This window comes from Euphorbia lathyris, chromosome 4, assembly GCF_963576675.1.
Source record: "Euphorbia lathyris chromosome 4, ddEupLath1.1, whole genome shotgun sequence".
Classification (NCBI taxonomy): domain Eukaryota; kingdom Viridiplantae; phylum Streptophyta; class Magnoliopsida; order Malpighiales; family Euphorbiaceae; genus Euphorbia; species Euphorbia lathyris.
This window is the reverse complement of record NC_088913.1, coordinates 22,120,770-22,192,858: the sequence shown is the minus strand read 5'-3', so window position 1 is coordinate 22,192,858 and position 72,089 is coordinate 22,120,770. Positions and strand designations below refer to the sequence as shown.

At 37.1% G+C, this 72,089-nt stretch overlaps 4 protein-coding genes and 1 pseudogene across 7 annotated transcripts; 3 read left to right on the top strand and 2 right to left on the bottom strand.

Annotated features, from left to right (window-relative positions):
* Window positions 1-2,871, top strand: part of LOC136227089 (probable carboxylesterase 2) — a 13,862-nt pseudogene extending 10,991 nt beyond the window's left edge.
* A 23,949-nt stretch (window positions 2,872-26,820) lies between these two features.
* LOC136227330 (pathogenesis-related protein 1-like) lies at window positions 26,821-27,312 on the top strand. The gene has a single exon (XM_066015972.1). It carries the CDS (start codon window positions 26,821-26,823, stop codon window positions 27,310-27,312), a length of 492 nt encoding a protein of 163 aa, XP_065872044.1.
* Window positions 27,313-29,108: 1,796 nt separating this feature from the next.
* On the bottom strand, window positions 29,109-41,368 carry LOC136226302 (uncharacterized). Of its 4 annotated transcripts, XR_010687681.1 has the most exons (7): window positions 40,941-41,368; window positions 40,757-40,855; window positions 33,775-33,845; window positions 33,613-33,675; window positions 33,208-33,528; window positions 30,524-31,126; window positions 29,109-30,442 (listed from the first exon to the last, which is right to left on the bottom strand). XR_010687681.1 is itself a non-coding variant. In XM_066014700.1 (6 exons), exons 1-5 carry the CDS (start codon window positions 41,005-41,007, stop codon window positions 33,232-33,234), a joined length of 597 nt encoding a protein of 198 aa, XP_065870772.1. In that variant the 5' UTR covers window positions 41,008-41,368; the 3' UTR covers window positions 29,109-31,126; window positions 33,208-33,231. The 4 variants fall into 4 exon arrangements, 3 of the variants coding, with proteins under 3 accessions (XP_065870772.1, XP_065870773.1, XP_065870770.1); XM_066014700.1 differs by having other exon boundaries at window positions 29,109-31,126; XM_066014701.1 differs by lacking the exons at window positions 29,109-30,442; window positions 30,524-31,126 and adding an exon at window positions 31,209-31,226.
* On the top strand, window positions 32,286-32,774 carry LOC136227315 (pathogenesis-related leaf protein 6-like). Its single transcript, XM_066015960.1, has one exon. It carries the CDS (start codon window positions 32,286-32,288, stop codon window positions 32,772-32,774), a length of 489 nt encoding a protein of 162 aa, XP_065872032.1.
* A 6,121-nt stretch (window positions 41,369-47,489) lies between the features above and the next one.
* Window positions 47,490-49,853, bottom strand: LOC136227050 (probable xyloglucan endotransglucosylase/hydrolase protein 10). The gene is made up of 4 exons (XM_066015778.1): window positions 49,637-49,853; window positions 49,446-49,546; window positions 49,154-49,347; window positions 47,490-48,011 (listed from the first exon to the last, which is right to left on the bottom strand). The coding sequence occupies exons 1-4, from the start codon at window positions 49,824-49,826 to the stop codon at window positions 47,609-47,611; spliced, it is 888 nt and encodes a 295-aa protein (XP_065871850.1). The 5' UTR covers window positions 49,827-49,853; the 3' UTR covers window positions 47,490-47,608.
* Between the last annotated feature and the right edge of the window lie 22,236 nt (window positions 49,854-72,089).

The window sequence follows — 72,089 nt, the reverse complement described above, 5'->3', positions numbered from 1 at the left end:
GAAGGCCCAAGCCCAATACGGAAGCCAATGCCCAAGTCAAACAACTCAGTACACTCGGCCCGCGTATGTCAAGACGTTGTCGTTTTGGACAAAAACGCAACTCAGCAAACGGAAGGATCTAGAAGTCCTTCAGGAACAACTTCACAATGAAGCTGCTGAGTAGTCTCGACAAAGCGTACAAGACAGCAGACCGGCAGAGGAAAACTTCCAGACAAAGTGTTTCTTCTTTTAGCAAAGTTCAGACGACACAGTATGCTGTCCAGTTGACTTTACCATAAAAGGAGAGACCATCTGCTGTGCTGACCGAGGACAGAAGATACACGATTGTGATTGGCCAAGAGCTCTGTGCAAGTCAGGATGACAACGACACATAGTCGTTTCCCTCCAACGGTTATTTCGAAATTCGAAATGACCGAATGGCCAGACGTCTCTATAAATAGTGCCATCACAAGCTTCACTAAACACAGAACTTGATCAAGCCATTACGCTGTCCAAATCTCTACAAGTTCTGCAAGCAAGAAGCAAAGCAAAATTCTTACACTACATTTTCATATCTGTGTAAAAGTCTAGAGTGCTTGTTTTTCAATCATCTAAGGTGTTCTAGCAATTGTTGTTTAGGACAAAAATCTTTATCATTTCTAGAAGTAGAAAGGAGAGGCTGAGTACTCGGTTTTAAGTACTCAGTGGAGAGATTAGGATTGAGTAGAAGTATAGAGGAAGGTACTCTTGTCATACTCAATTGCTGATATTGTAAAGGTTTGCGGCTCTACCTTTAAAGAGCTCAGTAGAGGATTTGAAATCTCGAAAGTGTTCCGGGGATAGGACGTAGGCTTAGAAGAAGCCGAACCTAGATAAATCTGCTGAGTGAAGTATTTCTAAACCTTAACTCCTTATTTACATTGCTTGCTTAAAACAAACTAAAACTGACCAAGTAAAAGAGGTCAAGCTGAGTTGTGCGCTACCAACGAGAAGGTTCAGGAATAGACTCTAAGTGCTATTTCCTGACTTAAGCAACGAAGCTGTCCTAGTCACTAGTTGACTAAGCCAGTGTCTTGCTGAGTGCTAAGCGCCGCTGTTAGATAAACTTTTCTTAAAGAAAAGAAATCTGCCTAAATTATTTTAAAAAGGTAAAATAGTTCCTAACCCCCCCTTGGAACTATATTTGCAACCTTACAAGGGACCAACAATAGTTTGCTAGTCCGGGGTTCCACGTCAGATTGCGGACCCCGACTGCAATACGGGCTTGGTTGTGAGCAAGAACGTAGTCACGGGGTTCGGTTTGGGCAAGTGTGGTTAAGGCTAAGTTGATGAAAGAGAGGAGACGTATGTTTGAGAGTTTCATTTGCATGTAGTTTTTATTTTATTTTTTTGAATTTAGATGTTTTATTGGTACTTATAGATTCAAGGGAAAAGTACAAAAATAAACCTTGTGGTTTGGCCCATTTTCGAACTGCACCCCTGTGGTTTAAAAGTTTGCAAAATGATATATTGAGGTTCATTCCGTTAGCAAACACATACCAAATTGACTAACGGTGTTAAAAGTCAAAGGGAAAAGAGTTAATTTGGTCCTTATATTTATTTATTTTATAAATTAATCCCACTTATTATCTAATTATCATAAATAAACCCCAAAATAAAAATTAAAAATCAACTACACCATCTTCTCCATCTCTTTCCTTTCTTATTTTTATTCTTTTTTCTCTCTCTTCTTTGTTAACTTCTCTCTCTAAAATCAATTGAATTTCTCCCTATAAATAAGAAACAATCTCTCCAAATCAATATCAAAATAACTAAAAGGGTACTTACTTAACAATTATAATTATCCAATAATTACCATTTAAAGAACAGTACTTTGGTCCAAGCTGGAAAGAGTTCTCGGACTCATAAGAGGGAAAGAACACCAAGCAGACGGAAAAAAGAGGTTCAAATCCAGGAACGTGGGAGCCATTATACCCTCTGAAACGTTTCTACTTTTCTGATCAGGTGTATCACACATAAGCTCCCGATACAACGCGGAAAATGGAGTCTTAAACAATAATGGAGTCTTATAACTAGATTCAACAAATCAAAAGACACCATTATCACACCTCAAACCGGAGTCTCAGCCAGATTCTACCTCCCCAACTCAATCAAAACACATGAAAAAATCCCCCTTGTAATCTACCGTCACGGCGGAGGCTTTTTCTTATCCTCAACCGCCGATCCCTTCTACCACCACAGCCTAAACAAAATAGTTGCAGAAGCCAGAGTACTTCTAGTTTCAATTAATTACAGATTAGCCCCCAAGACACCACTTCCGGCTGCTTATGAAGACTCCTGGACTGCACTCAATTGGATTTTCCAACGCTAAGACTCCTGGCTGAATAATTACGCAGATTTTGATAAGGTTTTTCTCGCCGGAGATAGCTGTGGTGCAAACATGGCTCATCATTTTGGTGTAAGGCTTGGTAAAAATAATGATACTTCTGGGATCAAAATTGAAGGAATAGCTTACTTTTGGGGGAAGATCCAATAGGTGTGGAAGTAAGTGATGAAGTGAGAAAATCAATGGTGGATGATTGGTGGTTGTTTGTTTGTCCGTCAGATAAATGGTTGGATGACCCGATGATTAATCCCTTTGTGGATGAAACGGTGGCGTTGTTGGAGCTTGAAGGATTGGGCTGTGAGAGAGTGATGGTGGTTGTTGCAGAGAAAGATATATTGAGAGATAGAGGAAGGTTTTATTATGAAAATTTGGTGAAGAGTGGATGAAGAGGGACTGCAGAGATTGTGGAAATACAAGGAGATCATATTTTTCATATATTTAATCCTAATTCTGACAAAGCTAAGTCATTGTATAAGACTCTGTCTTCTTTTTTTAACAAACGATAGTTTCAATTTTTTTTTAGTTATTTTGATATTGATTTGGAGAGATGGTTTCTTTTTGTTAGAGAGAAATTCAATTGATTTTAGAGAGAAAAATTAACAAAGAAAAGAGAGAGAAAGAGAACAAAAATAAGAAATGAAAGAGAGGAAGAAGATGGTGTATTTGATTTTTAATTTTTATGTTAGGGTTTATTTGTGATAATTAGATAATAAGTGAGGTTAATTTATAAAATAAATAAATATAAGGACCAAATTAACTCTTTTCCCTTTGACTTTTAACACCGTTAGTCAATTTGGTATGTGTTTGCTAACGGAATGAACATCAATATACCATTTTGCAAACTTTTAAACCATATGGGTGCAGTTCGAAAATAGGCCAAACCACAAGGTTTATTTTTGTACTTTTCCCTAGATTCAATTAACATGGGTGAAAGAGTTGGGTAGGTAACTTGTGATGACTTTAGGCATTTCATAAATAAATATTGGTACCAATTCAACCAGCCTTAGTGGACCATGCCGCTACCCCTAGCCGACTAGGGTGTTAGTCCCGCCGCCGCCTTCATGGTCTCCGGTAGCCGCTCTGGTCTGGAAGCTCTGCCGATCAAACAGCTCCGATTATAACAGGTAAACAATTCTTCTTCTCCTACCTCTGAAGCATAATCCGATGGATGCAAACATAGAGGAGCTGATAGGAAAGGTCACTTCAAATGATGGGGAAAGGGAAATCATCGATAATGTGGAACCAGAGACACAAACAGAGAGATGGTGCATCACAGGGCGCACCCTATCGTCAAAGCCTCTGAATGTCCGAATTTTGACATCAGCGTTGAGGGGACAGTGGCGTACCAGTAGATTCCTGATTGAGGAAGGTGAAGACGGACGCTTCGCCTGTGAGTTCAAATCTCGACGTGACAGAGATCGAATCTTGAGAGAGGGACCATGGTCTTTTGAATGCAACCTAATCTTATTGGCGGGAGTTCATGGTCATGAGAAGCCATCAGAAATACCCCTAACTCACTGCTCTATGTGGGTTAGGATTTATGACCTTCCCCTTAACCAAAGAAACCAATCTATGGTTCAGAATATTGGAAGCAGAGTGGGAACTGTCATGCAAGTGAATGATGCTGAAGTTAAGAACATAGGTAAGTATGTTCGAGCCCGGATCAACATTGACATCAGTAAGCCGCTTCTGAGAAGGATTAGAATCAGAAATAGTAAAGGGGAAGCCATATGGGTGTTTTTCAAATACGAAAAGCTCCCAAACTACTGCTACTGGTGTGGAATCCTAGGACATACATATGACGACTGTGAGGAGATGCCTGAGGAACTTACAGAAGTGGAGGATTGGCCCCATGGCCCTTCTTTAAGGGCATCACCGATGAAGATGCAGAGCTCAAACCCTATAGGAGCTAGGGACAGTATTAGACAAACAAATTCTTGCGCGGAAGGATGTAGTACTGCGGATCAAAGGGCTGATTCGAACTCCGTCGGAAATACTCAGACTCGCAAAAAATTGGTTCTTGAAACTGAAGGAACTACATCAGCTACAAGTGCCAGCAGTGTGGAGAGGAGGACTGCCACAGATGTGTCTAAGGAATAAGGCAAACTAAAGGACCCAATGTTCCTGGCTGAGAAACAGATAGCCAAGCCAAAACTACGAACAGTAAAAATTAACAGGGAAAGGCAGAAAGCTGCGTCTGACAAGGCTGAAGGAATCAGAACTGAACATCTCAAAAGGAGACTAGAGGAAGATATGATGATGAAAGAAGCTACAGAACAGAAGAAGCAGTGTATTGAATTCACAACAAAGCCAAGGGTGGGGGACTCTGAGGAGACCCACCCCCAACAATGAAAATCTTAAGCTGGAACGTTCAGGGTCTGGGTAATCCCTGGACGTTCAGAGCCCTCAAAAAATTAATGAGGGAGCACAACCCAGACATCCTTTTCCTGATGGAGACTCGGATAAGGGAAAAAGGAAAGAGTTATCTGAGTCATTGTTTTCTGGATTACAATATTTTTGTTATATCGGCTATAGGGAAGAGCGGGGGGCTGATATTGGCTTAGAAAAAGGAGATTGAACTTGAAATCAGACGATTCTCTCAACATTGTGTCTATTTTTTTGTTCATCAGGATAACATGGTTCAGTGGAGAGGATTAGGGATTTATGGATGGCCTGAGAGGCAGAATAAACACCTAACATGGAACCTCTTACAACACCTGGGGAATCAGGATTCATTTCCGCTGATCAGTTTTGGAGACTTTAACAAGATCATGTGGACAGATGAGAAGCTTGGGGGGCGGATAAGAGATAATGAAGAGATGGAGGCTTTCCGAGTATGTGTAGCTAATTGTAATTTACATGATATGGGCTCTGCGGATTCAGGCTTTACATGGTATAATCGACGCTCGGGGGACGGCGCAATATGGGAAAGGCTTGATCGGTTCCTAGGAAGTGATTTATGGTTACTCCGATTCACTACGAACACGGTAGCACGTCCCGCGATTATCATCAGACCACAATCCAATTTTATTAGATACAATGGAAATGAGGCAATGCAGGGACCGTTCCGCAAGGCGATTTCGGTTCGAACTAGGATGGCAGAAATTCTCGAAATGCAGAGAATTAATTAAACAAAGCTGGAACGCAGGAACTGATTGTAATGTCCAGCAACGGATTGAGGATGTGGCAACCAATCTTCAGAAATGGGATAGAACACATTTCAGCGACATCCGACGCCAGATTCGTGAAGTTTCGGCATCTCTTGTCCAGCTGCAGAATACGGTTGATCCTAATAGCAAACCCAAAGAAGCGGCTCTCACCAAACAGCTATCTGAACTGCTTCTGCTGGAGGAACTGAAGTGGAAACAGAGAGCCAGAATTGAATGGTTGAAAGCAGGGGACCGAAATACAGGATTTTTCCACGCAAAATGCAATGCAAGACGGCGGAACAATACACTACATAAAATTCAGAATGCAGGGGGCCAGGTGGTAGAGGGTAGGGATAAAATTGAAGAAGTGGTTCTGGATTACTTTGACAATCTATTTTCAACATCAACGCCGATGATAGGGGAAGCCGTTGCAGAGAAAGTGGACTCTCGCCTAACTGATAATCAAATCAATTTGCTACAGGAACCATTCACACCGGAGGAGATTTTCATGGCGTTAAAACAGATGCATCCCAATAAATCCCCGGGGCCTGACGGCATGTCAGCGGCTTTCTTTCAGTCGTATTGGGACATAATTGGCAAGGAGGCGAGCAATTTCATTCTAAAAATCCTAGAAAATGGCGAGATGCCATCTGAGCTGAACCATACTCACATCGTGCTAATTCCCAAAGTCAAGAATCCAATCAGTATGAAAGATCTCCGACCTATCGCACTATGCAATGTTCTATACAAGATTGCATCCAAAACCATTGCAAACAGGCTAAAACAGGTTCTCCCCAACCTTATCAATGATACACAATCGGCTTTTGTTGCAGGCAGGCATATTACTGACAATGCTATAATTGCATTCGAAGTGTTTCATAGCATGAAAACGAAATTGAAAGGCTCTAAAGGGAATTTTGCCCTCAAAATTGATATGAGCAAGGCCTATGACAGGGTAGAATGGTCATTTCTTAGGCAGGTGTTACAGAAAATGGGCTTCCCTTTGCACTTCATTAAGCTGATCACTATGTGTGTCTCTATGGTGTCTATGTCGTTTCTGCTTAATGGACACCCGACGAGCTCAATTGTGCCGGCTAGGGGACTCCGACAGGGAGATCCTATCTCACCGTATCTTTTTCTGCTATGTGCCGAGGCCCTTTCTGCAAATATTAGATCTGCTATTGATCAACGACAGCTTCACGGCATCAAGATAAGCAGAACAAGCCCTATTATATCACACTTATTTTTTGCTGATGATTCTATTGTTTTCGGAAAAGCAAATCTAATTGAAGCAGAAACAATCAGAGAAATCCTGAAGCAATACGAGGAGGCATCTAGACAGATTGTCAATTTCGACAAATCAGAAATCTTCTTCAGTCATGGGGTTCCTGAAGCACGCAGGCAACAAATCTGTTCACTCCTTGGGGTGAGGGAAACTGGAGCCTTCCCTAAATACCTGGGAATTCCCACAATCATTGGCAGATCGAAGAAATTGATATTCAGCTCAATAAAGGACCGAATCAGGAAAAGACTTCAGGGATGGGAAGAAAGATTTCTGTCGTCAGGAGGAAAAGAAGTCTTAATCAAAGCGGTAATTCAGGCCATTCCTCAGTATATCATGTCTTGTTTCCTTCTTCCGGAATCAATTTGTTCTGAGATTCAGGGAATAATTAGTAATTTCTGGTGGGGAGGCAAAACGGGTAAACGGTCAATCCATTGGCTAGCCTGGGAGGCTATCTGTCAGGCAAAAGGACAGGGAGGCCTTGGATTCCGATGGTTGCAATCTTTCAACCTGGCTTTACTAGCTAAGCAAGTCTGGAGAATCATCAACAGACCCACTTCCCCATGCTCTAGAATTCTGAAAGCAAAATACTTCCAGAATACGGACATTTTGACAGCAAATCAGAGCACAAGCCCGAGCTACTTCTGGAGAGGAATTTTACAGGCTCGGGAAATAATCCGTGCAGGTGTGATGTGGAGAGTGGGAGACGGAAAGTCGATCAGAATAATAGAGGATAACTGGGTTCCGGGGTTAAATCATCGTAAACCAATTGTTAAATTGCAGAATCCGGGAATGGTCATGGTAGCTGATCTGATCGACAGAGAGAAGTATGAATGGGATAAAGCGAAGCTTTCTAATACTTTGATTCCCTCTGACTGCACCGAAATTGAGAAAATTCGCCTAAGCTACAGACTACCTGCTGATGAGAGGTACTGGGGAGCAGAACGCAAAGGGATTTTCACAGTCCGCAGTGCGTATTATGTTGCAGAGAAGCGGCGGGCTGCTAAAAAGGATACCCCGGGTCAGTCTGAGGCTCGACCAAACTGGTTTAGCAAGCTATGGGGGCTGCGACTGCCAGCAAAAATCCTCCACTTCTGCTGGAAACTACTCAAAGGTGCGCTGCCATGCCTATCGGAGCTTGCACGACGTGGAATCCCAGTACACAACTGCTGTAAGGTATGCTCCTTGCCCAATGAATCACTAATCCACATCTTTATCTCGTGTAAGGCTGCGAAAACAGTGTGGAAAAAAGCTCCTATATCGCAGCGGCTGGATAAAATTTATGCGGATTCTATTGGTATGTGGCTGGAACGATGTCTGGATACTCTCCCTCCCGTGGAGCAACGACTGGCTGTTACTCTAATGTGGTGGATGTGGTTTCGGCGGAACAAGCTCCTACACGAGAAAATATGGCCCGAGACTGAAGTGATGATCCAGAAGGTGATCAACTACCTAAAGGAAATTGACGACTGTACCATCTCTGAACCATCGACCCCGCAACAAGGTAACATTCCTAGTCATATTAATTCGGGCATTACAAGAGTATGGTATCCTCCCCCGAGCGGCGTCATAAAAATAAATTGTGATGCCAAATTCGGAGAAAATGGCCATGCGTGTAAAGCTGGATTAATTGCAAGGAATGACAAAGGGGAGGTGATGGCTTCAGCAGGGGTACCGTTGAGATATTGCGACTCGGTTGAAGAAGCAGAGCTTCAGGCGATTCTGGAAGGTCTTCTACTAGCAAGAGATTGCTCCTTCAATAAGATTATCATTGAAACGGATGCTCAGGTGGTAGTAAAGACCCTTCAATCAAACACGCTTCCTTCATCATAATTGCAATTTCTTTATGAGGACGTTGCCACTTGGTTTTCAATTTTTCAATTTTCATCAATTCAATTTGTAGCTAGAACAGGAAATCAAGTTGCACATTTCATTGCTCATTGGGCTAAGGACCTTCAGGACTCTATGGTGTTTATAGAGGACTGCCCGGCTCCCATTTGGCAATTCATTCATAAGGATGTAACATCAATCATTAATTAATTCATTGATTCTTTCTTCAAAAAAAAATAAATAAATAAATATTGGTTATATAATCCATTTCGGTACATGTTTAATTGTAAAATATTTAAGTTTATTTGACTATTTGTTCTTCAGAAATAGTATATAAAAAAATTAATTCAATTTTATGAATCATCATAATTTTTTTTATCTAATTTGATATATTGTACCCAAATTAATAGAGTCGTAAGGATTTAAATTCTTGATCATTTAGTCTAAAAGCATCTTATACCGTATCAAGAAACTAATTGAATCAATTGTTTAATTTAATAGTTAACGTCCAAATTAAAGTTTTTATATTAATCTCTCACACGATGAATCTATAGCATACATATGCTTCAAGGCATATGCTTCAATTTTAAAAGGCATTTATATGGAGAGATGTATTAGAGATAATATTTCAGAACGAAAAATGTCAAATAAACGAGGTAAATATGACAAAATTAAGCTACAGAAATCAAGATACAGTAACAAATTATTAACCAATTATTAGTGTGAAATTAAAACTTCATAATGCAGTTTTAATATGGTGGTTTAATAGTTTTCCGAGTATCAGTGATACTGAATATTTGATATTTGGATTTCTTTTGTATAAGTTTGAACTTTTATTTGTATCATTTGAATTCAATTTGTGATCAGTTTGAGAGACTGTTAATAGTTTGAACTTTTATTTGTATAAGTTGGAGTGTTGGGTAATAGTTGTTGTTAGTTGTTTGCGGTTGTACTAAACTGTTTAATGTTACTGGGTTAGCTGTTCAATTATTAATGTTTGACAACTGGTGTTATTAACATATAAAATATCTGCATTTTTTAAATTAATCAACAAATAAATTCTAAAATAAAAAATGTATTACAGAAATTAATAAAAATAATAAAAATAAATAAAAATAATAAAAATAATTTTTTTTAACGCCATAGCTGTTATGAACTAAACAAATTTCTCTAGAACATCAAACACTATATTTTGTGTGTGATGAGGGCATCTTGCTCTACGCGGGGCGTAACTTAGAACACGCGGGGCGTGGATCCGGAGGCCACCGAGAAAAGGGGAAGACACGTGGAAGGGAGGTCACTAAGCACTCCACGCGGAGCGTATTAGCCAGCGCGCGGGGCGTGGAGGAAACTACTTCCGGAGGACAGCTCAGGAGCTCCTGCACGCGGGGCGTGCCTTCTCATACGCGGAGCGTAGATCATGCATCCGGACAAGTTCTACCCAGGAGGTCAACTACGCGGGGCGTAACACTAGAGACGCCACGCGTAACCCCCATCAACAAGACGCACCAGGATCAAGAGCTGCACCACGCGGGGCGTAGCCAGACCTACGCGGGGCGTGTCCTTTCTGTAGGATACTTCTTCACCAAGTTCTTCATGTTTGGGACCACTCCTTAATTACACATTTACCACTCCCTAATTACAACTCTACCCCCTCCTTATTTACAATCATGCCACCCCTTTACCATTTACCCAATTTACCCCTTTACCTTTGGATTGTTAATTAGTTATATAGTTACCCTTTATGTAATTAGCAATTAGGGTTTTTGAGATGATATAAATTCATCTCTTTCTCTTTGTATCCTTAACTTTTATCAATCAATATTATATCTTCTTCCTTGTGAAGTTTGTTAAGGTTTTCACCTTCAACAATGGGGATTTCACTATTGCTATGGATTTAGTCCATGAAATTGGGATTCACTCCTTCTAGTTTAGCTAGAGAAGTTGGTATTCTTTGTTAGTTTACGATTAAAACTAGCACGTCCCGAATTAATCTGTATCAGTTGGTATCAGAGCCGATCGCTTTCCTTGAACGGAGACTTCTTTCGACTATGGTTCAACCAAATTTATCTCCAAGCTATGAAGAAACCCTCAACAAGGGGTTGGAAACCTTCAGCAAGGGGTTGGAAAAACTCGACGCCATCATGAGAAGGTATCACGCGAGTTCTAAGGAGGATTTTCGGGTGATAAACGAGATATCGAGGAAGTTTGTGGCATCTTTGGAGAGCCGCAAGCAAGGAGACCGAAATGATTCCCAACCAACCTTGGAGGCCCCTCCTAAAGATCCATCACCCACCTTTTCTCCTTTGCACATTGAAGAGGTAAATCCAAAGCTTTCAATTCTTGATGTTGAAGTTGTGGGTATGCCTACTATTACTAAGGATTTGGTTGTTGGTGATGTTGTTTGTGATGTTGGAATGGATTTAAATTCTTCTTGTGAAATTATTGATAATGAACTTGTGGAGAGGGATTTAGATTCATTTGTGGATAAGGAGGAGGGGATGATTGTATGTGAGGACATGGGGGAGGTTGACTTTGTGTGTGCTAGAAATGAGAAAACCCATGTAGCAAGGGATGCTCCTTTTGTGTTTGATAAAATGCCCCTTGAACATAACTTCATTGATATGCTTGAGGAAAGTGAGGGCATTGACTTTGAGGTTGAAGGGAGTGAGAAAATCACATTATGTGTGAAGGTTGATGGCTATGGAGATGGGAGAGATGTTGGTGGTTCAACCATGTTGGGTGGTTGCATGTCTTTTGAGTCCAGCGGCTTGGCACATGAGCTAGTCGGCTTGAGCTATAGAGGGAAGCCAATAGGAACGATAGGTCGTGGGAGAAAACAGATTGGGGACAAAGGGGAAAGTGAAATGGCGTATGGTCAAGAAGAAGATGAGCTAGGAGATGAGATTGATGGAGAAGGAAACTTCGACATTGAGCTACTTAACGATGATGAACTTGACTATTATGAGCGAGAGTTTCGAAAGGGCATGGAGGAAAGTGGTGATGTGGGACCAACGTCCGAAGATGGGAAGTATGTTTCCTTCAACTGACAACCACGGGGCACTCTACCTTTGGGGAAGATACCACGTGACATTGTATGGGATCCCGGAGGTCGTATGATATGTCTTCCTCGTAGTCACTTGGGCTTCAAGGAAGCGGATAAAGAGTACGTTGTGACGCCTCTAGGAAGAAATGAGACTCCTAGCACATGCATCTTAGCAATGGACCGAGCCTCCTACTCGGTAAATTCAAAACTTGTTATTGTGCTCTTGATTGAGATGTATGTGTTGGGATACCTGTTGTGTTTGTTGAGGGGGCATCAACCCTATGAGGAGTCAATGAGAAGTGACTTCATGGTGAAGAGAGTGAGCTTCATAGAGTATTTGGTGAATGGGAATGGCCGTCCGAGTGACATAGAGAAAATGGGAGGAACTCAAGCATGGCGGGATAGTAGCCAAGTTAGTGAAGAGGCGACTCGAGAAGCCGCGAGATTGTTAACCCAAGACATAGAAGGAATCGACATGAGTGTTCTTGGGATCACTACGAAGTGGGTCGACAAGTGTCGTCGGGACATCCCATTTGATGTCGGCTATGAGCGGAATGAAGTAGGGACCAATGTCCATGTTCGTGAAGTTTGTTAAGGCTTTCACCTTCAACAATGGGGATTTCACTATTCCTATGGATTTAGTCCATGGAATTGGGATTCACTCCTTCTAGTTTAGCTAGAGAAGTTGGTATTCTTTGTTAGTTTACGATTAAACATAACACGTCCCGAATTAATCTGTATCAGTGTGGGTTAGAGTAGAACACTAAATGCTACTTTGAAAAGCTGAAACAAACACTCTAAATAGTCGGGCTGGTGTGGTGCCATTAATTAATCTAGAATTTGACATCTAGGAACAATAGGATTAGCATATCCTAAGCTGGACTGTTTCGTCGTTGTCCGACTTCATATTGTTGGAGCAGAGATGGCTGATGTTGTATGGTTGAAACTTGAGCCTATTGAGTTGAATCACGGTGTCATATAAGAGATCTGAAATATCGTCTCTATAACCTAAAAACAATATAATGATTGTATTTTGTTATATGTTCAAATGTCAAGTTGATTAACGATCAATTTAGGGTAAATTACACCCATGGCCACTAAACTTTACTCATTTTAACAATGTGGCTACTGAACTTCAATTCTTAACGGTGTGGCTGCTGAACTTTACACATTTTAACACCACTCAACGTCTTAAAACTACCGTTGACAGCCTCACAATAAAAAAATTTGAAGAGATTATAATATTCTAAGGAACTTTATTTATTGAAATTTTTTCGTTTTGTGATCATTTAGGTATTGTTTGATTAGGAGAGACTCAATTTTTAGAGAGGAAAAACTCCAAAAAATGTGATTTTGGAAAATAAAATATGTGGTTTCATAGTAAATGTTGTTCTAGACAATTTTAATTCTTGAATATTTTTATTTTGAGGAGTTAGTTAAAGTTGAGTGACCTCTGGTGCTAAAAGTGTAAACTTTAGTGGTCATTGTTGAGCGATTTCCGCAAGTGCACGGTATACGCTTGTAGTAATAAAAGATATCGATCCCACAGGGAACGTTTTTTAACAAAAACTTATTTTGAATTGGTTGAATATACTTTTAAGATTTATAATATGGAAAATTGTTAAATCGGAATTGGTTTTGAAACTGCTAGAATGAGAATTAGATTAGAGTATAAAGATGTTAGAAAATACTTCTGATTTAGGAATGAATTTACAAAACAGGATTGTTTAGTTCTTTAGAAAAGTAAACAAATGTATTCGTTTGCATTAAGCAAAGAAAACAACTTTAAACTTTGTATAAATTATAACGATGAAATAAATGACGGAACCTCTAATTTTTAGGCTTTGAACTGTAGTCAATCCTCCTACGGTCGGGTTAGATCGCTACCTTAACCAAATTAAAAATCTACCGAGATAATAATTTGTTTAAGTGTTCAACAAAGTTTCCTTGTAAAGATTTTGAATTAAACTACGTTTTAATGAAAACACCGGCAATCCACTTCGGATCCTTTACCAAAGTGTTGCATGAAAATCTATCGAATAGAACAGACTTTATTAGATGAAATATAAATTGATACAAGTTTACAGAGAACAAGGAGCATGAAAACATTCGACTGCGTGCAAGTGAACGGGTTGTCAATCCTTTCCTTGGGTTTCGTTAGAGTTTGTCAGGCTCAGGGGCGGATTCTCTACTCAATCTTCTCGCTGAATCTTCGGAATAGAGACTGGTCTATCTACTACCAAAATGTAAACTAATATGAACAAATCTAAACGCTACTGTGTTTGTTATTATTGAATAAACAATGTATGTACATCATATTGCTTTTTACAGAAATGAAATCTAAATTCTGAATCACTTGACTCGGAATTTCTGCATAAATTCTATACTAATCTCTTTCTTCTATATCTTTTCAACTCTCCATCAACTCTTTATTTATAGATGTTGAAGAGTCGTGGATGAAGTGTCGTGTCCGTTGTGAAGGATCGTATCCGTTGTGAAGGGACGTCTTTATCCACCCAAACGAACGCGTTTCTTTGATTTAAATATGTGTTCATTGTACTTGGAGGAATTTCTGCACTTACCGAGAATGGGGGAGCATTTATTTGGTCTTCGGACGAAGGGAAGGAGCTGCTGGTTGACGCGTGTCGCGACCGAGAATTTGAGATTCTCGGTCGCGGCTTTCATAAAATTCTCTACCGAGAATCCTGTTTCCTCAACCGAGAATTGACATTTTCTTCTGTTTCTGACCTCGTCTTTGTCCTCGTTTAGGTGTAATTGATCTTCGTCGTTTTTAACTCCTTTTGTAAGGTTTTTATTCTGTTTTTAAGCTCTTTTCGTTCCTATTTGGATTTTACCAAATATTTAGGTACCTTGCAAGAAAGAAACATATTCGAACGTAAAAGTATTCTAAACAGGTATAAATAGCACAAATTCGTAGCAGAACTGATGTAAATACTAATGATATATTAGGTATATTTTGGGCTTAACAGTCATACTGTTAAAAATTGAATTCCAGTAGCCACAATGCTAAAATGGATAAAGTTCAGTGGTGATGGGTCTAATTTATCTGATTAACTTACCACGTACTCTTCAATATTTAGGGCCTCTTTGGTTCAATTGTTTGTTGTTGGTATTAGGATATTTTAATTGAATTTATTTTTTTTAAGTTGTTTCGAATTTTTACCAAACACATTTTTTGGTTCATTTTAGAATTAACAGGCAAAATGCCGTTTTAAAAAATAAACAAACGGGTATTTAGCGTGTGAATATTAGTTGATTGAGGCTATATAATAATAATAATAATAATAATAATAATAATAATAATAATAATAATAATAAGACTTAATACATCATTTGCCCTCTGAACTTGTCCAAAAAGTTTGATTGGCCCTCTGAACTTTTAAAGTGTCCTCTTAGTTCTTTCAACTTGCATAAAATATTCAATTAGCCACCTGAATTTGCGTAAAATGTAACCAATTGATCACCCGGTTGCAAAAAAATAGGGTTAAGGTGCAAAAATACCCCTAACATTTTGGGTCAGGAACAATTTTACCCCTAATGTTTGTAGCCAAGAGCAATTTTACCCCTAACGTTGATAAATTGGATCAATTTCAGACACTATTATAAACTACAGTCTTTTTTTTCTTTATTTTGCACCAATTGCATATCAATTTGTTCTAAAAAAAATGATATAATGTTTCTTGTAATTTAATAATAAAATTAGAGATTAATATTTATAAATTCGGTGAATTTTTTAAATTTTTTTTTTGTCTAATTCGTACAAAAGACAGTATATTTTTAATATTTTTTTCTTATTTTTTTCACATCCCAACATATGTTTGTGATTTGTTATTGATAAAATAACGCATGTGTGAAGTGTAGATGATAAGATTCATGACCGAGAAGACAGTTTGATGAATTATTTCTCAAATTGACCCAATTTATCAACGTTAGGGGTAAAATTGCTCTTGGCTTCCAACATTAGGGGTAAAATTGCATCATTTTAGACGTTAGGGGTAAAATTGCTCCTGCCCTAAAACGTTAGGGGTATTTTTGCACCTTAACCCCAAAAAAGTAAGTTAAATACGAAAGATGTATTCCACGCATCTTAGAATGTTATTACGTAATTCAAAAATAGATTAAAAATGAAGTTATTACTTGCTTAACTATAAAACTTGTCTTCTCTAATATTAGAACCGCATACTTAGTCGTTTTACTTTTTATAAGATGTGTACAATACATCTTCCGCATTTAACTTATTTTTTTGAAATCGAGTGATCAATTGATTACATTTTACACAAGTTCAGGGGACTAACTGAATATTTTATGTAAATTGAAGGGGTTACAGGACACTTTGAAAGTTTAGGAGGTCAATCAAACACTTTGGATAAGTTTAAGGGAAAATTTTGTATTAAGCCTAATAATAATAATAATAATAATAATAATAATAATAATAATAATAATAATAATAATAATAATAATAAGGTTTATTACATCATTTGCCCCCTGAACTTGTCTAAAAAGCTTGGTTGCCCCCCTGTACTTTTTAAGTGTCCCGATAGCCCCTTGAACTTGCATAAAATATTTAGTTAACCCATGAACTTGCATAAAATATTCAATTAACCCCTGAACTTGTGCAAAATGTAATCAATTGATTACTCGATTGCAAAAAGTAAGTTAAATGCAAAATATATATTTCACGCATCTTAAAATGTTATTACATAATTCAAAAATAGATTAAAAATTAAGTTATTACTTGCTTAACTATAAAACTTGTCTTATCTAATATTAGAACCGCATACTCCGATCTTGGTCGTTTTATTTTTTTTAAGACGCGTGTAATATATTTTTCGCATTTAACTTACTTTTTTTACAATCGAGTGATCAATTGATTACATTTTACGCAAGTTCATCTACGTCCGTACCGCTTCTCGTGGAGTAGATCCCGCATCCAACCAAGTCTTTGACCAGGGAACGGGAGAATTCCCACTACCGCTGGCAGGCCAGCCGGGCCATGAGCGCGGTTCAGGGGGGCTAACTGAACATTTTATGCAAGTTGAAGGGCTATCGGGATACTTTGAAATTTCATAGACCAATAAACTTTTGGACAAGTTCAGAGAACAAATGATGTAGTAAGCCTAATAATAATAATAATAATAATAAGCAACCTCACCATGAATATTTTTTTTTTCTAAATAAATTAACAAAAGCTTCATATACTACGTACAAACACAATAGCCAAACCATATATATATATAGCTTAACTATAATTTCACATACATGGATAATCTCAATACATCATACAAATTATAAAAAACACATAATCTATATTTAAAAAAATAATAATAATAATTAATAAGGAAACTCGCCGGCAAAATTGCCCGGAGGATCATAGCAACAAGTGACAAGAGATCCACCACCACCGGTGCATCTAACCTTAGCACATCCAAGTTGTGTTGTTTTCCGCCAAACCACCTGAATATAATGCATACACACTTTTCCAGGCATACAAGAGTTCGTATTCCGATCATAATCACCCTTTTCATCTACCCACATTTTTACTGCATCCATGCCTTGAAAATCTGCATTACCACTCCATGCTATATTTTCACCATATGGTCCTTGGGAATGTATTATATTGCAATCTCCGACTCGTTGGTTCGATACGTTTAGGGCGTAAACTGCCAACGAATTGTTCCATCGGAGATTACCGACGCCAACGGCTAACCGTTCTTCGTTGTGGGTGAGAAGGTAGTCTTTTGGGGTGTTTTGGGCGAGAGAGAGTGAGGGGATTAAGAAGAGGAAAGAGAGGAGATATAGAGATGAATTGAAGGATAATATGTCTATTTTCATTTTCTTTGGGGATTAGATGGGATACTTTTTTTTATTTTGGAGGGATGAAATTGAATTGGTATTTATAGATTGGAGGATTACATTGGTGAAAGAGTTGGAGAAGTAACTTGTGATGACTTTAGGAACTTTCATATTTGAAATTGGGATTTGATAATGAAATTAGTATCTCTTGGTTATATATTATCAAGAGTTCAAAGTTATTATTATGGTAATATAGATTGATTTGGTATCTCTCAAATTAGAGCTATTATCGGGACACTAATTTCGTGTTCCCGCCGTGGATTAGGGATGACAACAGGTAGAGTACATATGGATAGTGTCAATCCCAAACTCTTACCCCCGTTTATTTTTTCATTATCTGTATCCATCTTATTACCTTAACGGATATACTTCATGAATCTCATACACGTATGTGAGTACTGTTATCCATTAAGAATCAGAACATAAAACAAAAAATATTATAAATTTAACAAAGATAAATTTAATAAATCATCCATAAATAATTTATCTGCAAATTTAACAAATATTCCAAATTCCAAAATTCTAAATCAAGCTTAATTAATAAAAATAAATTGGATTAGTGATTAAAGTCAATGGATGAAAGTCAAATATATGCAAATACCCGTTAGAAGGGTATTCTCATACCCTTCACATGTAATATTTTTGAGCTCATGTCTATCTCATATCCTTTTATACATGGTACGGAAAATCCCATTAGAATTAATATCAGGTACCGGCGAGTAAAATACCCATTATCATCCATATAATGGATCCATGTCGAAGGAAACTAATACAGACATTCATTTAAGAAAAAAAGATCATATAATTATTGGTGTGAGGATAGGATTTGCTATTCTTGAAAGATGTTTTTAAAGTTTCATTGTTTAGCATATAAATATGTAACTTTCAGATTGTAGAGAGATCATCATATTACAATCAATCTTATTAATCTCTTAAAGGTTCGACTTTTGTTTGAAGACTTGTATTCTTTGGTTTTGAGGATTCTTACAAATTCCTTCAAGTTAAACTTGAGAAATCCTTCTTTATTTCTCTCAACTCACTCGCCATTTTGGAAATCACGGAGATGAAAACAATTATATCCTCCAAGTTGGATGAGAACGGAAATGGATTGCTCTCTCCGTCCTATGGGGATCTGATATTTGAAATACTTATAAATGGCACAAAACTTCTATCAGCTTGAAAATTGATATAGTTAATTAGGTAATAATGATAAGGAAAGTCAAAATAACAAAAGAATTGGATACTATATTTTCTTTAAAATCTACAGTTTCTCTTATACGTAATTTAAAATTGAATTTCGAAAACCATTGTCGAAATGGGAGATTTTATTATTATATAGAGTATTTTTCAAATCCTTATATTGTTCCTAATATGAGATCCCACTTTATACTTATTTTCCTCTGTATGTCCATACAATTAATAACGTTTATAATTTGTTTTCTTTTGGTATATGATACATCAAGATATTAGTGAATTCTAGCCATAAATCATAATAGTAAAAACTATTCTTTTATTTAATTTTTTAGTTTAAATATATCTTTGATATGGTGCGAGAGTCTTTTAAATAAAATGGATAGAATCGTGTCAAAGATTATCATAAAACTATTAGTTTTTTTTCCAAATTATGTCTAGACAATATATCAAAGCTTCTTAAACTAGGTGGTCCAAGATTCAAATTATAACAACCCTATTAATTGGTGAAATTTCAAGATATGGTAAGATGAGTCTAGATTTTATAGAATTCAAGCCGAAATGGCATTCGTATACAGGTGGGTATCATAGATTAATATAAAAGCTATTATTAGGCATGAACTATATATCAAACTAGCAGTTGATCCTCGCTTATCCAAATCACCCTCATAATCAAAATTATAGTATTTGACGATGTATTTACCAACTTTTTCATCCCCCTCAAACATCAAAACAACATCCACAATATTTTGAATATAATCGTAGAATTTATTTCATAGATTGCCAATGTCTTTTATAAGGATTATGCATATACTTTCGCACAACTCCAAATACTTGTGAAATGTTAGGCCTCGTACACAAACATCACATAGAGCAAGCTACTAACTACATTCGTATATGGAACATTTGACATATATTCTCATTCTTCGTCACTTTCTGAAGATAGAGTTTCCTTGAGATTAAATGATAAGTATGTGGAGTTGTAACTTCTTTTCATCCATTTCAAAATGCTTCAGTGCTCTTCTTTAATTTTTTTTTTTTTAAGTCAAACAAAGTCTCCTCAATTTTCATCTCTCTACTCATCTCCATATCGAGAATTTTCCTAACCTCACCTAAATCTTTCATTTCGAACTCTGGATTCAACTGAGTCTTCAATTTCTCAATCTTTCCTTTATTCTTCGAAGCTAGCAACATACCATCAACTTAGAGAAGAAGGTAGATAAAGGATCCACTGTGTAGCTTTTATAAATAGGGTTAATTATAAATAGCTACTTTGTGGTTTGGCCAATTTTCAGACCTTCACCTGTGCCTTTTTTTTTTTTTTGCAAACGCAATTCTGTGATTTGCAAAATTTTGCATTTCACTTTGTCAGAATTTGGTCGATAACGACTTTGAACTGAAAATTTTCAAGAGTTAAATGATATTTTAAGCAACTTTAATTCTTCAACTTTTTCGGTTTGAGGTCATTTAGGTGTTGTTTTTTATGAGAGGGAAATATAATGTTTAGAGAGAGAAAACTCCAAAAATGATGATTTTGAAAAATTAAGAATATGGTTTCATAGTAAATATGATACCAAACAAGTTTAATTCTTGAAATTTTTCATTTTGAGGTCGTTATCGGCCAAATTTGGTAAAGTAATAAAACATGTAAAATTTTGAAACCACAGAGTTGTGTTTGAAAAAAAAATATCATAGGTACCGGTCTGCAAATCAACCAAACCACATGGTAGTTATTTGTATTTAACCCTTATAAATATACACAGTGATCGTATTTTCTTCTGGTGTACTTCTGCACCATCATGATTGTTGTGCGGAATTAATGAAAGATAAATAAACAGGCAATCGAAAAAACACAGATTTACGTGGTTCACCGACGTTGTGTTGGCTAGTCCACAGGCAGAATGAGAATAGTATTATTAGGAGGCGAAAATTAGATTACATGATTAGGTTTACATAATGGGGTATTTATAATACCCAATCTAACCTAATCCAACTAGGAACCCATGATCCTAATCCAACTAGGAACACATGATCCCAATCCAACTAGGAATCTGAAACCCAATACTACTCCGAATAGGAAACAAGATATACTGATTCAAGGCATTACGACAAATCTCCACCTTGACTTGAATCCTCCTGGAAACATAACAGATGCACCCATGACAGTGTCAGATTCTCCCTCTGCCTCAGAGTCGCCCCCCACAGGGCAACTAATAATCTCTATTCCCAGAATTTTCCGAGCTGCACCTAAATCCTTCATCTCGAATTCTGCGCTGAGAAGACCCTTCAACTTCTTAATGTCGTGCTTCTTCCTTGCAGCTATCAACATGTCATCTACATACAACACCAGATAGATAAAAGACTCAGTTTCCAATTTATTGTAATAGACACAATAATCATATGGGCTCCTGGTGTAGACCAGCTGTATCATGTAGCTGTCAAACCTCTTATACCACTGCCTAGGAGACTGCTTAAGTCCATACAAGGACTTCTTCAACTTGCAAACATAATTCTCCTTCCCAGGAATCTGGAAACCATCTGGTTGGGTCATGTAGATCTCTTCCTCCAAATCTCCATGCAGAAAGGTTGTCTTTACATCAAGTTGCTCAAGCTCCAAATCCTGATGTGCAACTATAGCTAGCAACACTCTAATAGAGGTGTGTTTGACTACTGGTGAGAATATCTCATTATAATCCACTACCTCTCTTTGATTGAAACCTCTAGCAACAACTCTAGCCTTATACTTGACTCCCTCTGCAGGTGATATCCCTTCCTTCATCTTGAGAACCCACTTGCAAGTAATAATCTTTCTCCCTGGAGGTGGTATGACTAAATCTCATGTTTGATTCTTATGAAGGGATTCCATCTCATCTCCCATAGCAGCAAGCCATTTCTCAGAATCGGTGCCTGAAACAGCTTCTTGGTAAGTTGATGGTTCACGAGTGTCCACCTCTTCAGCAACCTGTAGTGCATAGCCCACCATATCCTCATACCTCTTAGGTGGCCTAACTCCAACCCTCCTTGGTCGATCTTGAGCTAAGCTACGATGTGTAGCTTCAGATGGTTGAGAAACTGATGGTGTAGACTCTAGTAGCTCTATTTTTGCTTCTAACTCTTGTTCCTTCAAGCCACTCTCACTCTGTATGACCTGAAACTCCACCTGTTTATCAATGCTATCAGTTTCTGTTGCAGTTGTAGGCTTCACAATGGCTCTAAGCACAGATTTTTCGTCAAAGACTAAATTTCTGCTCAAAATAACCCTTTTCTAATGGAGACCAGATCCTGAAGCCTTTAACTCCATCTCCATAGCCTACGAACACTCCCTTCTTGGCTCTTGGCTCTAGCTTACCCTCATTAACATGATAGTAAACTGTGCACCCAAAAGCTTTCAAATTTGAGTAATCAGTAACCTTTCCTGACCACATTTCTGTAGGCGTCTTGAGCTGTATGCCGGTGTGTGGTCCGCGGTTAATCAGATAATATGCTGTGTTCACCGCTTCAGCCTAGAATCTTCTTTCTAACCCAGCGTTAGAGAGCATGCACCTCACCCTCTCCAGTAATGTCTGGTTCATTCGTTCAGCTACACCATTCTGTTGCGGTGTATTCCTGACTGTGTGATGCCAAGCAAGCCCTTTATCCTTACAGAACTGATCAAACTTAGATGAGCAGAATTCCAGACCATTATCAGTTTGCAGCCTTTTTATCTTCTTTCCTGTTTGGTTTTCCACCAATGCTTTCCATTGCTTGAAATTCTTGAAAGCTTCACTTTTATGCTTCATCATGATGACCCAAGTCATCCTTGAATAATCATCAATCAGAGACATAAAATATTTGTGACCTCCCAAAGACTCAACTCAAGATGGACCCCAACAATCAGAGTGGATGTAATCAAGTGTGTCTTTTGTTATGTGAATAGCTTTGGGAAACTTGTTGCGATGTAGTTTCCCAAAGACACAGTGTTCACAAAACTCCAAACTCTTAACCTTATGACCATCAAGAAGATCATCCTTTGATAGAATCTGCATCCCTCTTTCGCCCATATGACCAATTCTCATATGCCATATCTTTGTCATATCCTCCTGGTCAATCTCTGACGATGCAGCATTAGCTGAACCTGTAACAGTGGAACCTTGCAGGAAATACAAAGTACCATGCTTCACACCTTTCAGAATCACATCAGAACCTTTACAGACATGTAGAACTCCATCTTTTCCTGACCAGTTGAGACCCCTGCTGTCTAACAGACTCAGAGATATCAGATTCTTCGTCATCAACGGAACATGCCTGACTTCGTTCAACGTGTATAACTTACCATCATGTGTCCTCAACTTGATCGAGCCTATTCCAACTGCTTTGCAGACATGACTATTAGCCATGTAAATGCTACCTCCATCTACCTGTTTATAAGTTGAAAACCACTCTCTCATTGGACAAATATGATAAGATGCTCCTAAATCAAGAACCCATACATCAGAGTGATGAGTGTGTCCATCAGCAACTAGAGCAATATCGTTTTCAGAGCTGCTGTCGCCATCTGCTACAGCAGCAGAACCTGGTTGATTTTCTGATTTCTTCTTCTTCTTTGGACAATCAGTTTTCCAATGTCCTTTCTCCTTACAGTAATTACAGGTGTCGTCTGGCTTGGGACCCTTTGAGAATGGCTTCTTAGACTTCTTCTTTCCACCGTTTCCCTTTCCCTTACTGCCGCTGGCAAACAGTCCAGAGGCCTGATTATCTGCACCTGTATTGCTCGCCTTATGGCGCAACTCCCTACTATGAAGAGATGACCTAACTTCTTCCATAGTCACAGAATCTTTACCAACAATAAATGATTGAACGAAATTCTCATATGAAAGTGGTAAAGACACCAACAGAATCAAAGCAGCATCTTCATCTTTAATTTTCACATCAATATTACGTAATTCTAGTAATAATGTGTTCAATTGATCTAAATGATCCCTGAGTTGCGTACCTTCCTGCATTCGCAGGCCAAACAGACGTTGTTTCAGAAGAAGTTTGTTCGTTAGAGATTTCATCATGTATAAGCTCTCTAACTTCATCCACAGACCAGCAGCAGTCTTTTCGTCTGAGACCTCAGTGATGACGTCATCTGCGAGGCACAACATAATTGTTGAATGTGCCTTTTCTTCCAGAATCGTCATCTCAGCAGTGACTTCTCCCGTTGCCTTCTTCAATGGTGTCCACAGACCTTGTTGTTTTAACAAAGCCCGCATCTTAATTTGCCATAGACTGAAACTATTTCTCCCAGTTGTTTGTATCACCGCCTTGGTGATTCTTACAAACCATACAACGTTTTTTTTCCAATTTTCACAGTAAAGTTTCTTTATCAATAACTTTGTATCCTTCCGAGTGGGTCATATAAATTTCCTCTTTCAATTCTCTATGTAAAAACTCTGTTTTTACATCCAATTGAGATAATTTAAAATCCAATTGTGCTATAAACGCCAACAATATTTTGATATCGTTGTAATCAATTATCTCCTTCTGAGTGTAGCCTTTAGCCACTAACCTTGCCTTGTAATGGGTGTTATTCTTGTCAGGAAATTCTTCTTTCGTTGCACACATTTGCATCCATTGCCTTCTTTTCCTTTAACAAACTTACTAACTTACATGTCTGGTTCTTTTCAGTGGATTGCATAACAGTTTGACCCAATACCATGTAGATATGACAATATCTACATGGTATCAAGCCAAGATTTTACAAACTGCATCTCCTCATCCATAGTTTTCCTCTATCTTTCATCTTTTGAGCTTTGTACAACTTCACTATATGATGTAGGAGTTTCATCAACCGAAAATGTGCAAGCCACTATATCATCATAACGATAACGAATAGGCTTTTCTATTTTTATTTTTCTTTCTCAATGCAATTAGTCTCTATTTCTATAAAGATTGTTATGCTAGAACCACTCTTTCTTCATCTGATACTTCTAATATAGGAGTATATGATTCCACAATTATTGGATCAATTCTTCTACTTCCAACAAACTCCACCAGTTTGGAAGTATTCTCTAATTATTATGGAATACCATATGTCTTCTTATCTACTACCCTTTTCAACATGGTGGATTCATCAAAGGTAACATCTATGCTGAATATTATCTTATTGGACTTTGAGCACCACAAACTATATCATTTGACTCTAAAGGAAATCCCCAAAAAAATGACCTTTTTTGCTCTATGATCCAACTTTGATTCCTCAGCGTTGTAATATGCAGTACTACAAAACAAATGTAAGGAATTATAATGTTTAGGACGTTTTTCATGTCATACCTTTAATGATGTCTTGCCATTTTATAGTAGATGATGATAATTGATTTATGAGATGGCTCATGTATATGTTACAACCTCAGTCTAAAACCGTCTTTCAAGCCAGCCTGAGACATCTTACATTAATTTTTCTCTAGTAGAGTTAGGTTCATGCGTTCTACCACCCCATTCTGATATAGTGTGTTTTTTTTACTATGAAGTGTTGTAAAAATACTTCATCGTGATAAACTTTCATGAAAGGACAACTTTTGTATTCTCCATCGTTGTCTGATCGGAGACATATGATTATAATCGTAAGTGAAGTGTTGTAAAAATACTTCATCGTGATAAACTTTCATGAAAGGACAACTTTTGTATTCTCCATCGTTGTCTGATCGGAGACATATGATTATAATCGTAAGTTTATTTTTATAAGTTTATTTTGCTTGTTACCGTGGAGATTTTTTTTTATATAAGTGTATATTATACCATTATAAAAATACATTCGAATTATGAATAAAACTTCATACATAAATTCATAAATAGAAGAAAACAAAGCGCATAAATTAGGAGAAAAACTCATAAAAGGGAAAACGTAAAAATAAAAAAACAAATCACATATTGAATGAAATGTTAATATTTTTACAAATCCAAAGTCGTAAAAACATAATTGTGATTTCAATTTCATCATTGAAATCCTTCAAAATAAACCACTTTCTAAAGTAGAGACTTTAATTAACTAATTAAAACCAAAAAATATAATGTTGAAAATCTAAATTAAATGAAATTTGAAAATAATATAGGCTTTTGTAGTTTAGGGAGGAATTATGCATCTAGAATATATTAAGAAAATATTTTACAAATTAATCAATCAATTAAAGCCAAGAATTACGGACCTATGAGTTAATCTAAGTTTCCCCTATATATATAGCAAAAAGAATTTTGATGCTTGAGGCATTTAAGTCTATTATGATAATTAAAAAAAAATCTATTTTAAACATAAAATTCAGTTGATATTGTGTCAATTTATATTTTTAACAATTAAAAAGTATTCTTCAAAAGTAAATTTTTTTATAGTACTTTTTATACGATTAGTGGCGAATACAGTATTGGTTGTTGGAGACCAAATTAACACCTACGTGCTTTTAAAAAAAAATTACTAAATCGAATTCACTCAAAAAAAACTTTTTAAAATTAAGTAAAATTTGCTCGTTTTGAACAAACTTAGACTACTTTATCCTTTATTATATACTAATCAAGTTGGATTTTGTAACTAAATACAAACTCAACGAGCTAGTTAACCACCTCAACCTTAATTCATTGAAAACAGAAGACCAAAACCATCCATGATAGGGTGTTTTCAGTGGCTGAATGGGCCAAAACCATCTATAATATGGATGGTTCCGGCGGCCGAAAATGTCTGGCCCCTTCCAAACCCCTCCCTGTCTTCGCCCCTAATATCGCTTAATCTTAATATCAATTGGATTTGATTGAGAGAAAAAAAAATTCAATAGGCTTTAATTAAAAATGAAACACTGTCCCACCATTTGAATTGGATTTAATCTATATAGCAATAAATAAATAAATTTGTTACTCTAAATGAAACTTTTTCTAGTTGAAACTGGTAATTAATTAGTTGTCTTGTAGGTTTATTTTTAACCCTTTAATTAATTATTGGCATAACTGCATTTTATTTCAATAATTTTCCATAAATAAATAATAACGGTACAATTATAACATATTTAATAACGGCAACTCCCTATAAAATAACCTTTCCACACCAAACTCAAAATGTACAATCAACATTAAATCAATGTCTTCTCAAATTTCCTCAACTCTTGCTCTTCTTGTAGTTTTAGGCGCAGCCCTAATCCTTCCGGTGATCAATGCCCATGACCACCCAATCGACTACCTTAAACCTCAAAACGCGGCGAGGGAAGAAGTCGGTATCGGACCTTTAATATGGGATGAGAATTTAGTAATATACGCACAAGATTATTTAAACACCCTTTTACATGATTGTGAACTTGTACACTCCGGCGGGCCTTATGGCGAGAACTTGGCGTGGGGTAGTGGAGACTTATCGGCAATGGATGCAGTGACAATGTGGGTTGATGAGAAACAATGTTATGATTATGAGGCTAATTCTTGTGCTACGGATCAAGCTTGTGGGCATTATACTCAGGTTGTGTGGCGTGACTCGCTTCGTGTCGGGTGTGCTAAGTTTACTTGCAATACTGGTGGAACTATCGTTGGATGTAACTATGATCCTCCCGGTAATTACGTTGGAGAAAGACCTTATTAGTTGGCTACATAGATAAGCAATGCGTGGAATTTTATATAACGAATTTCTGATTTCTATTTGTGATGTTGAATTTTAATCGATTATAATTTATAACATAGTGCATTGTGAACTACTAGTTTATGAAATAGTTTTTTTTTTTTAATCAAGTTTAGTTAGTTGTAATTAAAAATTCATTATTAAATCTTGTGTGTATACATTTTAAATCATGATTTTACAATTTATAGTCAAATCAGATATAAAAAAAATCTAAACTATAAACAAATATAATCTTAAATGCAAATAAAAATTCATATGAAATGATAATGATAAAAAAGAAATGGTTAATTTTTATCAAAAAAAAAAAGGAATGGTTAACAAAATTCATAGTCTTAATTCAACATTCATCATTTTATAAAAGAAAATTACAATTGAAATTAAATAAAATATACATAAATAATTATATATTTTTTTAAGAAAATGAATTCGAACCCGCACCTCTGAAGCTAGGGGTATAGGTAAAATCAAATTATTGATTAAATATATATTATTTCTTTCAAATGTATATTATTTTTTTCAAATACCTAATTTATTTATTTTATTTTTTTGTGAAAAATTTGCCTAATTTATTGCTCCAATTGTGATTTTTTCTATAATGTCCATAAATCATGCCAATATTATGGCTTATAAATTATAATCCCTTCAAATAAGCTTGCGTTATACATTGCACTATTTTTGGAGAAAGTGCTATATTTTTTTCAACTTGGCGGATTCACGGGTGACTTGGTACGGGGTGCCCCGTAGCTTTTGACTTTTTAAAATATTAAAATGTATTTTTACCATCAATTTGAACTTTTAAATGAATATTTTATAGTCAAATTAGTGCAAAAAGAATTAATTATATGTTGAATATAAATATATTAATGTGGTTGAATTATAAGAGTTTATGGGCCGTTTGTTTTACCTACTGTTTGTTGTTGCTGCTTGCTGTTGCTAGTTGTTGTTTACTGTTACGGTTTACTGTTTGCTGTTGGAAAAAGCTGTTTTTCCAAAAAGCAGAGATTCTCTGTTTTTGTAAAATGCTACTTTTCAGATGTAAAAAGCAAACAGGAGGTTACTAACCAAACACATAATGCTGATTTTCAAGTGTAAAAGGCAAATATGAATGTCACTAACCAAACACATAAAACTCTCCATTTCAAACTGAAAAGGCAAACAGGAACACGAAAAGAAGCACCCAAACACCCCCTATGTCTTAACCAGCAACTGTACAAAAGCAAGATCAAAGGAAGATTGTTGAACGACAAACTTGTTCCGATATCTAAGTTAGTTTATGAGAGGATTGGACGATGATCAGCATTAGTAAATAAAAGTTGTTGTGTAAATTTAGTAGAATGAAAAATGAATCTATCTATATTGGGTTGAGCTTACTATATTTATACTGATGTCGAGCTATAGAAAATTATTAAGTTAAAGAGCGAGGTGGGTCACGTGTCTCATGTTGATAGGAGGAAATGTACCCAGATATCGAGTCTAGTATCCTGTAAGCCCACTAAGGCCATGATTCCCGTGATGGAGCTCGACTACGGTTGTGACTAGATCTTTGACTAGGTCTAGTACGACTTCTCAAATCTAGCTTCCTGATATGCAGTCGTATTGCTCATTTTATTTGAGGATATGTCAAATGCTCTCTATCTCCGAGAGTTGGCTCGGGCTTCTTAGGTACCACGTGGTATAGTTTTATTCGTTTGATACCAGATTAGTTTTAGAAAGTATATAGTTTTCAAAACGTTCTAAATACTCTATTAGTTTTTTTTTAAGTAGTAACAAACTTTATTAACTAATATCAGCAACGATTACATCGAAAAGGGACGGAGGTGGGCCATCCCACTCTCCACGAACAGAATTAGAGACTATAGTCCGAGCTAGACCATGAACTACAGAATTCGTTGTTCATTTAACAAAAGAAATTGAGACATTCACTAGGTCTCGCAATAAGAACAAACAATCGGAAATAATATCTCCTAAGTAAGAAAGTTGAAACAAAGAATCGTTTATTGCTTGAACTACCGAAAGGCAGTCCGCTCTCACCTCCACATTCCTGACATCCCGGACTTTTAATCGGGATAGCACTTCTCGTATTGCAATTGCTTCGGCCACTATTGGTTCATATAATCCCTCAAGCGAAGCATGAAATGCGTAGGTGCAGTGACCTATGGAATTTCTAAGCAAAAATCCATAAGAGCAAGAGCCCCTATCGGTGAAAACTCATGCATCGAAGTTCCAAACAAGGAATCCATCAGCTAGCTTCTACCATCGATCTACTCGACGAGTAATAACCATATGTTGTGTTCTGCAGTCCTTGTAAGCTCCGACCCAATATTTTGATTCATGTTTTGCTGCAGAAACTATCACCTCCGCTTGTGTTGTCTACCCTTGCCAGACCGTTTGGTTTCTATTACGCCATAACGCCCACAATACGCAAACCATCTCTGTAGACCTCGCACTGTCATTTGTGTTAAGGGCTGAGACTATCCAGTCAATCCCAGAACTGACCCGCACCATACGATCATCTCCAAAGAATATCTTTCATGACATTGTCGTTATCTTACACGTAAAGAGAGCATGTGTCTCATCTTCTCCAGGTGTAGTTTGCTTACTAGGCAGAAGTTAGCCAGTGTGCTATGTCTCCATTTTAAATTATCCATCATAGGTAAACAACGAGCTAGAAGCCTCCATACGAAAATTTTCAGTTTTGGCGATGCCGACGGATTTCAAATTGCCTTTCAATTGATAGGCGCAGCAGTCACGGGGTCATCCTGTACAAACATCGCTAATCTATAGCCATTGCACACCGAGTAGCTTCCACTCCTCTCCCAATACCACATCCAGTCGTCATTCCGTGTCAAATTCCGCCTCAGGATAGAGCTAATTAACCGATCACGTGCATTAAAAACAGTAGCCAGTACCTCCATCTTCCACTGTCCCTCGCTGTCCAAAAATATCGAACAGAACCATCTCCCACAATCATGTATGTCATGCTTTCCGAAAATGGATTAATAGGGTCAAGGAGCCACGGGTCGCTCCAGATTGTTGTTGTTGCTCCATTCCCTATTTTTTTTCCTAAGCCCATGTACCCTGTACTAGGAGATCTCTGCCACAGATAATGCTTCGCCATATGTAAGACGAGTTATGCACCACTACAGCTGACAGAAATTGAGTAGATGGAAAGTACCTCGTCTTGAGGGCACGAGCCACTAGGGAAGACGGGTTTTGAAGAATTTGCCATCCCTGTTTAGCTAGCAGTGTCAGATTGAAGCCCCTAAGATCACGAAACCTCATACCACCTATAGTTTTTGATGTACGCAACTGCTTCCAGCTAATCTAAAAGATGCGCCTACCGGTACTTCTTGAATTTTTCCACCAGAACATGCTGGTCATACTGTTAATCTCCGAGCAGAACTGATCTGGCATGAAAAAAACGCTCATTATAAACATTGGGATAGATTGAATGACTGCTTTAACAAGTACTTCTTCCCTGACATGTGATAGGAATTTTTCTTTCAAGTTTTCAATCCGTGATCGGATCCTGCCTTTAAGATATCTGAATGTTTGCGTCTTGCTTCTTCCCACCGCTATCGGTGCTCCAAGATAGATGCCATGGTCACTCGCTTCTTGCACACCCAATACCCCAGTCACGTGATCCCGCAATTGCATTTCTGATGTAGTATTTTTGCTGAAGAGAACAGGTGATTTCTGAAAGTTAACTTGATGGCCCGAAGACTGCTCATAGGAAAGCATACATGCTTGAACTGTTGCCACCTCAGCATAATTTGCCCTGAAGAATAGCATGCAATCATCAGCGAAGAAAAGGTGGGAAACTTATGGGGCCGTCCTCGCAATCTGACATCTGTGAATACGCCCTACTCTCTCTTGAGCTGCTAGTAGAGTATTTGAAACGTGAAAAAGATATTGTTTATAATAAAATAATTGATGTAAAAACCTTTTTAAACATAAATTACAGTAATAATAATTGACCTAAATTATAATAGTCAGTGACTCAGTGTACATGAAAAGCAGGTAAAAACAAAAAAAAAAATTTAATATAAATGATTAAATCCTCTATTTGAAAAAAAAAAAAAAAAAAAAAACTCTTAAAACCAACTTTTTCAAAATTAGTAGTTTGAGTCCAATCCGTTTTCTTAAACAACTTTTAACCAAACACCACTATTAAAAACCTCTAATTTTAGATCAAAACTCTCACCACGAAACCAAAAAAAAACATATTTAGAAAAACACTTATAGAATCGTACAATATTAGTACTAAGATGGTTATTGAAGAAAACAGATTAGACTGCAATTGTAGAGCCGTACAACATTAGGCACTAAAATTTTGGACATGGAGTAATTTCAAACCTAATTAACCGTAGATTCAAGTTTATCGTTAATTTGGTTCTATGTCTACGAAACCTAAGGCCTACTAACGTCTACTTGGAACCAAATGTTATTGCTAAATTTAAACGGTTTCATATACGGAGTCGGTCTGTTCACCACCAATAAGCATAGCGGGAAATTGACCTGTGTTTGATCTGCCAATAATAGTCTGAAATCACTTCATCTACAAAACAATAGTGCTAACATTACACGGTTTTATATATGAAGTCTAAATCAATTCTCCCCCGATAACCTTAGAACTCAACTTGTAACTTAATTCCTAATATTAATCTATTTGATCTTACTTAATTTGGCATAAAGGGAAGGAAGAACATGCAATTTTCACAATTATCAATAACAATACATTCTAATTTCAGTACCATTAAAAAATACTTACTGCTAGTTACAGCAAAGTTCCATGTCCAAGTGGGAAGTCTTGCTTAAACTAGTTAAAATATGACAATTTAGAGGCAAATCTTTCACACTTTTTCTCCTATAAGTACCCATCTTCTCTAACCTTCATTTCCAACTTCCATACCATCAACAAACCAAACCAACAAATAATGAGTTCATTCAAGGTTTCACTTGCTCTACTTCCCCTACTCTGCTTAGCCATGGTGCACCGATCCGGAGCCCAAAACACGCAGCAAGACTACCTTAATGCACACAACACACCAAGAGCACAGGTTGGTGTAGCAAACATTGTGTGGGATGCAACAGTTGCTGCATATGCTCAAAACTATGCCAATTCTAGAATTGCAGATTGCAACCTTGTGCACTCTAACGGAACGTACGGGGAGAATTTAGCCAAAGGCAGCAGTAGCTCATTTAGTGGCACTGCTGCAGTTAACTTATGGGTAGCAGAGAAACAATACTATGACTACACTTCAAATTCATGCATAGGAGGAAACCAATGCTTGCATTATACTCAAGTAGTTTGGAGTAACTCGGTTCGGCTAGGTTGTGCCAGGGTTCAATGTAACAATGGCTGGTGGTTTGTCACTTGCAACTATGATTCTCCGGGAAACTATGTTGGTCAGAAACCCTATTAACTAGTGAATTTCTAGTGCTCTATTAACATAGTATGAGCATAGATTATCTTAAAATCACCCCATTGTAAGCATAATAACAAGGAAGAACAGAGTAAATACTGTTCTTACTCTGGACGTACTACGCATCGCTTAATGTTTTTTCTTGTACTAATGAACACATTTAACAGAATATTAATAACTTCGGAAAAATGTTTATCCATTCTATAGTAATATTTTCATGTATGCATCAATTGAAAACTTGTTTGAGGGGTAAAATTGCTAATATCAACATTACATATATTAAATTGCATCGATGTCGCTGATACTGGAAGTTGCTCAAATACTGTCGAAGAGAAGTCCAATTCAATATAACTTATATAACTAGAATAAACTTGCATAATTTCAAAGCGTTCAGTGCCAGAAACACATATACAATAGTGAAAACCGAAAATACCTTGAAAAAGAATACGCTGAAGATTCAACACATCTCAATAATTTTTGGCCGCTTTTTCGACCCATTTCTTCCAACAGCTTGATTTGAGTCATCTTTGGCAGATTTAGATGTTTTATGTTTCAAAGTTTTGTCATCGTCATCACTATCATTGTTATTATCAATGTCTGCTTCATCATCATCATCATCATCACTCGTGGCTTCTGATTCTGATTCACTACTGTCAGAATCCAGAGGAACCAGTTGTTGCCCACTAGTTACAGCAGATTCAGCTGCAGCTATAGCTTCAGGAGTATGAAGATCCGCAATACCAAGCATCAAATCCTGTAGTTAAGATGCATCAAATATTCAATTATAATCCCACATAATCGTGACAGCAACCTGAGGGAGGGAGAGAGGTTCATCTACCATTTCAATGACTTCAGATTCTGTTCCAGTGAGCTCCTCAATATCATATTTTTGAGCATTGTCCTATAATTGTTTAAGTAAAAATCGAAACTAATAAGAAAAGGGGCAGCTTTTTAAGAAGGCAATAATAATAATAAAACTCCCAATTATAAGAATGCATACTTTGGACTCGTGTTGCAACTGTTTATTAGCTTCAGATATGACTCCTAGGAAATCTCTCACTTTCCCCAGAACTGCAATTATAAAATATCAGTTATGACTTATAATGCCAAGTAAATATAACTTGAAGTGTAGATTGACTCCAAAAAATTGAAACCATTTAAATATGTGATGAAGATTTTGACTAAATGTGTAACGTTTAGATCTCAATTTAGATAAGAATTTAAGATAGAGAAGATTAGAAGAGAGGAAAGGGTAGAATAAGGAAGGAAGAAGGGATATTCATTGCATAATTATCGAGAGCGATCTTCAGTACAATCATAGGCCTATTAATAGCAGCATATTTGCTGAGGTAATACTAACAGCTGGCAGGACAGCTGTGACATAGCCTAACAACCTGACTAAAGGACAAATTAGGATAACCGACTGAATACCACACCAATGTTAAGGGCAGCTGGGATAACTAACCAAAACAGAATAGGGACAGCTGGCTAACTAACAGAAATAAGAGAACTAACAGAAATAACAGAATTAACTAAATAATAACCGAAATAACTAACTCCTCCTTCTCCTGTATGTGACAATTCCCTTTCCCTGAGAACATTCTTGTCCCCAAGAATGATAGAACTCAGGAAATTGAGCAGCGATCATAGCCTGATCCTCCCAAGTTGCGTCGATGGATGGTAGACCCTCCCACTGGACTAAGAGTTGAGCTGTGGAGGTGTTGCCAATAAGAGCGTTGCGAGTGTTGATAACTTTGGAGGGACGAATGATGAATTCTCCTGCTTGAGTAGGTGGTAGGGTGGTGAGGTTAGGCGCATTTGGGTTGGCACGCTTTTTAAGTAAGGAAACGTGAAAGACATTGTGGATTCTGCTTGAGGGTGGGAGTTGCAACCTGTATGCGACTTTGCCAATGCGTTCAAGGACTTGAAAGGGTCCATAGAAACGAGCTGAAAGCTTAAGAGAGGTACGAAGGGCTATAGTTTGCTGTCGATAGGGTTGTAGTTTAAGAAAAACCCAGTCTCCAACCTGAAATTCTCTGTCTGAGCGGTGTTTGTCTGCGTTTTGTTTCATTCTGTTTTGAGCCTTGGATAAGCATTCCTTGAGGTACGATGTCATGTTGTCTCTGTCACGTAAAGCGTCGTCTACAGCAGCCACACTTGTTGTAAACGATGGTAGAATAGGTAACTGGAGAGGGGTGCCATAAAGAGCTTGGAAAGGGCTCATGTTAATGGCACTGTGATGAGTGGAATTATACCAGAATTCAGCTAAGCTGAGCCACTTTGACCAAAGTTTGGGAGTTAGAAAACACATACTGCGTAAATAGCCTTCAAGACTTTGGTTTAGGCGCTCGGACTGGCCGTCTGTTTGAGGGTGATAGGCGCTGCTATAGTGTAGAGAAGTGCCTAGTAGTTTCATAAAGTCTCGCCAAAAATGTCCTGTGAAGATCCTATCGCGATCTGAAACAATTGTGTTAGGCATCCCGTGAAGTCGAAAAATGCTGTCCAAGAAGGCTTGAGCCACGGTTGAAGCATGGAAAGGGTGGGAAAGGGGAATGAAGTGACCCATTTTCGAGAATCGGTCCACCACCACCAAAATTGTGTCGAATCCTGCTGACTTTGGAAGTCGTTCTATGAAATCCATTGCGATATCCTTCCATGCCCCTTCTGGAACTGGTAAAGGTTGGAGCAGGCCAGGGTAAGCAATGTGCTCAGCTTTACAACGCTGGCATGTGTCACAACTGGAGATGTAGCTAGTAACCTGTTGGGACATGCCAGGCCAATAAAATCCTTGTTGAAGTCTGGTGAGTGTCCCTTTTATGCCAGAATGACCACCCCAAGGGGAATTGTGGCAGACCTCGATCAAACGCTGGCGCAAGTTAGTTGTAGCTCCGATAAAGAGTTTGTCTTTGTATCGGAGTAAGCCCTTGTTGTAACTGTAGTGTGTACCTGCAATAGGAGAAACAGACAGTTTTTGGGTTAGTTCAATAGCCGAAGCGTCTTGTTCATAGGAGGCCTGAATTTCAGTTAACCAAGTGGGAACGGCCATCGAAATGGCTAGGATGTGGTCAGGGGGGTTTGGTGAGTCCTCCCACTTCCTTGACAGAGCATCTGCCGCTCTATTGTCAGTTCCTTTTTTGTAATGGATCACATAATCCAGTCCGAGCAGTTTTGAGACCCCTTTATGTTGAAGAGAGGTGTGCAGCCTCTGTTCAAGCAAGTGTTTTATGCTTTCCTGGTCAGTCCTGATAATGAAGGACTTATGTTCCAAGTAATGTCGCCAAGTTGAGCAGGCTTGCAAGATTGCGAGGAACTCTCTTTCGTAAGCACTGAGGAGTTGGTTCTTGGGGCTCAATGGTTTGGACATGTAGCAAACTGGCTGCCCGTTTTGCATTAAAACCGCACCTAGGCCTGTACCACTCGCGTCACATTCCACTGTAAACGATTGGTTGAAATCTGGAAGGGCTAAGACCGGGACAGTAGTCAGTAATGTTTTAAGTGTGTTGAATGCAGTTGTGGCTTCCATAGTCCAGTGGAATGCGTCTTTCTTGAGAAGTTGGGTTAAAGGTCTACTTACTGCACCATAGCCTTTAATGAACCGCCTGTAGTAGCCAGTGAGGCCAAGGAAGCCCCTGAGGCTTTTCAAGGTTTTGGGAAGAGGCCAATCTGCCATAGCCTGAACCTTAGAAGGATCGGTGGATACACCGTCCTGAGATATGATGTGGCCTAAGTAGGCTATCTGGGAAACACCAAAGTCACACTTAGATTGTTTGGCAAAAAGGTGATTGGAAGAGAGTAGGTTAAAGGTTTCAGTGAGGTGTATTAGGTGAGTGTCTAGGTTAGGGCTGTAGATGAGAATGTCATCGAAGAAGACCAGGATGAATTTGCGAAGGTGAGGTTGGAAAATTTGGTTCATAAGGGATTGGAAGGTGGCAGGGGCGTTTGTAAGGCCAAATGGCATCACTATGAATTCATAGTGTCCCATATGAGTACGAAAGGCTGTTTTTGGTATGTCTTCCTCGCGCATTCTGATCTGGTGGAAACCAGCGCGAAGATCAATCTTCGAAAAGAGTGCTGCACCATGTAGTTCATCCAATAATTCCTGGATAATGGGGATGGGGAACTTGTTTTTAACTGTCAACTTGTTTAGCTCCCTGTAATCCACGCAAAAACGCCACCCTCCATCTTTTTTCTTGACCAAGAGCACAGGGGAAGCATATGGGCTAGTGCTTGGCTGGATAATTCCAGTTTCTAACATTTCTGATATGAGTTTCTCTATTTCATCTTTCTGTGTATGGGAATAGCGATAAGGTCTGATGTTGATAGGGTTGGATGGACTTTTGAGGGGAATGGAGTGATCGTGTGAGCGTTGTGGGGGTAAGGATTTGGGTATTTGAAACAGGTGTGAATATTGGTTGAGTAGTGTTTGTATGGCAGGGTTTGGGGTGTGGTTAGGAAGGTCAGGTGTGGGGTTAGGGGGATCTGTAGGATGAACTGAGATTAGAAAAAGTTTGGCTGTAATACCCTTCCAGCCATTAGAGACAAGCTTGTTGACAGATTTCAGAGTCATCATTTTGAGTTTTACCTCCTCAGTCATACCCTTCAACTCCATAGGTTTGTTATCCTTGTGAATGAGTAGCTTGTTTTGATCGAAATCAAAGGTTACCGGTGTGTGTTGCCGCATCCAATCTGTCCCCAGAATAAGGTCGTAGTCCCCTAGCTCAAGAGCTCTTACTGTAAAGGAAAACTTAGCATTGTTCATTGACCAGGAACAATCCTGACATTTAGTAGAGACCACTAATTGCCTTCCATCGGCCACAGAAACAGCAACTGGTTTAACCTTGATCAAGGGAAGTTTGGCCTCGGTTGCCAAGTGCAGATCGACAAAGCTGTGGGTACTCCCACTGTCGATTAGGATCATTATAGGTCTCTTGTTTAGGCTCCCTTTTAGTCTAAGAGTTGTGTCTGTAAATCCCCCATCAACAGCATTGATAGATAGGGCAATATGACCAGGTTCTTCCGCCATGACCTGGATCTGCTCAGTGTTTTCATTCTCCTCCTCAGGGTATTCAACTTCTTCCTCCACTGGTTCTAAGTGAAGCGCGTTTAGCTTTTTTGAATTGCAATGGTGACCAGGGTGGAACCTGTCACCACACTTCCAACAGGCTCCTGGGATTTTTTTGAATGGATTTTGGGTGGGATGAAGCTTGGTTGTGTTTGTTGTGGTGGAGTCAGGGTTTGTAGGATTAGTGTAAGTTGGATTGGTAGTGAAAGAGGTGGTGCGAGGGTGGGTGTTGGGGTTGGGAGGCCAAGTTTTGTTTGGTGTGGGTGATCTGTAGGTGGGTTTGGGTTTTACAGCTTCTATAAGGTCTTTCAGATAGGTTTCTTGGTACTTTGCTTGTTTAATGGCATCGTAAAGGGTTTGGGGTTCCTTAGATCTAACAGCAGACCTGATTTCAGGTTTTAAACCAGTAATAAAACTTGACACATAAAAATCCTCAAGGATAGTAGGGTGAACCTTTTCCATTCGTAGTTTGATGGCTTCAAAGTGATCCTGGTAGTCCAACACAGTGCTATCTTGATGGAGTTCTTCAAGTTGCTGCACTACATTTTCCACCGCCGTTTCCTTGAACCTTTTCTCTACTTCAGTGAGGAATTCTTCCCAGGTTGCTCTGGTGTTTGCAGGGATCCAGTTTCTGTACCATCTTTCAGCCTTATCTTGGAGGTAAAGACCTGCAAGTTTAACCTTCCTATCCTGCGCCACTTCAAAGAGCTCGAAATACTTAGTACACTTGTTGATCCATAGATCAACATCCTTACCATCGAATGATGGTAAGTCACACCTGGGTAGCATTTTGTTGAAGTAAGGGGTTCGTTCTGGGTTTGATGTTTCTCCTGTAAGGAGTACAGTAGGTGCCGTGCCTAGTATTCCTCTTTCTATGTTGATGGTTTGGTTTTGTGGTTGTTTATCTCGTTGATAAGGGGGTTGGGTGTATGAATTTGGGGTGAGTGTGCTATGGGGAGGTGTTTGGAGGGAAGAGTTTTTAGAATGGTTTTGTGCTATTTTGGCTAAGTTTAACAGAGCCTGGTGGAGTTTTTCATCCATGGCTTGTTGAGAGTTGGCTTGTTCTTTTCGAAGGAGGCTTTGCTCTACGTGAAGGGCATTGATTTGTTTTTGCTGTGCATTCTGCATATTTTCCAGTTGACTGTGTAATCTTTCAAATTTCTCAGCTACTTCTTCAGATCTATCGTTGAATCTCTCCGATAGCTCTTTGAGTTGTTGCTCAACGGATTCCATGGCGGCTTTAGCTTTTCTGACAGCTGCTCGTGTTTTCTTGACTGAGTTATTTACCATAACCAGTCACAGGTCGGAGGAAAGGTGTCTCTGATACCAATGTAACGTTTAGATCTCAATTTAGATAAGAATTTAAGATAGAGAAGATTAGAAGAGAGGAAAGGGTAGAATAAGGAAGGAAGAAGGGATATTCATTGCATAATTATCGAGAGCGATCTTCAGTACAATCATAGGCCTATTAATAGCAGCATATTTGCTGAGGTAATACTAACAGCTGGCAGGACAGCTGTGACATAGCCTAACAACCTGACTAAAGGACAAATTAGGATAACCGACTGAATACCACACCAATGTTAAGGGCAGCTGGGATAACTAACCAAAACAGAATAGGGACAGCTGGCTAACTAACAGAAATAAGAGAACTAACAGAAATAACAGAATTAACTAAATAATAACCGAAATAACTAACTCCTCCTTCTCCTGTATGTGACAAAATGGTTGAATCATTATCCATCTAATCTATTAGTTATAAATAAACATATTCCTCTATGAGTCATCTTACATTTATAAGATGCTAAATAAGATTTTGAGGGGAAGAAGAAAAAGAACCGCAAGCACTAATTGGTTGCTGTATACGACAGCCAAAATAGCTTTCTATAGATTGTTTATCAGTGATAATAACTGAAGTTAATAAATTTATTTGGTATCGAGCTTTATGAAGAGATGAACAACCTTCCACCAGGCATGAGCAAAATAAAACCCTAGATTAGCAGAAAACCTACCATTTACATGTCAAACAATAGACACCCAAAATTTTGAGATAAATAATCTAGTTAATAGGACATTCAGTAACCAAAAGTGACCAAGCAAATTAAGAACTAGGGAACAAGCATGTTCAAGGACAATGCTTGCATGATATGCCATTGTCATAATTCAAGCTTCTACACAATATAGGAAGATCGATGGTGGTAGAGGAAGATAACTCTTCATCTGCTTCTAGGCCAGACAGTGAGATTACTGATGGCCTCTTCCTTTCCGGTGCAAAATTAAATGAAGAAAAGGTAGCTCAACAGATAGGGGAATGAGTCCGCTACCTAGCTTCCTCGAAAGAAGCACGAGCGTCACGCCTTCTTGGAGATGGGATCTCAAATCTGAAAAATGGGGTTTTACCAACGTTTTTTGTTGCAACCTCAATTCCCTTCATAGACGAGAAATGAAATCAGGAAAATCACGAAAATGTTAAAGACTGTATTTGAAAACTCTATCAGACAACCACCTATTGAGCAAAGCAAATCTAACTCTTCAAATTCTTTAAACCACCAAATAAAACCAGGTTAAGAAATAAGGAACCTTTAAGGACAGTATGACATGAAGCTTAAAGAGATTTCCACCATTACATAAATTGAAACTAATTGCATATTCAATCCATAAACAGATGGATTATGACAATTAAAAAAAGCCTCAAGCATCCAAAATGGCACTATCTAAGAGGAAAACATAGAAGTCACAAATTACTGAATTTATTCAAAATAAAATCAATTTCCTAATGTTGAGCTCAATGTAATTCAAACTGAGAACTCTGAAAAGAGAAATTATAGCAAAGAAAAACACTTATTTGCACTACTGTCGTTACATCACAAGAAAAGGTAAACTTCAAAATTATCAATTTAAGCCAAATATGAAACATTACCTTGGCTTTTGGCAACATTAGTCGTTACTGGTTTTCCACCAGGATGGGATTTATTAGAATCGGCCACAGAGTTCTTCTTACAGACAAGAAGGGCGGATTCTGTGATGAAATATAGAAAAGTAAGACGAGTTATAGATGTTAACATACAAAGTAACACAATAAGTAATGGGATAAGTGAAGATACCAAGAGCAGAGGTAGCAGTGATATTCTTGTGCTCCAAATGCAGAAGGTCTCTGCTTGAACTGCCCATTTTTCTCCCAAGGCAATCAAACAGAACTTCAATAAATAAATTCAAGCGAAAACCCAAACTTCCTTGCAGCTCAAACAGAACTTCAATAAATAAATCCAATTGATATGGAAGTCTCAGCGTCCAAATGGAATGTGAAGTCAATTTAGTTCAATTCTAGTAGGGGAAGAGCAAGAGAAACGAGTTCGGGTGTTTTGAACGGGAGAGGGTGGGCAATTTGTAATCTATGTATAGAACAGAAAAGATTGAGAATTCCGGCAACCGGAACCAGAAGAAAAAGGCGGCGGCGGCGGCTTTGTAGAGATAGAGTGAGGATGAAGGGCGAATTAACTTTCCTAAAGCCCTAATCGAAGTGTATGTTTGACCAAGGTTTTACAAAGTTCATTAAATTAAAGTGAGTGAGGGGGATACGAGGTTATTTAGTTAATCTCTAAATTCCATAAATTTAGTAAAACTGAAATTGGGTTATTAAGTTAAAAAACTTTCATTTAACCGTCACTTAATGGGAGTAATTAATTTTGTTTCCAAACTTAAGTTGTTTTTTTAGAATAAATGAAGGTTAATTGAAGTTAAATGTTTATTTACTTTAGTGTTTCCAAACTCTCTCATTAAATTGAGGATTAATGAAAGTAACGTAAAATTCTTTAAAAAAGTTTATGTTTGCACTGTAAATTTAACTTTTTTTCTTTCCATATTTAAACGGGTAAATTACACCTATAGCCACTGAACTTTATCCATTTTCACATTATGACCATTGAACTTCATTTCTTTCCGGTACGGCCACTGAATTTTACACGTTTTAACACCGGTAGCCACTTAATGTCTCAAAACGACCATTGACAACTAAAAATAAAAAATCCAAAGCGTTAATGATATTCTAAGGAACTTTAATTCTTGAAAATTTTCGTTTTGAGGTCATTTAGGTGGTGTTTGGTTAGGAGAGAGAAAGTGAATTTTTAGAGAGAGAAAGCTCCAAAAAATGTGATTTTCGAAAATAAAACATGTGGTTTCATGGTAAATGTCGTTCTGAACAACTTTAATTCTTGAATATTTTCATTTTAAGGTCGTTAACGGTCATTTCAAGAAGTTAATTAAAATTGAGTGGCTACTGGTATTAAAAAGTGTAAAGTTCAGTGACCATACCGGGAAAAAATGAAGTTGGGTGGCCATAATGTGAAAATGGGTAAAGTTCAATGGCCATGTGTGTAATTTATCCATATTTAAACTCTCAAACAAGTTAAATATTTAACTTCATGTACATTCTATAAACTTGTTTCACTTCTCTTTTCATTACCTGCTTTTAGCTCTTATCTCCCATTAACTTCCAATCTTCCAAACAAAGGCTAAGCAAAGGCTAAACCTTCAAATTCCCATTTTTCGTACAATTTTTTTTGGCTAAATTACATTCATAACCTCTAAATTTAGCTCATATGTTTTTTTATTGCCCTTTTTGACCAATAATACATAATCCTATAGAAATAATAAACAACGATAATTTTTATTTTTCCTTATGTCCAATATTAACTTTTAAAGATAAATGATAATGGAAATAAAGCCTAAATTAAGAGGCAAAAATACAATTTATCCATTACTTTTTCTTTCCTTTTTCCTTATTTTAGTTTGGGCCTAATGTACATTAATTAGGCTCTTAAATTTATTTTTTTGACACCCTATACTTTTTTTTTTTTTTGAGGAAATTAAACAGTTTTACAAATTTGACCAAAAAAGATTATAGATAAAATCAGATTTGAAATTTTTATTCTACTTTTGTCATATAGAAAGTTATTTTTTTGGTTTTTAAAAATAAAAAAATTTTAAACAGTTTCACATATTTTATTTGATGATAAAAACACTTTTAGTTTTGAAGTACTTGATATTTTAAGAATTTTTTTACAAATATTAGATGGTTGTAAATAGTTAACCTTGTCCTACTTTTTTTTATTTTGTTCACCATGGTCAACCAACAAATCAATAATCGGTGACCATGTCACAAATTTAATTCCAATAGCGATAAGAATATACAAGGAAAGCATTAAAACAGGTTTATGCAAAAAAAAAAAAATACATTTTCTTTACAAATTTGAGGATGTAATTTGGTTTGTTTTGTAATATTTTTTCATATGACACGTATACTACATTAAACAGAATGGATAAAACATGAAACAATAAATAATGTTAAAATAAGAAAATTATATGAGTTTAAATAAATAATTATAATCTTTTTCATTTTTAATTTAAATAGTGCGATTAAAATTACCAATTTAAGATATGGAGTGTTTGTTTTGGGAATTTTAAGAAATAGTAAGGGAAAGAGAAGATTTCATTCCTTTTGTTGATATTTTTTTTATTAATTCAATCATTCTTTTTACATTTTTTAGTTTTTTCTTATATAACAACAAAGTTTACAACTAAATGCTAACAGAATCAAGCTTAAAACAAACGGCAAGTGATAATGGATAATCATCAATATAGATCGGAGGAGTTGTAAAACCTAGACCCCATTTTGCAATATTGTGAGCCACCTTATTTGCATCACGACCTTCAAAGACAAACCGATAAAATTTGAGGTTTTCTACCATCGTTTATATCTCTTGGACGACCACATCAATGTAGGTCACATCGGCTGTCTGAGTTATGTAATTTATAGCTATCTGACAATCAGAAGCCACAATTAATCTCTTGAATCCCCTCTCTTTCACAATCCTCACACCAGTTAAAATTGCCAATAACTCGGCATGGATAACTGACCAACAGTGTCTCACCGGGCAAGCTCCACCTAGTAGGATAGTCCCTTGAACATTTCTTGCTACAAAACTCACTCTATAAGAGCTGGACTTACTGAATGAAGTTATGTCACAATTTAATTTAATCAAATCTGGTGGTGGAGGGATCCAGTAACCTCTGGTAGCATTGGTGCATACTGTAGCTTCTGTATTGGCTTGAAAAGAGATGATCTGTAGTCCAAAAGTGCTTTTATTCCATTGCTTTAGCTCGGAAGAGCAATTTGCAATTTTTCGTAGGGCCTCTTATATGTTGGCGTCTCCAGTTGAAGACCATTCTGCTTTAATAACCTCTATGTATCCGTTATGTCGGGTCCACATAGCCTCAACCCGAAAGGAGCACACACCAGCACTAACAATTCCTATAGTGTCAAGCATTATAGAAGCATGGTTCGAACGAACTCTGGCTAAATGTTGGATAATTGAATTTGGAAAGAGGATATCTCATTCCACAGTTCTCTCAAATAGGTTCTGCTCCTTTCCTTTCCATTGTACCAAGTGTATGTGAATCCGTTAGCTTGCATATCAAACAATTCACATTCATTCAGACAGTCCTGAAAAGCTTGTGTTGTCCTATAATTGGACTCTCGTCCTCCATGCTTTTCAAAAGAGTACAATATTTCATTAAAGTCTCCAAAACTACCCTTTTAAGGTTTTCTATGTCGTTTCCCCTCCTTTACTACCTTACACATCTACTCCTCTAATCAAATTCTACTTTAATCTCTATTTAACTTTATAACTTTTATATATATATATATAATTCTTTTTTTATTATTTTTTATCCATGAATTAATTTCACTTTTGATCCTTATATTTACATATTTCTAAATTTTTTTCTTAAAAAAATAGTTTTTACTAAATTTTACTTATGATTTTCATTTTCATCCTTATACTTATTTATTTATATATTTTTAATCCTAGACTAATTTCTCTTTTGATCATTGTACTTATTTATTTTTATTTTTGTGCCCTAAGAAAAAATTTGACCAAATTTTTTATTTTATCATATTATTCAGTTTTAGTATTTATTTTTAATTATTTTAAAATAACTATTTTTTTTAAATATAATATTTATGTATTTTCTTTGACTAATTTGATTTCAGTTTCATCAATTTCACCATCTTTTAATTTTAATAGTTGAAATAATTTATTTTAGTTCTTATATTTGAATTTGAAAGGTGACGAATCCATCAGCTTCCATTAGAAAAGATGTGAAAAGAAAAAAAAATGAATCTCTTGATTCTTTTTAATACATGACATGTAAGATAGAGTTAGGGCGATATTAGCAATTGAAAGATAAGGAAATAAGATCATCACTAACAATAGGGTAATTAATTTTTAGTCCCTATATTTTGAAAAAACACACTGTTTAGTCCTTGTATTTTCAAAAACATACGGTAAGGTCTCTAACCTTTTTCTCAGTAAACTGTTTAGTCCTTTTGTCTGTTTGTTAGATTTTTTACCGTTTATGAATTCGGAAATGACTAAACTACCCTTTACTATTATCAGTCAAAAGCAATTCACACCTCTATATCTTTCTCTCACAACTCTCGCTCACAAAAAAATGGAGAAATGATTGAATCCCTAACCCATAATCGAATCACTCATGCTCACTCTTCCTGTTTGAATTGAAGGTAGAAATCGACTCAAATCTCTCTCGCTTACTCTTCCTGTTAGAATTGAAGGTGGAAATCCGCTTACTCTCAATGGTGAGTTTAATTTCCTCCATATTCTTAACTCATGTTTACTGCCAACTACTTCAGTGATGACGAACGATGTTTCTGCTAATCCAAATTGACTAACAGAATCTTCATGAGAGTCTAACGGTAGGGACTAAACAGTTCACGAGAAAAACGTTAGGGACTAAACAATTCATCGAGAAAAGGAAATGGTATAATTAAGTACCTGATCTCTCATTCTAGAATGTGCTTTTTTGTTTACTTCCTTATCAGAGAGGGGCAAAAAGGGGGCTTTTCAGAATGTAGCACTAGGTTACTTACGGAAATTTTCTTCTAAAGGTTAGGAACCTTACCGTGTGTTTTTGAAAATACGGAGATTAAACAGTGTGTTTTGTCAAAATATAGGAACTAATAAATTAATTACCCCTAACAATATAATCAATCCATAGCACATCAGAACTCACTGAACCTCATCGTTGGCTTTCTAACTTTTTTTAGGGTTTTGCTATTTCCCGCCCCAAATTATTTATCACCACCGCTCCCATTTAGATAATTTTATCCTTTTCATAAAAAAATTTCAAAACTAATTTTTTTTAAAGAATCTGGATGCCACATCCGTTCGGCCCATAGCGGGAACGGATGCCGCATCTGTTTGGCCCATGGCGGAGGCAGATGCCGCATCCATTCCCGCCATGGGCCGAACAGATGTGGCATCCGTTCCCGCCATGAGCCGAACGGATGCGGCATCCGTTTAGGCCAAATTTTGGCCGGTGCAAAATCGTAAAATTTTTTGTGATGAAAAATACTAAATTGTTTAATTTTTTGTGACAAAAATGCAAAATTCTTCAATTTTTTATGACGCAAAATTCAAAATCGTCATAAAAAATATATATATTATTTTTATGAATTCTTTGGTAAAAAAAACATAAACTTTAATGTTTCCAATTTGTAGTCATCCATTTCCGGAGTTCGGGTTGTCACATATCAATTATTTTCATAATTTCAATTATTGTTGTTTGGGTTTATGATTTTGGAGAGAGGATTTTCAGTTTTTTATCAAAATTATGAGAATGGCAAAAAAAATCCAAATGAGAGCAGTGATAAGTAATTTCGGGATGGTATTTAGCAATCCACTTTTTTTTTCTCGGAAACCATTGATTAGGATTTTTGGTTTTTAAATCTTTGTGGCTCTATATTATATAAGTTTTTAATTCTCTTATATTAAATGTCATGAAACCAATTAAACTAACACAGCCTCATTCTACCATGTGTTTTTAATTCCACACATTAATAAGGTTGTCAGGACTTAAAACCCCGACCATTTGGTCCTAGAGGCATTAATACCATGTCATGAAACCAATTGAACTAAAAACTCAAGCTTATAGTTAAGACTCAATCATAGATCTTATATTAATCTCTGATATTAAATAATGAGTAATATAAAACTATATAGAACAATGTAAACTGAATCACGTATATGTAAGTCTTTGTACCTAACTAGGAATAACATAAATAGAAGACTATTCTAATAAGAAATCTTATTTCTCCTTATTTCCTTTACAAAGGATCCGATGTCGCTTAATTTAGAGATCTCGAATTCGAAGAGTTATTTATTAGGTTGCTTGAAGAGATGCTTAAAGAGATTCGAACCGAGTAATCAGATAAATTATAAAACAAAAAACAAAAAAAATCATGAGACCCTTTATATATAATAAAAAAAAATTGATTTCGAACACAAATGAAATGAATAATATTCTCCTTAAACAACCACTTTTTTTTTCTACTAATTCAAATAACATCTAAATGATGTCAAAATCAAAAATCAAAATTTTTTAAAATATCATTTTTATCGGAAGGGTTACTTATTATTATAGTGAGTAAATGTTAAAGGACTTTTAGTTTTTGGTAATATTAAATGACTTTTTTATCCGAATTTAAAGTTAGTGATCATAATGCTAGTAAGTTCAGTAATGATTGATAATAAGTATAATTTACCATAATTAATCACAAATCACACATATAATGACCAAAATGTTTACCTTACTTCTAAACACACCAACACATCTTTATCAATAAACATTACATCTTAAAAACTAATTATTTAAGCTAATAAATAACCATAAAAATTACAATCTAGCTAGCTAATCAATATTTAGACAAAGAACACTCTCTAGGAAGATTGCCTTGAAATCTAGCATGATCTTGGCAATAATCATAAACCATATGATGTAATCTAACCCATTTAAACCATCTTTTTTGGATAGAAGTTAAAGAGTTAAATCTCCTTTTATTCCACCAATTAGTAGAGCTATCTGCCTTGCAAAATCTAGGATTCCCATTCCAAATACAAGCATCAATTGTGTAATTCCCAAATGAAGCTATAAAAGGAGATTTAGACCAATCAATTGTATCTTTTCCACCATTTGTTGCCCAATTTTCACCATTCCATAGGCTTAATTTGACCTCCATTGGTTGGGATCTTGGATATGCTACCCCTTTGTCTGCATGGTTTCTATATGTTCTTATAGGTATTGAATCCACCATGAACCTGTAAGAATAGGATGCGGATTCAGACCGAGACGCGTCATATATGAATATACAAATCTAATTCATAAAAGGTGAGTTAGGTGTGTCAATTGACTCATGAACAAATCTATATTACAAGAAGTTTTGTTCATGGGCTGGTTCGCCCTAGGTCTAATGAGATTTTGCTTAAAGATGTTTAGAATCAAATCCAATCCAACCTGCTCTTAATTTAAAGAAGCTCGGACTTAAAAAAATTTAAACTTAATCCAAATAAATCTATATATGCAAAAGTTCTTGCCAGCTCTCAAGCACATTTCATTTTGTGTGTGGCATGTCGAATCAGAAAATATTTCAAATATGCATATACGAGTATAATACATAAAATGTGGGTTACACATGTCAATAGACTCATGAACATAACTAATTATGAATAGTATTGTTCATGGGTCGATCTAGGTCCGACCCAACAAGATTTTACTTAAAAAAAGCTCAAACCATGTCCAATCGAGTCCGTTGTTAATTTAGATAGGTTTGGACTTAAAAAAATTCAAGCTCAACTCATATATATATATATATATATATATATATAAATGAATATTTAATACATAAATATAAATTTAATAATTAATATTAATAAAACGGGTCAAATTCATCTTGTTTTTATAAATTTTAAATCCGTCTTAGAAATAGACGGGCTTTGACGAACTTAAACCAAGCTGAATCTGATATAAATTTTTTGGGATAAGGTATCAAAATAGGCTTTTATGATTTTTGGAAAAGTATCAATTTAGGCTCGATGTACAAAATAGCACTAATATAGGTTTAACATTTAAAAAAGGTACCAATTTAGACCTCAATAACGGAACGTGATACGTCATTCATATTACTCCGTTAAGTTCTGTCACGTTCCGTTATCGAGGCCTAAATTGATATTCTTTTTTAAACGTTACTCCTACATTGGTGCTATTTTATATGTGGAGCCTAAATTGATAGCTTTTCAAAAACCATAAATCTATTTTAACACCTTATCCCAAATTTTTATTGTCCAAATCCGGCTTGTGGGTTTGGGTGAATTTTACGAATACTCGGACCCGTGAGCATGAAAGGGAGCCAAAATTCTTTTGTAGTTAGCAATATGGGAATATATAAATATGTAGTACTTACACAATTTGGTAAATGTTCCATAAGACAGAATAAGTATGGAAATTGGCGGTTGGATCAAACCACAAAATGACCCTTTGTTCACGATTATCAAACCCATCTGCAAATACATTGGTCTGAACAATATATGGTTCCCCTTTTACATTTCCAAGGAATTCAAAATCTATCTCATCATGATTTGGTTGATTTGATTGCAACTGCAAAAACATAATTATCACATATTGATTAAAATCTTAATTATGTGTTTAATCAAATTAACATATCGATAAATTTGCACTTTCCAAAAAACGCTTACATAAAATGCAACAACAGTGCCAGCTGAGCGCCCCGGTATTAGTTTAATTTTCATATCGATCTTCCCAAACAAGAACATCTGATTCGAAGCCAAAGCACATCCTAAAATAGACCGATTCGGATTAATTAAACAAAACGACAATAGATTAATTAGCAATTAATTAAGCTCGTGCAATGTCGTATCATACATACCTGAATCCTGATCGAGCTTGAAGCTTGTCGTTTTGCCATCGGAAGAAGTATTAACATGATTAGGAGCCCATGTTACATAGAAATCTTCTCTAAAATCTCCAGTTGAAACCACAGAAGAAAATGAAATCTGAATTAAGTAATTTAAGACAATCAAAGGAATTGCAATATTCAAACTCAAAATTTTGGACATGATGAATATTGATAATCTTTTGTGATATCTAGCATATATATAGTGAAGATTTAAGGGATTAGATTTGGGGGATTTAAGGTAGTGAGAGTTAGTTTTAAGAAAGATTTGTTCTAAGTAAGAATATCTTTAGAGAGAAGCAAACAAAGGAACATTTGTTAGCTGAGTTTGTTAGTATTAATTAGTCTTCACTTAATTCTTGTTCAAGATATTATTTAGATATTCTTTGTTCTAAATTAAGCAAACCATAAATATAGGGCCTTTTAATCTTTCCAATTGTTAAACTTTAGTCAAAGTAATTTTAATTTTATATTGTTAAACCCTCAATTATTTATAATATATATATATATATATATATATATATATATATATATATATATATATATTAATAATCTATTTATAATAACTTTCTTTCAGTAGATAAATTACGGTTGATACAAGTCGAAATAAAGGATGGAAAATCTTCCAATAAAAGAACGGGATAACCTAGATGTCGACCCCAGTTTGCTAACCCGTGAGTCTCCCGATTTTGTTTCCGGAATTCATGACTAAACTGGATACATTGCAGGGATGAAGAAATTTTTTTGCACTATTATATTTAAATAACTTACATCCATAGCCTGAAGGATATACTCAATTGCGATTTTACTGTCTGTTCTCAAACGTTAGTGATTATCAGTATAATATTTTACCTAATGGTAATCTTTTTTCATCCAAATTGGGTCGAAAATTAAAAAAGGAGATAGATTACGTTTTTAGCCGAATTTAATGTTTGTCTAATTAATTATTGAACGTTCAATGCATAAAATTATAATTGATCAATGGTTCAACATGTTAATTGAAATAGCATCTCTATTTATGAAATTTATTTATTTATTTGTAAAATAGAATCATCTGAATAATAATGATATATGTGATTTGAAAAATAATTATTATAAAAAATTAAGATTAGAAGATATAATAATGTTAATAAGTGAGATTAATAATTGTTAGTGAGTAGTGTAAAATTTACTCATAATTGATAAAATGAGAGAATAAATATATATAAAAGTCTTGTCTGCAAAGCTTAGGATATATCCATTACAGGCTTTCTTGATGGCTGTCTATAGGAGAAAGTTGAATAAAAGTAGTGATGAGATTAAACAATTAATAATGTTGTGTTTTTTATATTTATTTTGCAATTTTATTAATTTAGGAATGACTTGTTCTTTCAAGTTTCCTTTTGTTCCACTTTCAAGGATTAATTTTATTCTTTCCCTCCTTAGAAATTATTATGTGTTATATGGATTTGAAAAGGTCAACTATTTCCTCATCTCATATTATATTTTCTTAATTTCTTTCATAAAGTAGCCTTTTTTTACAAAAGTAAATACAAAAATTACATTATTAATTATCATTAGGTACAACCAATAGATTTCTAGAGGATTTTTTTTATATAATGATGCGGACATCCTAACTGAGATCACTGATCTCAGGCGTTCGGGCGAATCCCCAGATATCAGACCCACAGAGGTTATACCTAGGAGGGCGGATCCCCAAGACAAGCAAGCTGGGCGAATCTAGGCGTACGCAAGGAGGCGTATCAACATCTACCCTGGGCGGATCTCTAGGCTTACTTCCGCCCAAAGTAATTCACCAACAACCCTGACAATCCGTACCTGTACCAATGTACTGTTGTCGGGGCGTATCACCTATTTTACCCTTTTAGGGATCGCCTTATTGTAACCCTAGTAGGGGTAATCCTAGTCTTTTGTTACCATTAAGGGGAAGTATTTAAATCCTCATTTTGTAAGAATGACGGCAACTTTTATCAATCAAATTCATTCTCTTTGAGAGTTTAAAGTTATTACCTTGTTTATTGGGATTCACTCCTTCTAGTTTAGCTAGAGAAGAACATCTTTGTTGGTTTACGATTAAAACCTTCATTTATCGCTTTCAATCTGTATCAGTTGGTATCAGAGCCGATCGTTTCCTGACCCGAAACTTCTTTTGGCAATGGTTCAACCCCGACAACCGCAAGATTCCATGGAAACCAGCGACCGGAGGTATGAGGAGCTGAGGGAGCACCTCACGGAGCAGATCCAAGCCAGCCATGAACGGCAGAGGCAAACCGATCAACGGTTCCTGGAGCTAACCACCTCCTTAGAAAAATTCAAGCTGGAGGTTCTGGCGCTAATCCGACCAACCGCGGGAGGATCGACCCAGAGGAAGGAAGGAGCCCTTGAACAACCGCTTCCACAAATGGGTCCTAGGGATCCTGAGGTAAGAAGACCCAACTTTGTCATTGTGCATAACGCTGATAGTGATAGTGATGACTTTGAGGGTATCGGAAATGATGATACCGTTAGAACTATGAGGGATGTTGGGCCTGTTGACAACCGACATGTGGAGGTTGCTAGGGGATACCCAGGTCTAGGGAACTTTGATAGAGATGATGCCTTTAAGCTAAAAATAGACTTACCGTCTTTTGGAGGCGAACTGGATATAGAGGGGTTCTTAGACTGGTTATCGGAAGTTGAACGTTTCTTTGAGTATGTTGGGATTCCTGATGAGAGGAAAGTAAGGCTGGTGGCGTATCGCCTGAAGGGTGGCGCATCAGTTTGGTGGGATCAGATGAGGGAAGAGAGAAGAAGAGGGGGTAGAGATCCGATTCGATCTTGGCTACGGATGAAGGCGATGTTGAGGGAGCGGTTCTTACCACCGGATTATGAGCAGTATATTTACAGTTCCTACAGGGGATGCTCTCAAGGGACCCGACGTGTCCATGAGTATACTTCTGAGTTCTTAAGGCTTTCGGCGAGAGCCAACTTGTCTGAAACTGAAAGCCAAAAGACCTCTAGGTATCTAGAAGGGTTGAGATACAACATCCAGGATCGTATTGGCACACAGATGGTGGTTCGAGTCCAAGATCCTAGGAATTTAGCCTCAAGGCTGAATCCCAACTGACCGGGAGATCCAAGATCCGCCACTACTATGTATACGTCTGGAGGAAGAGATAACGTGAAGTCTTACGACAAAGGCAAGCAGGTGGCGAGTGCCAGTGGGGCCAAGGTTAATAGTGTGGGAAGGGGATCTGTTGGAGATACTAGGCCATACAAGAAAGCACCTATACCACCTAAGAGCAATAATCCGTATGCGAGGCCAGCACCTTTCAAATGTTTTCGGTGCAATGAGCCAGGCCATAGATCCAACGAATGTCCTAGGAGGAAGAGCGCCAACATGGTGGAGAGGTATGAGGATGACTATAACGAAGGGGATGAAGTATTTTGCGAACCCTTAGGAGAAGATGATGATGAGGCGGATGAAGAAAGATACGCCATTCATGTGGTACGGCGTTTGTTAGTCTCCAGCCGGGTAGAGGGAGATCAGAGGCACCGCCTATTCAGGACCCGCTGTCTTGTGAAAGGTGGGCGATGCAATGTGATAATAGATAGTGGGAGCCAAGAGAACATTGTGAGCAGCAGCGCCGTTCAGAAGTTTGGGTTGTTGGCGGAGGCGCATCCCGACCCTTATAGAGTGGGTTGGATCAAAAACGTGGGTGAGCTTAGGGTGACCCAGAGATGCAGGGTACCTATTATGATTGGTGATTACAGTGATGAAGTCTGTTGTGATGTGGTCGATATGGATGCCTGCCACCTATTATTGGGCCGACCCTAGCAGTTTGATAACGATGCCATCCATGCAGGAAGAGAGAACACTTACAGATTTGTGAAGAATGGGGTGAAGTTCGTCCTTACGCCAATGATGAGAGAGCCAAAGGCCGACGAGAAGTCTACTTTGGTAGTCTGTCCTACACACAAATCGTTTGTCAGCGAATGTGAAGAGAGCCAAATGGTGTATGTGGTAATGGTTAAGGTGAATCACGAATCCGCCCAAAGGGACGAAAGGGAGATGCCGAACGAAGTGACCCGCCTACTTGGCGAATATCAGGATCTGTTCCCCAACGAACTGCCAAGTGGGTTACCACCTTTGAGGGACATCCAACATCATATCGATCTTGTGCCTGGGGCTAGTTTACCAAGCCTCCCACATTATCGAATGAGCCCAAAGGAGAATGACATCATGAGACAGAAAATGGAGGAACTCATCGAGATGGGATACGTTAGGGAGAGTATGAGTCATTGCGCCGTTCCAGCTTTACTTACACCGAAGAAGGATGGGTCTTGGCGGATGTGTGTTGACAGTAGGGCCATTAACAAGATCACCATCAAGTACAAGTTCCCGATTCCAAGGTTGGATGACATGCTGGACCAACTTGGCGGATCTCGAGTCTTCTCCAAGATTGATCTCAGGAGTGGTTATCACCAGATACGAATCTGATCTGGGGATGAGTGGAAGACCGCCTTCAAGACGAGAGATGGATTGTATGAATGGTTAGTTATGCCATTTGGGATGACCAACGCCCCCAGTACTTTTATGAGGCTGATGAATCAGGTGCTTCGCCCGGTGATTGGGAAATTCGTAGTCGTGTATTTTGATGACATTCTGATTCATAGCCCGACCTTGGCGGAACATCAGGAGCACTTGCGGACAGTATTTGACCTGTTAAGGAAACACCAGCTATACGCCAACACCAAGAAGTGTGACTTTGTCATGGAGAGCCTGGTTTTCCTTGGATTCGTGGTCAGTGCGAATGGAATCCGAGTTGATGGGGAGAAGGTAAGAGCCATCTGAGAATGGCCCACTCCGAGGAACGTGGGGGATATCAGGAGTTTTCATGGGCTAGCAACGTTTTATCGCCGATTCATTAAGAACTTCAGTTCCATAGTGGCCCCGTTGACGGAATGTTTGAAGAAGGGAAGGGGGTTTGAGTGGGCGGACGCCCAATAAGAGAGCTTCGCCTTGATCAAGGAAAAGCTGAGTATAGCGCCAGTGCTGGCGTATCCCGATTTTGATAAATTGTTTGAAGTTGAGTGTGATGCCAGTGGAGTTGGGATTGGTGGAGTCTTGATGCAAGAAAAGAGGCCCATTGCCTATTTCAGTGAGAAGCTTTGTGAGGCACGGCCAAAGTGGGCCACGTATGATCAAGAGTTTTATGCTGTAGTGAGGGCATTGAAAGTATGGGAACATTACTTGGTGGGAAAAGAATTCATCCTCTACACGGACCATCAAGCTCTCGAATACCTGGGGAGTCAGAAGCAACTTCGAAGCTCCATACATGCCCGGTGGTCCGCCTTCATAGATAAGTTCCCCTATAAGCTTATCCACAAGGCTGGAAAACAGAACAAGGTGGCGGACGCCTTAAGTCGAAGGGTGTCACTAATCAAGACAGTTAACCTGGAGACCGATTGTTTTGAACACATCCGAGGAGAATATGTGGCGGATCCTGATTTTGGTAGTATCTGGGAAAAGTGTAAAAACCAGCATGGAGATGGAGCGTATCACCTGATGGATGAGTATCTCATGAGGGGCAACCAACTTTGCCTACCTTGCACTTCCATTCGCGAGAAGGTTGTTCGAGATCTATATGGCGGATCCCTGGGAGGGCATTTTGGGCGAGATAAGACATATGAAGCAGTGAGTTCCCGCTATTTCTGGCCTAAGATGAGGAGAGATGTTGCCTACTTAGTAGAACGATGCTATGTTTGCCAGACCGCTAAGGGACGCACTACAAATACGGGCTTGCAATTACCTTTGCTTGTGCCAAAGACCATATGGGAGGATCTGTCCATGGACTTTGTCCTAGGATTACCCAGAACTCAGAGGGGCATGGATTCCATCTTTGTCGTGGTTGATCGGTTTTCAAAGATGGCTCACTTCATACCATGTCGCAAGACTAATGATGCCTCAACGACTGCTAAGCTATTCTTCAAAGAAATTGCCAGGCTACATGGCGTACCTAAGAGCATTGTCTCGGATCGTGATACGAAGTTCCTCAGTCACTTCTGGCGGACATTGTGGGCTTTGTTCGATACGTCTCTGAAGTTTAGTACCACCGCCCACCCTCAAACAGACGGACAGACAGAAGTGGTCAATAGAACCTTGGGAAACTTATTGCGCATCAAGTGTAAGGATAAGCCCAGGATGTGGGATGTGGTTCTAGCCCAAGCCGAGTTCGCCTACAACGGCTCTGTACATTCGGGCACCGGGAGATCTCCATTTGAGGTGGTATACACAAAGACCCCGAATCACGTCCTTGATATAGCCCATCTCCCTAAAGGAAACGTGACTGCTAACCAGCTGGCCAAGGATTATGTACAGATGCACCAAGAGGTGAGAGAGACTCTTGAGCAGAGAAATCAGAAATTAAAGGCTAAGGCGGATGAGCACCGCATGGACCTACAGTTTGAAGTCGGGGATGAGGTTATGGTATACTTGGGCAAAGAGAGACTCGCCAACGCCGCAAGTAGCAAGCTTCGGCCTAGGAAATACGGGCCATATAAGATCACCAAGAAGGTCAACGCCAATGCCTATCATATAGCATTGCCGAACTGGCTTGGTAAAATCTCACCAGCATTCAACATCCGTGACCTTAGCCCATGGAAGCCGGATGGTCCTTTGGAGTTCAAACAGGGCGAATCGGTGCCGAGTTCTTCTAAAGAAGGAGAGAATGATGCGGACATCCTAACTGAGATCACTGATCTCAGGCGTTCGGGCGAATCCCCAGATATCAGACCCACGGAGGTTATACCTAGGAGGGCGGATCCCCAAGACAAGCAAGCTGGGCGAATCTAGGCGTACGCAAGGAGGCGTATCAACATCTACCCTAGGCGGATCTCTAGGCTTACTTCTGCCCAAAGTAATTCACCAACAACCCTGACAATCCGTACCTGTACCAATGTACTGTTGTCGGGGCGTATCACCTATTTTACCCTTTTAGGGATCGCCTTATTGTAACCCTAGTAGGGGTAATCCTAGTCTTTTGTTACCATTAAGGGGAAGTATTTAAATCCTCATTTTGTAAGAATGACGGCAACTTTTATCAATCAAATTCATTCTCTTTGAGAGTTTAAAGTTATTACCTTGTTTATTGGGATTCACTCCTTCTAGTTTAGCTAGAGAAGAACATCTTTGTTGGTTTACGATTAAAGCCTTCATTTATCGCTTTCAATCTGTATCATATAATTTATCCGATTTCTCAGTTCGAGAATTGTTGGATACCGTTTAGAAAGAAAAGAGAACCTTTTTTATATTTTTTTAGTTATAAAAATTATGACTGGTTATTTATGTCTTAGTCGTATGAAAGCTCTAAGAAGCAGCATGAGCATGAAGATTAGAGAAAAACAGAGGAATGCCCAATAGAGTAGAAGATGAGTTAAACAATGTTGATTAAAAAGGGAATTTGTAGTTCTTTCATCTCTATTGATGTTCCACGGATATAAATCTTATCATCTGACAAGTTTGACTTTGTCATGTCCTTTGACAAATTTCTTCTTTTCTTTTCAATTTTTTGCATCAAAAGTTCTTTTTACATCTATGTCATTATCAAGTAATCACTCTAGAGAATGCATTCTAGCTAAGATGAAAAGCTAGATGAGGCCATGGCTATTAAAGAAGCTTTAAGCTGGATTAAGATACATCGTCCCAATGAGAAAATTCAAATTTAGTCGGATTGTCTTGTCATAGTCAAAGCAATTCAAATGGGTTTAGAAGGTCATTCGTATTTAGTTGACATTATTTCTGATTTATCCATTTATTACGAGATTTAGAGTTATGCTTTATCTTCTTTATTAAGCGTTCAGTGAATTTGATTGTCATACTCTAACAAAAACAGTCAATTTTGTGTCTGTTCATGGTGAATGGGCATATCCACCACCATTTCTTAGTAATATTCTTTCATCTTATTTAAATTAATAAAACTTCGCGTTATTTTAAAAAAAAAAATCTACTTTTACCTAAACTTTATTTACTAAGAAAATATTATGGGAAGGTTTTACATTGAACCGTATGATTATGCTATATATGGTATTAAGAAATTCGGACCTAATTACATTCCAAAAATACCTTAAACCCACTGTTAAGTTAGTAGCAAATATATGATATAAATAAATATGATTTTGAAACTACCATTAATTTTTTATATATATATTAAGCTACCAATAAATAATTTGCTATCAATTCACATGTTTTTTGGGGGAGGTTAGTATTAATGATTGGGATTATGAGTTTATTAATTAATTAAGATGAGAATACATGGAGTGTCTTCAAGTCTAAACCTTCAACAGGAAATGATTTTAATCTTTGTTAGTGAAGAGAACATGTAACTAATATTAATTTATATCTTTAAATTCACTTCAAATCATTGTGTTTCACAAAAGTTGGTATTATTTAAATTAAACATAACAAAGTCACTTTCTTCAAAAAAAAAAAAAAAAAAAAAACATAACAAAGTCTCCAGTTGTAAAACCGTCGGTAAAACGTGCAAAACAAGACGGTAAAAATTCAAAACCGTCGCAAAACCGTCTGAAAACCGTCGCAAAATCTTCTGAAAACCGTTGCAAAACCGCCATAACCTGACCGTTCCTATAGAAGCTTACCCCGACGCCTCACAAAAACCGTCGCTAGCGTAGCAACGCCTGTTGTAGCAGTGGTTCTGCGACGGTTTTGAAAACCGTCGCTAAACTCTATAGTGACTGAAAAAACTGTTGCTATAGAAGATAAATTCCGTCGGTAAAGGCTCTGTTTTTTGTAGTGTAAACTAGCGAAATCAATTAAACTAAGCAAAAATCATTAATTGAGTATCAAAAGTAAATAAGTACATAAATAATTTAATTGATAATTACATCCCAAACGAGTAAATCATACTAATGGTTTCTGAATTTTACCATAGTTCACACTTTAGTACCTAGATTTCATTTTGTCCAAAAAATATACCTAAAGTAAGAATGACTGAAAAATTTATCATATTTTACTGATAAATGACCAGTCAACGTAAGTTTATGAATAAATTACATCAATGGTATCTGAATTTTACCATAATTCACACTTTGGTACTTAGATTTCATTTTGTCCCAAAAATACATCTCAAGTAAAGGTGAGTGGATAATTTAGTACATTTGGTCGATCAATGACCGGTCAATACGAGTTTGACCATTAAAAATTGGAACCCTCTATACGCTCAATTAATATTAAATTACAATTTATAAGAGTGATTATGCTTTTTTTTATGTTAATTGAGTGTATGGAATGTCTCAATTTTTAATTCAAAATGGTCAAATTCATATTGACTGGTCAAATGTACTAAATTTTTTACATACCTTTACGTGAGTTATATTTTTGAGACAAAACGAATTTTATATGCCAAAAAGTAAATTAAGGTAAAGTTCATGTATCATTGGTGTAATAAAATCAGTTTTGCGCAATAATAAATGTATATATTAATTTTACGGAAGCAGAGAGAAATGAGAAGAAGTGTTTTAGAGGTCTTTTTGATGAGTTGTCAACGTAGTAAAAAAATCAGATTAAAAATATTTAATCAATTAAAAATAAATATTTAATTAATTAAAAATAACAAATTTATATTTATCATATATTAAATAATTACTAGCCTATTAATTAAAATAATAAAAGAAAGCAAGAGTTACGGGAAGATGAAAAAACACAAAGCAAAGGAAATCCAAAAGTCACAAATAAACTTCTATATAAAACATGATAGATAGTATTCACAATTATATTCATTGGTCACGATAGATAGTATTATATTTCTGAAGGTAAATATTCGATTTTTTTTCATATGTTGTAGTTATTTTGTTCTCAATTATGTTGTTGTTTTATTTTTATTAAACAATAGTTGTTATAGTTTCATCTTTCAGATTCATTTCTGTTGTTACCCATGTTCTATACCTCTCGCTATCTTATCCATGTTTTCTTTTTTATTTGTCTTTTTTTTCCAAACTGATAGCTTCAATTGAAGAAATCCGACAGAAATAGAAGATGCATGAACAACTAAAACCGGAAAACACAAAAGTGTCAAAAATTACAAGAAATTCTTATGTTTCTCAAGGTAATTATTCGATTTTTTTCATATGTTGTAGTTATTTTTGTTCTCAATTGTGTTGTTGTTTTCTTTTTATTAAACAATAGTTGTTATAGTTTCATTTTTTAGAGATGAAATTCCATTTCTGTCATTACCCAGGTTCCATACCTCTCGCTACCTTATCCATGTTTTCTTTTTTATTTGTCTCTTTTTTCAAAATGACAAAAATAAAGATTTTGTAAACTTGTATTCTTTTTTAGTATATGTTGTTAGGTGTTATCGTTTCGATTGCTAACTCTTAACTAAAATTTAGATTTTCGGCTTTATATAAACTCAATTTTTGGTTTTCTCAATTGTGTTGTTGTTTTATTTTTATTAAACAATTGTGGTTATAGTTTCATCTTTCAGAGATGAAATTCCATTTCTGTCGTTATCCAGATTCCATACCTCTCGCTACCTTATCCATGTTTTCTTTTTTATTTATTTATTTTTGAAAATGACTAAAATAAAGATTTTGTATATTTGTATTCTTTTTTAGTATATGTTCCTAGGTGTTATCGTTTTGATTGTTAACTCTAACTAAAATTTAGATTTTCGGCTTTTTATGAACTCAATTTTTAGTTTTAATTGAAGTTAGATTAATTTTTCTAATTCGGAACATGTTGAAATCCACTCATTTTTTTAGTTTGAGTTTAGCTAATTGATATGGATTGTATTTTTTATTTTTATGCATTTTGGTACAAATAGATATAAAGTTTCACACGATAGTTATTCATTGAAGTTTGAGACATATTAAATAAAATATTAAAGAGATATTGGAATATTATACTTATAATGAAGTTTATTTCAATATAAATTATGTTATATTATTATTATTATTATCAAGAAGTTACTTTTTCCCAATTTTCTAGACAATGAGATTGTAAGCGTCTAATACGCTTGATAAGGTGTTTATTCTTGAAGAATGTGGATTATGCTAGATACGAATTCAAAATCAAGGTAAATAAAAATAAATTTTGATGCTCAAAATCCTAAAAATGTACATTAATTATGGATATTGAGATAATTGCTTTTGCAACATTGGCTTATATAATTTTTAACTATTATATTATGGTTCGTACAAAATTGTTAGTATTTCAAGAGTTTTTAACAGATGAAAATGAAATATGATCATAGGACAAATTATTGACAAAATTTAAATTAAGAAAATATTATTATTTGAACCTCTTCAAATCCTCAAATGTTGAGCATAATGATTCTAATTAATATAATTAATTTCACATATTAATTATAAAACGTTTTTTTTTTGTACTGAGCGATTACAATTGCGATTTAATTCTATTTAACTAAAATTAATTTATGGACTTAATACTTCATTAAGAAAAAAATAAAATGTTTAATTAATGGACAAAAAATATTTTCACTCTCCTCTTTATACGCTTATGTCTCGACATTCTCTCTTATTTCAAAAAAAAAAAAACCCAAGAGGAAGATGGTTCTCTCCTAATTATATTTTTCGTCCCTTCATTTTTTTTTCAATATTTTTGTTTGTTTTTCTTACTTATAAAATTCAAGAATATATAATTATTAGAAAATATTAATGAAGTCAAATAAGTGATATCTGCGAGTATGGCTGATATTCTATATAGTGAAAGAATGAAGAACAAATTGATCGAATGTCTTGATGAGATATTACGGGATGAAAATAGGAGAAATCATCATCTTAAACTGATATATTGGGCTATTGTAGCAGAATGAATAATTGAATTCGAATACTTAATGATCATGAAATTCCATCAACCAAAATAATTATCATCAAGATGAATTTGTGACTAATTCTTACGAATTTTATTTTTTTATATGTAACATATTGAATTGATAAAGTTTCTTCATATGCAACATTAGAAAAGTATTGATTGTAATAGTTTATAGAATAATATATTGATGTTGCTTCCATTTTAACATAGATTGTAATTCTTTTGTGTCGTAGATATAATATTTAATTTTAATTGTAGTTTAATTCAATTTTTGTTTAACCTATATTGTAATTCTTTTGTATCGTAAATATAATATTTAATTTTAATTATAGTTTAATTCAATTTTTGGTTTTTTATTATATTCTAATATATTTCTTAATTAATCTGCTATTTTATTATTATTGTTCCACAGAATATTTGGAATATGAAAATGTATTAAAATTCCTAAAAAGTACAAATCATTGAATTTTGTAAAAATAAATAAATCATTAATCTTTAGTTAAAATTCTATAAAAAAAAAGTAGACAATTATTTTTAAAATTAATTTAATTTGAATTATCATTAAAAAATATATATTAATTTCAAATATACATAATATAAATTTTTTTCATAGCATGATATAAAATTATTTAAAAGTAAATATATCAATTTATTTATTTATCTAAATTATATAAAAGTTTCATACCCCGGTCATCGTACGGGTTTTCGACTAGTAAATATAGTCCTTAAGCCCAATGGGTACACCTTAATGTTTCAGGCCCGTAAAAGAATTAAAATGAAAGGCCCAACTGTTTAGGCATTTCGCAGAATGAATAAAGTTGAGTTTTTCATGTTTCAGATTTAATCACAACAAAATTTCACAAAAAGAAAAAATTTATAAGTGAATTGAAGACGACTAATTGAATATAACAGTCACCCAAATGTAATTTTATGAAATATTCAATTTGATATTTAAGAATACTTTTAGCAAAATTCAGTCGCTTGTATATACTTTCAGTTACTTTTATACACTTTCACATGATATATATTGTTTATGTTTTATTAGCTTTTGTTTGGTTTCAGCCGAATCTAATCACTTATAATAACCTTGAAGTTAATATTTTAGAATATAGTGTGAATCCAAAAAGTAATTTTAATTACTCAAATACTATATTATGAAACATTAGAGTTAATGTTTCATAATAGTTTTAACAAAATTCAACCAATTTCATATACTTGCTCTCACTTGCATATACTTTAAGTCACTTTTATACACTTTCAATCACTTTCACATTATATATATTGTTTATTTTTTTATTGGTTTTGGTTGGATATCACCCAATTTAAATCACATATAATATTATGTATATCTAAAAAGCATGGAAAGCATGGAGTTAAAATTTCAAAATATTATGTGTACCCAAAATGTATGACTATCTCGGAGTTAATATTTCACTTATGACATTTTAATGTAATAGAGTGGGTTGCATTTTATATTCTCTTATCATTAAAAGTATATTTAAATATGTTTAAAGGTAGTTTCATACAAATTCCACCTAATTTAACCTCATGTAAATTGGCTTAACTGAACTGAAATTGGATTAATTGGCTGAAATTGGCCAAAAGAAGGAAAAAGTTGGCAATGTATGAGCAATTTGATATAATTAAATGAAGAAGAAAAAAACGCAATAGTAGTCTAAGATGTTTGATGGAAATTTTGTTTGAAATTTCTTCCTACCCGTATGAGACTCAACGGTAAACACGTTTCAATTCCTATTGCTTCTCCATTGTGTCTGAATGATGTTGAGTGCGATTTTCATCTTTTCCTAGGGTGTTCGTATGCTAAATATTGTTGGACAACTGTGGGGTTATCAGTTTTCTAGTGTAGCTATGAGGAAGCTCGGGATTGGTTCTTGGATTTTTATGAAACAATGATAATCACATTTTATCTCTATCTTTATGTACAGTTTTTAGAGTCTTTTGGCTTAATTAAGTCATTTTCAGTTGCCTTGAATTATGGATGTCTCCGGTGTGCCTAAAGCTACCATTGCTCATTCCTCGATTTGGTCTTCCTGTAAGTTTGTTTATTCATCCATTTAGGACCAGATCTTTTGGTGGATTGGCCAGTCTTCAACGCTCAATTTCTGGACTGATAGGTGGATCATTCCATCGGTGGTGGACAGATTGGGCCTTGATCATCATGATAAGCGTTCACGCTTTAATTCTGTTGATGATTTTTTGATCAATTCGGAATGGCTTGGCTTAGGCACTCTGCCTTCGGTTGTTCAAGACAATATTCGATCTATTCACAGAGGTAGAGATGATTTAGATTTATGTGCTTGGCAGCCCTCTACGAAGGGTATTTTCTCTGCCAAAAAGTACTATTCGATTATCAGTCCTCGTTCCTACTCGGTGGACTGGTATAAATTTGTTTGGAATGCTCACACTCCCCCTTCTCGCTCCTTCACATCCTGGAGAGTTTTGCATGGAAGGGTTCCGACTCACGACCTCCTACAGCGTCTAGGCTTATCTTTTGCCTCTCGTTTTGTTCTTTGTGGTAGGGATGCTGAGTCCATTAACCACTTGTTCATTAGCTGTTCTTTTGCAGATTATATGTGGAGGGCCCTTGAGATTCATTTTAACTGCGCTTTACCCCGCCATTCCCAATTCATTCACTTCTTCAGCACTCTTCGTAGCATTCATTTTGGCTCACAGGTGTCGATGATCTGGCGTGTTGTCGCTGTCTCTTGTATCTGGTTAATCTGACATTATAGGAATGAAGCAACATTCTTGGAGGTTTCTCCTTCTATTCAACACTCGAAGATCACCCTTTTTCGAATGATTCGAGAGTCCTTTGCCTCTTCTATAGGTTTTTGCTCTTCGAGGAGAGATGCTGATATCTTATCCCATCTTCTGGCTTCTCCAAGGCCACCTCCAGCTCCCAACATCATTCCGGTCCATTCGCTTAAACCTCCTCCGGGCTGGGTTAAAGTCAATGTGGACGGCTCTGCTTTTGGTACTCCTGGCGAGGCGGGAGCGGTCGGTATCTTTCGTAACTATCGCGGCTTTCCCAAAGGTTGTTTTGCCTTTTCTGCCCCTCCTTCTTTTGCTTATATGGCTGAATTGAGAGCCACTATTTTTGCAATTGAACTTGCTTGGGAGAAAAATTGGCATCAACTTTGGATTGAGTCAGACTCCATGTACGTAGTTAATTTTCTTCGGCTTCGTTCCATGGATGTTCCTTAGAGCATTCGACAAGAATGGTTGCACTATCTCAGCATTTGCTCTAGGATGAACATTATTTTTACACACATCTTTAGGGAAGGAAATCGTGTTGCTGATACTTTGGCAAAGTTTGGAGTCTCTTCCTCAGTGATCAATTGGTGGCCTTCAGCTCCTGCTTTTTGTCACAAGTTTATCAATGATGACATCTGTAATATTTTTCATTTGCGTTTTTCTTGACATTTCCTGAACTTTTCTCCTTCCCCTTCTTCTTGTTTGTTCTCCTTCCTCTTCTCTTGTTTAAACACTCACCTTTTCTTTTTTAATATATGGTGGGTTTGACAGTTCTTGGACCATGGGTGTGTTGGTCCCGTATAACGTGACAAGGTTAGTTCTAAGGGGGGGGGATAGGAACTATTTAAAATTTTGTCCATTAAGACTGACTTCTTTTCTTTTAGAAAAGGTTTACACAGCGGCGCTAAGTAGATTTAAGACACAAGCTTAGTCAACTGGTGACTAAGTCTGCTTCTTTCCTTGAGTCAGGAGATAACACTTAAGTCTATTCATGAGCTCAGCTTCTTAGTGCACTCAACTCAGTGTTTATTCGTTACTTAGTCAGTTTTATAGCAAGCAATATATAAAGGAGTTTAAGGGTTAGAAATATGTTACTCAGCAGACGTATCCTGGTTCGGCCTCTCCGCCTACGTCCAGTCCCCGGAACTCGTTCCGAGCTTTTTGAATTCTCTACTGAGCTCTTTAAAGGTAGAGCACAAAACCTTTTACAATAGAAGCTGAGTATACAAGAGTACCTTCCTCTATACCTCTACTTACTCCTATACCTACCGCTGAGTACTATAACCGAGTACTCAGCTTCTCCTTTCTATTCTTCTAGAAATGATAAGTGTTTGTCCTAAACAACAATTGCTAAGACACTTTAGATGAATGAATTCACTCTAGACTTTTACACAAAGATTGGAATTGGTGTAAGATTTGCTTTGCTTTTCTCACAGAACTTCAAGTATGAATTTTGTCAGCGTTTCGACTTGATTGAAGATCTGCATCGAATGAAGCGTTTGAGAGGCCTATTTATAGTGACACTTGAGACACCGGTGATTTCGAATTTCGAAATAACCGTTGGAGTCAAACGGCTTCCTGTCGCTTTCACTAAGTACGTGCTCAGCGTCCTCGGCCAATCATATTCGTGTATCTTCTGTCTTCGCCAGTGCTCAGCAGCTTTTCGTCAGATGAAACAGAATGTTTCCACATTTATGGCAAAGTCTTCCAGGCAGCTTCCTGCGCCTTTTGAGCTTTACCCAAAGTAGAAATACTTGGTCTCCAAGTTCATTCTGTTCTGCCACTGACCTGACAACCTTGTCGTTCAACTCAGCAGCTTCGTCTTGAAGCTATTTGGTGGAAGGCTTCTTGATCCTTCTTATTGCTGGGCTAACTCCTTACTCAGTACGACGGCGTTTTGAGTCTTCTTGGGCCGTGAGGCTTTGATCTATTGACTTGGGCTTGACTTCCTCTTTTGGGCCTTTGGGCCATTTATCTTAATGTCTTATAAACCAAACAACTCAACATTGAACAAACACATTAGTATGAATAAATCAAAGCATTTAAATTTAATGTGTTGGAATATTTTTATCATTCACATAAATAATTTTGTCAAATCAAAATCATGTGGAAAGGTGTTTCAACAAACTCCCCCATTTTGATGTTGGCAAAAATATTCAGTAAGTGACTCAGTGTTGAGCTCCCCCATAATAATTGACCTATCTTTAACTTCTTAAGCTTCTCCCCCGTAAGGGTTGAGCCGCTGACTTAGTTTTTACTTTAAACATTTTAAGGTTTAATCAAGTAAGTCTAAAGTCAGTGTTCAGAGTTAGGTCAGTTCTTGGACCAGGTTTATTTCACTCAGTTTCGATGCAAAGCTAAGCGGAAAATTAAGTTCGAATATTGGAGTTAGCTGAGTGAGTTAATTGAGGCTGAGTAATTTTACTCAGTGGCCAAGTATGTGATTAATTCAATGTTTGTCAATCCTTAGATCCTTTGTTCAATTAAGACATTATGAGACAAGTTGTAAATTTAGATCAACACAGCAGATAGGCATTAAAGCGAAGAAGATTAAATAACAAGGTTGATTGAAGATACGTTTATATTGATATTTAGCACACAACACAACATAAGCAAGTAAGCAAAATCACACAACAACAAACAGAAAACTATCGCCTAATATTGAAGGAGACTTGGTTAGGCTTGGATTTGTTTTGTTGCTGAGGTTGCTGAGGTTGAGTGCTAGAAGGCTTAGGTTGAGTGCTAGGGGGAACACTTGAAGAAGTGGAACCAGGATGTTGGTTCTTTTGCTGAGTTCCAGCTGGATGTTTATCTTTGCTTTTCTCCCCCTTTTTGCCAGCATCAATGGGCTGAGGGACAGCTGCATAAAACTTCCCTTATTCAACAGCACGAGTCAGCAGAGCGGAATACTGCTGGATTTGAGTCGTACTGTGCTTTAGCCCGTCAAAAACCTTGATCCCACCAGCCATGTTGGACGTCGGAATGCCCATGTGGGAACTGATGACGCTGAGTATAAATTGAAGGGATTTACCCATCCAGCTCATGGTGTCCGTCATCATTGCGTAAGATTGATGGTACATTTTCAGCAGGCCAGCGTCATAGTGGTGTCTTTGGTTGGACTGATGTGTGACATGGTCATAGGTGGCCTTAGCAAGTTGAAAAATCTCAGATGTCTTGGCCTATTCAGTCTGCATCTCTTCTCGTGATAAATTTAGCAGGCGAAGGGATTCGGCAATTTGCTCGATTGTGCATTGAGAGGTAGAGCCAACTAATTCATAAGTTATGGTCAGCTCAGTTTGGACTTGAGTAAGTTGAGCTGACTTAGCTACATCTGAGTTGGCTGCAATTAAGGCATTGAGTTTCCCTTCAATTTTGTCCATATGTTGCACCATATGCAAGTGAAGGTTTGCCATTTTGGTAGCGAACTCTTGCTTTGGCTGTTGAGCCACCATTTTAGTCAGCACACACAACAGCTCTTTGAGTCCTTTTAGTTCAGTGAGGAGTTGAGTGAGGGTGCTCAGTTGTGTAGGCTCCGCTGAACTGCTCTCAGTTTCAGTTCCATGAGTACTCTGTATTTCTGCGATGAGTTCTTGGGCAGCTTCGAAGATTCATTTCCCAGTCTGGGAAGAAGTTAAGAACTTCAGAGGGTCATTTTGAGAAGTTTCAGGAACTGAGCTTTGGTTGGATGTAGGTGGTTGTTCATTTGAGTGCACACCAGTATTAGAGTTGTCCTTTGGATTAGGTGAGGGGTGAACAATCTGAGTGGTAGACAGAGTGATTGGGTCAGCTGCAGGAGTTGAAACATTCTCTGGCTGTTCATGATGAGGGTTGAGTGATGCCATGGCATTGTCTACCTGCTCAGTGTCAGTCGGGAGCTGATCATTGACTTGAGGAAGATTCAGCTCGAGATTGTCCTGAGCAGGAGATTTCTCTAGTGCATGTTCCTTCTCTTGTACAGCGGGTTCATCGATCACTTGCTTTGAGGAGCTAGTAGCAGCGGTGTCGGCAGACTTGGCATGTTCCTGACCCTGAGGAACAGAGGCTTGTTTTTCCTTGACTGGTGAGGGCTTGGAAATGGGTTTGGAGAAAAAGTTGAAGTCCAAGTCAGTCAGGCTTACGATGGGTTCATGGAGAGGTGAGTCATCCAGTATGTCAAACACTTGAGGTTTGTTCGCCTTCTTCTTGTATTGTTTATCACTTCCATGTTTAGAAGGGTTGGAGGATGGAAGTAGATCAGATGACTCAAGCTGAGTTTGTTCAGGTTCTGTAGTTGTGGTGTCAACAATGGACTCAACTCTGAGCTCAGTGGTCTGATTCTTTGAAGTGGATTTGGTTGACTCAGTGTGCTTTGTCTGCTCAGCAGAGACAAATTGTTGTTGTTGCTTGTTTGCAGTTGGAGTTCTTTCAACAGATTCCTGAGTTCGCAGAAAGAAGGAATCCTTTGGAACGGATACATCCAGAGGAATGGCATCCAATGGTGTAGCTCCAGAAACCCTCTTCCTCTTTAGGGGTGACTCAGTATTTTCTTGTTCATTTTCAGCTTCTTGAACAATGGTAGGTCGTTTTTGGGCAGCTTTGCTAGGTTGAGGTTTCTTTTGGATTGACTCAGCAGGAGGTTTGTCAGCCATAACAACTTTGAGGCGTTTGACAGTTTGGAGTTGGGGTGCCGCCTTTCTCTTCTTTCCCTTATCGGTCGGCTCAGCTTCCTCTTCAGCTTCAGTCACAACATCCTTTCCTTTCTTTGACTTAAAAGGAAGACCGTAAGCCAGTTTAGTGAGGTCCTCAATTGTGATTTCTGTACCCAAAATGCTTTCCTCATTCTTAAAGCTGATTCTGTAATCCCTAAGGATTTCGGTAATGAGCGACCCTAATCGAAGTGCTCCAGTGCTTCGTTGTATGGCCCCAATCAGGAATACAGGCATGTTCAGGGGCTTGTAGTTGAGCATATGCCAGAGAAAGCATTGCTCGAAGTTGGAGGCTGAGGATGTGGAGTTGACCTTGGGATAGAGGTAGTTGGTCAGTAGGTAGTGGGCGTGCCTCTGATGCTGAGTAAGCGAGGTGCAAGAGACTTCCCCTACATGCCCTTCAGGTTTGCAAAAAGTGGAGGTGTACTTAACCTTCTTATAATCATTTGTTCTTCTCAACTCAGCTCCCTCGTCCTTTAAGTCCAGCAGAATAGATAGATATAAGCGGTCGATGATGATCTACTTCTTGTTGACATAAGTGACCATGAAATCAATATCATCTGTGGCAACCAACAGATTGGAGTAAAACTCAGTGACAAGCCTTGGGTAGGTCAGCCCGTTTAGGGAGAATAGTTTGGTCCATCCGTTCTTGGATATCCAGTCACTGTAAGGTTTCGCCGTCTCTACGAAGCTTTTCGAGAACCATCGTGAAGCTACAACGTCTAAGCCTTCAACGTCGGAGTATACGGATCGAAAGGTTCTCTCCTCAGTTTCCTCAGTTTTCTTACCCTTGTCCTTCTTCTTTTTCTTAGAATGAGTTGAGTGCTCAGTGTGAGGATCAACACCCAGAATGCTGACCATGTCCAGTATTGCCCTCATCTTCTGGGGTATCAACATATTGTTGCTCAGGTGGGGACCCTTGGTTGATGTCTGAGCGATTGTCCTCATATTGGTCATCAGAAAGATTCTGGGAATCAGACATGGTGTTCTTGAGGGTTTTTTTAAGAGGATTTGAATTTCAGAAGTTTAGAGAGAGAGAAGGTTCGAGTGAGAATTTCAAGCGTAGAGAGTGAATAGTGAGAAAACGTTCACTATTTATAGACGATGATTAATGACTTGATAGGTTGGATGGAACGGTGGGTATTTGAACCGTCGAAAGTCAGTTATTACTGACATTAATTTCGAGAAACGACGCGTGCTATTACTAATGATGACGCTTACGTCATCCTAGAGGCTACTTAATACACGTGCTAGTATTAATTCCACAACGGATCTTTACTCAGTGTTAAGAATTCTAAACGTTTAATGTTCTGAGTAGTCAGTTCTATGCAAAGGAATTATTCGTGTGCTTAGTAACTCAGCTTGAGATAACCACTCAGCGTGTATATCTACTCAGCATGTAATAGACATTGATTTAGCATAAATCACTCAGCATGGTAGTCAACTCAGCATGCATATATCACATATTATACTTGGGATTTATTGAAGAGGATTAAACATACCAATGGTTTCTCTAAGTATGTTGAATTGCTCACGAGCCAATGGCTTTGTGAAGATATCAGCAAGCTGCTCATCCGTTGGGACATAGGACAGCTTGATCTCTCCCTTGAGTACATGATCTCTGATGAAGTGATGTCTTATACTGACGTGCTTCATCCTGCAGTGCTGGATTGGATTCTTTGATAGGTCAATGGCACTCTTGTTGTCACATTTGACTTCAATTGTCTTAGTCTGAACGCCATAATCTTCTAGCTATTGCTTAATCCAGAGGACTTGAGCAACACAACTTCCAGCAGCAATGTACTCAGCTTCAGTGGTTGACAGGGCTACTGACGCCTGCTTCTTACTGAACCAGGACACAAGACAGCTTCCAAGGAAATGACATCCTCCCGAGGTGATTTTTCGTTCAAGTTTGTCTCGTCCGTAGTCAGCGTCAGTGTATCCAATGAGTGTGAAATCATGAGTATTGGGATACCATAAACCTGCATTCACTGAGCCTTGCAAATATCTAAGGATTCTTTTTACAGCTATGTAATGAGATTCCTTAGGGTTAGATTGATATCTAGCACAATAACATACTAAGAACTGAATGTCCGGCCTACTAGGAGTTAAGTAGAGTAGAGAGCCAATCATACCTCGGTACAATCTGCTGTCTACTGACTTACCATTTTCGTCAACGCAGAGGACAGTGTCAGTGCCCATAGGGGTAGATATTGACTTGCAGTTCTCAAGTTCATACTTCTTCAATATCTCCTTAGCATACTTAGTTTGACTGATGAAGATGCCATTTTTTCCTTGTTTGATTTGAAGTCTAAGGAAGAAGTTGAGTTCTCCCATCATTGACATTTCAAACTTAGTCTGCATCTGCTTACTAAATTCCTTGCACATGGACTCATTAGTGGCACCAAAAATAATGTCATCAACATATATCTGAGCCAGTAGGGTATCTTTACCCTTCCTCTTAATGAATAAGGTTGTATCAGATTTACCTCTGACATAATTTCTAGTCAGCATGAAACTGGTCAGTCTCTCATACCAAGCACGTGGTGCTTGCTTGAGACCATACAGAGCCTTTTTGAGTTTATAAACGTGGTTTGGGAACTTGGGATCCTCAAACCCTGGAGGCTGATTAACATAGACTTCCTCGTTTATAACTCCATTAAGGAATGCACTCTTAACATCCATTTGAAATAATTTAAAGTTCATATAACTTGCATATGCACATAAGATCCTTATAGCCTCTAGCCTTGCCACTGGGGTGATGGTCTCACCGTAGTCAATACCTTCTTGCTGACTGTAGCCCTGAGCTACAAGTCTTGCTTTGTTCCTGACCACGTTCCCTTGTTCATCCATCTTGTTGTGGAAGACCCATCTTGTTCCTATGGTCTTCTGGCTTCTTGGTTTTGGCACTAAGTCCCATACTTAATTTCTTCTCAACTGATCAAGTTCTTCTTGCATTGCATTCATCCAGAACTCATCGTACTCAGCTTCAGCAAAGTTCTTTGGTTCCTGAACTGAGACAAATGCTACGTTGCTGAGGTATCTCCTGAGTTGATTTCTTGTCATCAGCGTGTTTTCAGCAGCATCAAGAATGGCACTCTCTGATTGTCCTCTTGGTATTCTGATCTCTTTT

Coding starts and splice junctions, on each gene's coding strand:
- LOC136227330 (XM_066015972.1), top strand. CDS start 26,821: ATGTCTTCTCAAATTTCCTCAACTCTTGCTCTTCTTGTAGTTTTAGGC.
- LOC136227315 (XM_066015960.1), top strand. CDS start 32,286: ATGAGTTCATTCAAGGTTTCACTTGCTCTACTTCCCCTACTCTGCTTA.
- LOC136226302 (XM_066014700.1), bottom strand. CDS start 41,007: ATGGGCAGTTCAAGCAGAGACCTTCTGCATTTGGAGCACAAGAATATC. Junction 33,846..40,756: donor TAATGTTGCCAAAAGCCAAG/GTAATGTTTCAT, acceptor TTATAATTGCAG/TTCTGGGGAAAGTGAGAGAT. Junction 33,676..33,774: donor AGTTGCAACACGAGTCCAAA/GTATGCATTCTT, acceptor AAACAATTATAG/GACAATGCTCAAAAATATGA.
- LOC136227050 (XM_066015778.1), bottom strand. CDS start 49,826: ATGTCCAAAATTTTGAGTTTGAATATTGCAATTCCTTTGATTGTCTTA. Junction 49,547..49,636: donor CAAGCTCGATCAGGATTCAG/GTATGTATGATA, acceptor GGTCTATTTTAG/GATGTGCTTTGGCTTCGAAT. Junction 48,012..49,153: donor TGGAACATTTACCAAATTGT/GTAAGTACTACA, acceptor CTATTCTTACAG/GTTCATGGTGGATTCAATAC.